A 72,089-nucleotide genomic window follows, 5' to 3' on the forward strand; every position below is an offset into this window, starting at 1 on the left:
TAAAAATTCCCTTGCACTTTTTATCTATTGACTTTATGGTGGTTTTTTTTTTTTTTTTTTTTTTTTTGTATGGTACAGCAGCAGTCCCCAACTTTTTTGGCACCAGGGACGGGTTTCATGGAAGACAATTTTTCCAGGGACTGGGGGAGTGGGGAATGGTTTCAGGATGATTCAAGTGCATTACATCAATTGTGCATTTTATTTCTATTTTGTGGTGATCTCAGAATATTCCACCTTGACTTTAGGGTTAGGGTTTGTGCTCTTATGAGAATCTAATGCTGCTGCTGATTTACCAGGAGGTGTAACCCAGGTGGTAATGCAAGTAATGGGGATCAGCTGCAAATGCAGATGAAGCTTCACTTGCTCACCCTCCACTTACCTCCTATTGTGAGCAGAGGTTCCTAACAGGCCATGGACCACCAATAGTGGTCCATGGCCCCGGGGATTGGGGATCCCTGCGACACAACATCCAATAGAGCTAGGCTGTAGCATCAACTTGCCTCTGGGGGCTCCAGCTGACACATTTTTCAGCATTAACTACATCTTGAGATTGAGGGTTCAGGTTATGTGAAAGGAGCTAGCTGCCTACTTCTCCGCTTTGAGAAACTCACAACTTACCATCCTTTTAGTAAAAGGGAGTAGCTGAACTGGACTCTTTTCCCAAGGCTCTGGTTGACAGAGGGCTTTCTCAGTTGATTTGCCATGTGGAATTCTCACAGAGCAATCCCCTCCCCACCACACAATTTTGCCTCCTTCAGCGATCCCTGCCAGGCTGTAGTCAGCAAGTGTTCCTGGCATCTCTCAGGTCACATGTCAGGGAAACCTTCAAGGGCAGTGAGACCCCACGATGCAATGATTCTGCTATTAAATCAGAGGCGTGGCCCTATGCTGAAAGGAGCTGGCCTCCTGCCTCTGAATGCAATGTGACGCCTTCTCAGCCAGGAGATGACAGCCTCAGCTGGACACTGCCTACCAATGTTGTCCAGGTAGACAAACTCCTGGCTCCTTATAAATCCTCTCTCACAGTTATGAATTTTTAACGGCAACTGCAAAGCAACTTGGGGGCAAATCAAAGGAACCCCACTGAACAGCATTTGAAAAAGTCTAGGCCAACATACTGCCTTCATCTAGGACAGGGACTTAAACAAATGTAGACTGCACTAGGAGCAAATTCTTCCCCAACAGCTGGGTGGGGATGTGGGGCTAGAATGAGTTAGAGCACTTTTTGATGCACTTTGGTCAATGGCGTGCCTCTAAAAGATGCAGTGCAGGCCTTCGCTTGCTTTGGTGGGAAGTGACACAACTGATCCAGTAAAATGCCTCTCCCGCCCACTTCAGTTCTGCATATGCCTCCCTTTCCCTCCTTGCACTGGCCTCTGTGCTTCCCATTCCTACCAAAGTTGCCAACCAACCAGAAAAGCTAATTTGTCAGACAGCAAGTAACATCAGATTCTCTTTGGGAAAAGTGCTGTTTCCTGGTTCTGCTATTAAAGCCTCAGTATCCTGCTTTTTGTATGAACACACAGTTGAATGATGAAGAGAAATCTATTCTTGAGCAGAGCTCTAAAGGCACATGCTCATTTTTTTAAACTGTGCCCTCACTCACTGACTCAACTAAGCCTGTGTTGCCCAAGCCTAGTCTGTGAGCTGAGGGTTCAGAGATGAGTAGCCTTCAGTCAGTGTTTCAGTCAGCAGCTACCCCAATATTTAGCAAATTGAAACAGCCATTTGATTATGCTCCTGTATTCCCTTGTCAGGAATTCAATGAGAGCATCATCATGGCATCTAGCTCCATCACTTCATGGCAAATAGATGGGGAAAAAGTGGAAACAGTGACAGACTTTATTTTCTTGGGCTCCAAAATCATGAAATTAATAGAAATTAATGAAATTAATAGATGGCAGTCATGAAATTAATAGACTCTTGTTCCTTGGAAGAAAAACTATGACAGCATATTAAAAAGCAGAGACATCACTTTGCCAACAAAAGTCCATATAGTCAAAGCTATGGTTTTTCCAGTAGTCATGTATGGATGTGAGAGTTGGACCATAAAGAAGGCTGAGCATCGAAGAATAGATGCTTTTTGAATTGGGGTTTTGAAGAAGACTCTTGAGAGTCCCTTGGACTGCAAGGAGATCAAACCAGCCAATCCTAAGGGTAATCAACCCTAAATATTAATTGGAAGGACTGATGCAGAAGCTCAAAGCTCCAATACTTTGATCACCTGATGTGAAGAGCTGACTCATTGAAAAAGACCCTGATGCTGGGCAAGATTGAAGGCAGGAGGAGAAGGGGGCACTAGAGGATGAGATGGTTGAATAGCATCGAGTCAACGGACATGAGTTTGAGCAAACTCCAGGAGATGGTGAGGGACAGGGAAACCTGTCATACTGTGGTCCATGGGGTCACAGAGTTGGACACAACTAAGCGACTGAACAACAACACTTCAGGGTTAGCTCCTTGAGTCCTGGGACCTCAGCTGGGGAGATACAAGGCCCAGAGGTGGCTTGCAGCTGGGGAATAAAATTGCCAAAATGTCTGGACTGGGTTAACTTGAAGACTAAGCCTCCAGACGAGAACGCCTTCATGGGGCCACTCCATGGGGCTTGGCTTTCTCACACACGGCAGTTTCAGAGTGGTCCTACCCTTTACATAGTAACATAGGGTAAAGCACAAGCATCCCAGACAACAAGGAAGAACACGACCCTTTAGGACGTAGCCTCAGAAGCTACATAGGACTCTTTGCCCTATTCTGCTGATCAGAGCCACCACAATCCCACACATACATAAGGGGAGGAGACACAGATACTACCTCTACTGTAGGAAGAGCGTCCAGTCTCATTGTAGAAGAGTGCAGAGGATGGAATACTGTTATAGCCCCTTTGGGAAATTAGAGATGCTACTCACTATTCATTGCAGACACAGTGTCTCTAGATGTCCCATCCTCAGGTACATGAGTCACCATCATACACTCACTCACTCACCTATAACCCAGAAGGCAGCTTCATCAATTCCTGGCATAATAGCAGAAGTACCTTGTACTTAACAGTTCCAGGGCTCAGAAAGCCTCAACCTCTCCCTCATTTCTGCAATCCCCTCTTCTCTTTTGCAGAGCTGGAGCTGAGCTATGTCCATGCATGTGTGGAACTCATCTATTGTGCTGGGGGGAGCAGGCAGAAGGCACTAACAAACTCAGAGGGGAAAGGTCTGTTCTCTGTAGTCCTTCCCAACCGCCCCCCCCATACACACCACTGAGATTCCACCCTTTCGCCCCCACCTTCCCTCCTGGTTCACGGCCTCTGTGGCTCCTCCTCCCGCCCACCAACCCCAGGCCCAAGGATCCATACTGTCGTGCTTGCAGAGCTAGTTTAGCGCTCTGCTGAGACCCCCAGAAGCCCTGCTGCTTGCTGAGCAGAGCGAAGGCCTTCCCAACACTCTCAGCACACCCAGTTAAGAATACTTACTTGTCACTCATTCACCAAACGGTGGCTGGGCAGCCACTGTGCACCAGGCCCTGGGTGGTACAGAGGCCCCCTGAATTCTGTGACAGCTGCTTTCACGTCGTTGTTAGGCAAAATGCCCGGAAATGTCATCATCAGTGTCCTATCTGTTGCTATGGGTTACCACCTTTGCCTGCACAGACCCCTCTGCAGACCCCTCTCACCTCTGCAAGACATTTCACCACATACCGTGAGCTCTTCTCTCTCAACTTCAATCATCTGTAAACCATCCTTATAATTTCAGCCATAAATGTGTGCCACCTGTGTTTTATTGGCTTTATATGTCTTTCAAGCGATTTACTCTCTTTACTTACCATTGAAAAAAGTTTTATATCAGTTCCATAAATGGAAAACTATAATCCCTTACCATACATAGAAGGCAACCCTCAAATTAAATTCGATTTTAAAACTACACTAAGAAACTTCAGCTATAAATAGAAACCTGCATCCGTGCCCTCTGTTAAAAAGAGAGCATAGGATGTATTGAACAGGTGGCAGAGACACTGTTCCCACTCTGAGACTTACTCCTTGGTGCGATTCAAAGAGGTAAAAAGGGAGGCGTGTTCTCACTGAGGTGTGTAACATAATTTCATGCCATCTCTGCAGACCATCTCCTGTCATCTCAGGTACCACAGGGATTTCCATCTAAGTTAGCCAAGGATAGGAACGTTCTGCAGGAGTAACAAATAATATTCAAACTTTAAAATATAAAGGTTATTTCTTACCTTTGTCCACTGTAGGCTGGCAGGGTCCCCACTCCTTGTGGTTCAGGATTCCAGGCTGATGAAGCAGCTGCCGGGTTGACCACTGAGGGTCATATGACAGAAGGAAAGAAAAGAGTGATAGGAAGCATTAATACTTCCTTCCACCCAGCAGGGAATACTCACCACTTGTGCTCACTTTTCAATGGCTAACTTAAGTCACATGACCAGCCTCGACTTCATCTGGGCAGAAAATATAATCCTACCATGTACTGGAGGGAGAGAGAGCTGGAATATTATCCTGATGGACAGCCATCAGGATCTGCATCCCATGCACACGCTGAGAACATCGCCCTGAACAGCTGTGCCCGACTATCCGGGCATGATTTTCTCTACCGGCCAGGCAAACCAGGTCATTCCCCATTACTCGACAATCACCATACTCTGGACTCGCTTTCCCCTACCTCTGTTCAAGGCTGCCGCTGACTGGAACACTCTCTCCCTCGCCCTTCAAGAGTCTACCTGTTCCTGAGGCTTTGTCTGACCCCCCAAATGAAAGTCATAACTGTTCTCATAGGGTAGCATTACAGATGTCCAGAGAAAGAAAGGATGGGCTCCTTCATCTGCAGCACTGCCAGCATCGGGCAGGACAACGCTCCCCTGTGGGGGACGGGCTTGCTTACTGTAGGATGTTCGCAGCATCCTGCAGCTTTGTCTATATGTTGACCGCAGCTTCTCTCTCAAATGACGTCATGAAACAGGCCCTAGGGAGGGCTGGGGACCATGACACGGGGGAACAGATGTCCCATCTAAGAGGCCAAGTGTAGGAGCCAAGTTAGAATTTTCAAACAGTTGACACCCAGAGTTTAAGGAGAGATCTGATTTTTAGAGGCTGGAAACTAATTTAATTTTTTGAAATGCACAAGCCCAAACTCTAGGTCACACAAAACACCAAGTCTGGCCCTGGGGCCATGCAGCTCTGCCTTCTCTACATTATACAAGTGACCACATCATTTGCCCATGAAGATATGTCATAGCTGCAACTCACACCCTGCCCTGAACATCAGTCATCGTAGGAGTCCTGAACCCCACCTTGACCTGCTGAGAGGAAAACCCCCAGGGTGGGCCTCTGAGATCTGTGTTGTTGAAAAGCTCTGAGATGATGCTGAGGTGACAGGTCCCCTGATAGAGCTGGAAACCACTGTTTTAACTCCCTCTCTCCTCTTCCCAGACTGCAAACTCCTCAGGGCATGGAGAGCCTGCATAGTATCCATTCACGTTTTCCCAGCACCAGCTCAAAGTGAGCACAAACTAGGTGCTCTTTAACTATCAACTCAAACTGAGGCACCAGAAAGGCTGAAGCAGTAATTGCTTCCAGGCTTTTCTCTTAGATCTCATTTTTTTTAAAATCTCTATTTGATTGTAACATTCTTTTATTGGCTCCAAAGTTCCTTGGAAGAAAGATGGTCATAGAAGGTAGGGGAGGTGGTGGTGGGTCAATCACATTATCGCCACTTTATTTTATTTTAAAAAAATATTTAAAATTTTATTGATTTATTTTTGGCTGTGTTGGGCCTTGGTTGCTGGGCAAGGGCTTTCTCTAGTTGTGGAGAGCAGGGCCCACCCTCTAGTTGCCGCGAATGGGCTCCTCACTGCAGTAGTTTCTCTTGTTGCCGAACACAGGCTGTATGTCCCGGGGCTTCAGCAGTCGTGGTGCACAGGCTTAGCTGCCCCACAGCATGACCAGGTATCGAACCTATGTCGCCTGCATGAGCAGGTGGATCCTTAACCACTGGACCACAGGGAAGTCCTACCACTTTAAATAAAAGGAGAAATGTGTGACAGGGCTTTAGTTTAACGAAGGCTGGAGGGACTCAGCTCTCATGAAGCCCTACCCCTGACAAGCCTTCCTCCAGTTCCCTACAGGGCAAATAAGCTGTGACTTCATCTTGCATGGCCTCCCTGGGAAGAGGTGCTCCTTCATTATCATGAATTAAACCTATCAAATTTTAAATCCACTCTCACCTGTTTTCAACAGTCCCACATCTGGGAAGTCCTCGCCAACTATGTTAGGACAAAGGCACAAGATGTAGGTACCAGAAGGTTGCAGCTTTGTTTGGAGGAGTGAAGTTGTGGATGAGACCAAGGCATCCATCAGTAGGACGTGGAGGAAACTGACTGCGGTCCGTGGGGATAACAGGGGTCAGTCGGCAGGCTGCCCCGCTGGTCTGTGTCGTGACAACTGACTCACGTCCCCCACAGGCCTCGCCGCCACTGCCTTTACCAATACATGCATCTCGCTAGCTGGTCACTGTTCATGTTTGGTCTCAAGATCTAGATTGTGATCTTCCCAGGAAGAGGCACCAGGCATGCTTTAGGAACAGATATGTAGGGACTTCCTGGGTGGTCCAGTGGTTGAGAGTCTGCCTTCCAGTGCAGGGGACTTGGGTTTGATCCCTGGTCAGGGAACTAAGATCCCACATGCCAACGGGCAGCTAAGGCCACATGCTGCAAACACCGAGCGTGCCACACACTCTGGAGCTCGCGGGCTACAGCTAGAGTGAAGTCTGCATGCCACAACAAAGAGCCTGAGCACCAGATAAATAATTTTTTAAAATAATATATATGTAAGTACAGATATTGAAAAGCTGCTCATGATATAGTGCCAAGGGGCAGAGAGGTCCCCGGATGGCACATGAGTCACAGGGCTCCATCCACAAGCAGAGGGCATGTTGCAAAGGGCACAAAAGCGTGAAGGTGATGTCACGAAGGGGACAGGTGTGGTCCTGGGCAAGGGTAAGAGAACCAGCAGAGGTTGTGAACTGCCCAAGTGGCAGGGTCAGCAGGAAGTCACTTCCCTGTCTGGACCTCAAGGAACAAGGGGAGGCCCAAAATTACTGAGCCCAGAGAAAGCTGGGCTTTCAAGAAAGGCCAACATAGCTGGTGGCCTCAGGGAGTCCAGCCACTTTGAGAACCCCAGAGGGGCAGAGCAGAAGCAGGAGGACAGCAGAAGAGAGGAAATACCTAGGCCTCCTTCTCATCCTGTCTTTCCATCTGCTGTCAGGGCCTTCTGCTGGCCGACCCACCCCAAACCCACCCCATAGGAGCCAGGGCACTGCCTAGCAGCCTCCCAGACACAGAACAGGGCACAGAAGGATAGAGAGGAGAGGACTGGGGGAGAGGGAGGCAAATGGAGTGTAGTTTGATCCTGCTGTGTAAATTATCTCTGTCTTTTCATAGGCATAAAAACATGTGAGGACACACAGCAAGCACAGTGGCTGTCTCTGGGAAATCTAGGGGTGGAGGAGATACGAGAGGGGAAGGACAGTTTGACTCTACGTGCTTTTGTATTCTTGGCATCTTTCACAAGGAACTGGTATCTTTAGAATCAAATGTCATCATCAGCTCTGCAGTGCTAGCCACCAGAAATGCCAGCAAGAGAAAACCATCCTTATGGAAACAGGGCTGGTTCCTCTGAGATACTCTCGGGGACCCTGGTGGGGAAAACCAAGGGGGTGAAGGGAGAGGGGCTGGAAAGCAGATGGGGCGTCGGGAGTGGCCACCAGGGCCCTGTGGTCATGCTGCGGGTGTGAGGGCAGGGAAGGTAGCTCAGGACTCAGAGGGCCCTGTGGCAGGAAGTGAGGAGGAGGAGGAGGGGACTCCTTCCTGCTTTGGGGATGGGGTGCTTCCGGGGGTTCACTTCCGGCTCCGTCACTCCGCTGTGGACCTTGAGGCAAACTTACATGACTCTTTTTTCTTTTTTAATTAAAGATTATTTTTTTTTACATGGCCCGTTTTTAAAGTCTGAATTGAATTTGTTACAATATTGTTTCTGTCTTATGTTTTGGCTTTTTTGGCAGCAAGGCATGTGGGATCCAATCTCCCCAAGCAGGGATCCAGCCCACACCCCCTGCAGTGGAAGGTGAGGTCTTAACCACTGGACCACCAGGGAAGTCCCAAACATGACGTCGTGGAGCCTCAGCTTCCTCATCAGGAAGAACCAGCTAATACCCGAGGGGAACTGAGCTCCCCCTCTCCCATCCACCCTGCAGGACTGCTGCAAGGATGAGATGAGATGTCTGTTCAGCACCTGGTACCTGGTAAACCCTTCAGCACTGGTATTATTTCTGTCGTCGTTGTCAGCACAGGCCCAGCTCTGAGTGGATGGGGCTCGTCTCTCATCTGAGATCCTGGGGCGAGCGAGGTGAAGACCCCAGGGTCCTTGCGTTGGCAGCGGCCGGCGTTGTGCATTCCGTGGTCACACAGTGTCCCCCTCACCCAGCCAGCTGTCTGACAGCCTATAAACAGATGGGCGGGTGGGGTGGCCGGTGAGACAGTGCAGATGGTACTGAGCAAACCCAGCCGCACTTTTGGGAAAACAAGTCAGAGGCGATGGGGGCCCCATGGACATCTTTGCCTGTGACCGACAGCACACCCAGGGAGGCCTCCAAGGGAAATGGTGAGATGTACCAGACCCTGGCGGGCCTCGCCAAGAACGAGCTCCACCCTCCATTTCCGTGGCCCACTGCCACGGAGACGTTGCAGGCAGCTGGAGGTCACCCTGGCAGGACTCACAGCGGAGGCTACGTGGGTCCTCCAAGGTCTGGGAGCTCAAAGAGCACTGTCTTCCAGGCTCCCTCCCCTGGGGCCTTGCCCAGCTTCTGGCTCCTTCCCGCCTCATTCACCTGTGTGCTCTCCCTCCCCAGGGCCCGGGGGCAGACCCACAGCCAGGAATACGTGCAGATTTGAGCGCAGAGCCACCCGTGTGGCACCGCAGGAAGGGTGGAGGATGGAGCAGATAGTCCAGGGAGACATGGGGTGGCAAGCCAGATCCTGGTTTGGGCTGGAGGTGGGAAAAGGCCCACGTTTACAGCCACACGTCCTGCCACCTCTTCCAAGCGCCCTGCCTCCGGTGGCTCTGACCTTGCTGTTTGAACCTGGTAAGCTCCACCAAGACTCTGCCTCTCTCCTTTACCCACTAACTTCGTACCATCTGCCAAGAGCCCATGCAGATGTCACATCCTTCTCCCTGCTTCGGCCGAGTGGAGAATCCCCTCGTTGATGCCCACGCTACACCTGGTACAGAGCGGCTCTACCACATTATCACATTCTTCTGCCATGTTCGAAACCACCCACACCCAGACACCAAATTTCTTCACCCTCCATTCTAAGGCTGATTCCAAAGTTTTAACTAAAGAGGGGGGCACTCTATTTTTGCTAAAACTGGCAAGGTCATTTGAAGGAAACCTGGGTTTATACTAATACTATGCCAAGAGTGACACACACATGAATACCATTCATTGCTACTGCTAGTAACAAACACTTCTATCTATGGGGGAAGCATCATGCTTATTATGTTGCAAGCATTCTTCCTAATCCCGGGGATAATCCGATCAGGTAGCTACTATTACCCTCCTCAAGCTTTCTTTCTAAGGAACTGGCAGTGAATCTCCTGTTCCCCATCATGCCCACATCTTAGCTGCTGAGTCTGCAGTGTCCCCCAGCTCATGAGGTGATAGTTTCTGTGGGGCTGCTGTCTCCCATCCACACACCTTCCTTTGTGTTCCTACTTCTGCTGCTCACTTCCACTGTCCTCAGTGCTTATGACAACTCGCTGCCCCTGGGAAGTTCTTGGTCTCCTCTTCTCCTGTGATCACCCACGCCTTCAGGGCAAACATGCCAGTAGTGTCACAGCATCTCCTTGGAGTCTTCCTATGCAGCCAGCCAGGCTCCCATGACTTCTGCTTCCCTTCCTGCTGCAGCCAAAAGGTGGGAATGAGGAAAGCCAATGTACCAGTGGGTCTGAAATACACCTAACAGGAACTCTGAGGTCCAGCTTCTTAAGTCCAAGGGCTATTCTGCCACTTGCTACCCTTGTGACCTTGGGCATGTATATTCTGCCTATGGGTCTTCTGTCCCTCCTCTGTTAGTCTGGGAGAAGACAGTGACTACTTTCTAGGGATGTTGTAATGGAAAAAGGAGATACTCAGTACAAAGAGCTTAGCACAGGCCCTCTCATATAGTCAGTACCTTAAATGCTAATTTGCAACGTTAGAAAAACGTTTATGCACCAGGCAGTTTTCACAGTAGGTTGGAGGATGAAAGCCTAGGCCCACAAATAGATCATTTTGACATGACATGTCAGAACTAGGATGGAGAGCCTTTGGGGTTGGCATCCACCCATCAAGGCTTTGGATGAGGCTCTTCAGAGGAAAGAGCACCAACTGACTGTCAAGGATGACACAGGCCCCCTCGCATTTGTTAGCCACTGTTTAGGGTTATTCTGAAATTGCTTCTCACATAGATTTACTCTGTCTCTTGCAACTTGAGGTCTTGAAGTCTTCTCATCTAGAAGGCGTTCACCTGTCCTATACCTCTACTCTCTCACCACATCCCACCCTGAGGTCTCACATAGCATCACTCGTAGCTCTGCTCACCTAAAGATTTGGGTTTTCACTTGGAATTTAGGAGACGAAGGATGAAGAAAAGAACAGATCATTGAGGAACACCTATGATGCTGGCATCTCCCCTGCGTTATCAGTTTTACTCCACACAGTGGTTCTTTGAGACTACCATGCTGTATCATTCCATTTTACAGATGAAAACACTAAGGGTCAGAGTGGAAATGTACCCAAGTTGACATAAATAGAGATGACATGATTGGAATCTATTCTTGGGTTCATCTTAGTCCTAAGCATTCCCCAAATGCCCAAACCATCATTTCATATTGTTATGAGATTCAAAAAGAGGAAGAATCTCATGATACATCATAGAGGAAATTCAGTTGGGCTCCAGTGGTTTTTGAAGTCATTTTTTGTCTGAGTCCCCTGACATCTCTCTGGTGGCTCAGACAGTAAAGAAGCTGCCTGCAATACAGGAGACCAGGGTTCAATCCCTGGGTCAGGAAGATCCCCTGGAGAAGGAAATAGCTACCCACTCCAGTATTCTTGCCTGGAGAATTCCGTGGACAGAGGAGCCTGGTAGGCTACAGTCCACAAGGTTGTAAAGAGTAGGACACAACTGAGCAACTAACACTTTCACTTCCTGACATCTCTCTGATGATCTCCAATGTCAATAATCAATCAATCCATCAATGGAATCCCTTTCCAATAGCTGAATGGCCATTAATTTGCTTTTCTAAGTCCCATACAAGAAGCTGAACTCTATTTGCCTCCCTTTGTTTCTCCCACGTCAGTTCATTTCTGGCCTGGATGGAGAGCCTTGGTGCTGGAAACCATACCACACTTCTGGGCAGTGTTTCCACGTTGGCCTTCCCAATGCCCTTCTCACCCACCACTTGCCAAACCAGGGACATGCACCCAAAAGGGGCAGAACTGACTGGTCAGACCCAAGTCAATATAACTCACAGCCCAAGACTCAATTTAGAACCCCCTGCCCTGCCACCATGTACCTTGGCGCTTACGTTTGTGGCTATCTTTCTGGCATGAGGGTTTCTGCCAAGGTTATTTTAATGCTGACTGACACCTCTGTCTATTCTGGGAGGATATCTCTGGAGAGTAGCAGCTCACGCTCAGGTCCTGAGACCTCTGGAATGTACTATTGGACTATCCACAGTGCACTGGTTTTCTGGGTGGGAATTCCTATTGTGAACTCTACAGAGGCCTCTAGAGAGACTTTTCCTCCTCTCTCATGTTGCTGCTGCTGCTAAGTCGCTTCAGTCTTGTCCGACTCTGTGCGACCCCATATACGGCAGCCCACCAGGTTCCGCCGTCCCCGGGATTCTCCAGGCAAGAACACTGGAGTGGGTTGCCATTCTCTCACGTTAGAGGCAACTAAATGCTCCCAGTCTCTGCTGACTCACATTTCTAATCAAACTGCCTAAACAAACTATAAAAGGAACCAAGTACTGATAAGTTTGACCACATGGATGAACCTTGAAACACTGTGCCAAGTGGGAGAGATCAAAAGCAAATGGTCACATAGTGGATGGCTCCACTTATATGAAATATCCAGAATAGGCAAACCCAGAAAGACATAAAGCAGACTGGCAATTACCAAGAGCAGGAGAGAAATTCAGGCTTCCCTGGTGGCTCAGCGGTAAAGAATCTGCCTGCAATGCAGGAGCTGCAGGAAACGTGGGTTTGATCCCTGGGTCTAGAAGATCCCCATGGCAACCCACTCCAGTATTCTTGCCTGGAGAATCCCATGAAGAGAGGGTCACAAAGAGCTGGATACCATGGAGCGACTTAGCACGCATGCACAGAGAGAAGGGGGGATAAGGAGTGACTGCTTAAAGGCTACGGGAGCGATGAAAATGTTCTTAAATTAGATAGAGGTGGTGGCTGCACAACACTGAATGTGCTTAAATGCCACTGAACTGTATTCTTCAAAATGATTAGTTTTTCGATGAAACAAGTTTCATCTCAATTTAAAAGAAAATACCCAAATCACTGCAGAAAGGATTTGACATGGCAGGCTGTTGCATACATGCCTCAGGATACAAAATGAACACAGTAAGAAATTGGAATCAAAGGAAGTGGGGGTAGGAAAGGAAGACGAATCCTGAGTGTGCTTGCCATGCAAACTACAAGCCTTCAGCTGCCACTGGACTGTAAGAGGTGGACACAATTTCAACCTGAGCTTTCCAGTGACTTATACAAAATAGAAGAGAAGAGTTCTTCCAAAATTTGCAGTCAGATATTCAGGAAATGCTCTACTGAAGGTTGGAAGAGTTTTCTCCCAGGATTCCAGAATGGGTCATTTGTAGGGTGTCAGAGCTGGGGTCCCACTGGCGGCACGTCTCCTGCAGTGCTCCTCTGCCTGACCATTCACACACCAAGGCTCAAACACTAGTCTTTTCCTAAAAGAAGCATGATTGGCCAACCTCCCAGCCCCCCCTTCCCAGATCCATAAAGGAAACAATCGCCTTCAGAAAAGTGTGAGACCCACTGAGCTGCACTTGGCCACTCAGTCATGTCTGACTCTTTGCGGTCCCACGGACTGTAGCCCACCAGGCTCCTCTGTCCATGGGGATTCTCCAGGCAAGAATACTGGAGTGGGTTGCCATGCCCTCCTCCAGGGGACCTTCCCAACCCAGGGTTCAAACCCAGGTTTGCCACGTTGAAGGTGGATTCTTTACTGTCTGAGCCACCAAGGAGACCCAGGGACCCACACAAATAAACCGCAAATGTTGTCTAGACAGTATATCATTCATCAGTCATTTCACCTAATATTTCATGAGCATCTGTGGCCCACTCTGCTTAGTCCCAGGGGCACAATGGTCAGCAAAGCAAATTTTATGAAGCTTCCTTCTACAATTGGAGATAGATTTTATTTTTTTTAATCACATAAATATATAATCGTGAATAATGTTCAGTATGAAGAAAAGGCAGAAGAAAGGGTGCGAATGGGTGACAGTGCAGGGACTAGTCACAGCGGAATCTGGAGGAAGGCTTCTCTTAAGGTAGTGATGTTTGAGACGAGATCAGAAGGAAGAGGTAGACCAGCAGAGAGAAGAGAAGGCTTCTAGACAGAGGAAAGAGATGAGCAAAGGCCTAGGGGTGGGAGGGAGGAGCCTGAGGATACCAGGAAGTGGCAGAGTGACAGAGAGAGTGAAGCAAAGAGGCAAAGAGACACACGAAAGTCAGATCATGGCAGATGGAGGAGGAATGTGTGGGTCCGGCAGCACTGCTGCCCACTCTGGGGTGTGGGGACCCTGGGAAGATGGCCACCAGGATGGGGAAGGAAGTTGGTTTTGAGGACTGAAGAGTTTTAGGATGCATCAGTCCCCAGGTTCGGGGAGAAGGATTCCAGAATGAATCGGGCTCTTGCCTGGCTGGTAATATCGGGTCCGAGGGCTCCTGCCTCTCCCCTAGGGAGCGTGTTCCTGGCTGCATCTGTACATATCAGTGGTGCATACGCCCAAAGTGCTGCTGACTTTTCTCTTCAATAGTCACCTCCAGTTATCTGCAGATTCTTTCCTCACATCCCGAGAAGTCTGGAGAATGCTGTTGGCTTCCACAGCCACTATTTGTTGAGCTTCTATTTCAGAGTAGACCCTTCAGACATCTCAAACGCCATGGCAGACAGGCACTACTGGCTATGTAGTCAAGATGAGAAATCTGAGACTGAGAGTTCAGAGTGTTTGCCTATGGTTACTCAAGTAGGAAGCAGAAAACCTGGATTGGAGGTCAGGTCTTTCTGATCCCTCAAAGTGCTGTCTTTTCAGCCTCAGTTCACTACCAGTCTGTCTGGCAACCCCCGGGGTCACCCATGGTATACCTTCAAAGGCTTTCAATCATAGATCTCATCTATGCCTCCAACCAGCTGGTAGATCTTATGAAAGGCACTGGGTTATGTTTCCCTCTTAAAACAAAGGAGTTGCCTGTTTTAGGGTTTCCAAGATGCATTCCTCAACATTTTAGTCCCTTAAGATTCTCCATGAGAAAAAGATCCATGGTCAAATGCCCTGGAGAAACCTTGTATAGTCAACCTTCCTCTCAGTGATTCACCTGTGGTTAAGGCTTTGAGAAATCTCACACAGTCTGGCATTCTTCACACCTATTTAACTGTGGTGTGAAATTCCTAAGGACATCCTGGAAATTGATGTTTCAAAGCAACACTTTAGGAAGCACCAGATTTGAACACCCGAATACTGGTTGCTATCTTCCATGCAAACATTCTAGGCTCCAAAAACAAATATAAACTGTCAGGACAAATGGATCCTGCCCTCAGAGAAATCAGACTCTGGCAGGTAACATAAATATGTCTAGGGTGAATTGTAGTGTTCTGTGGAAAGTGCCTAAACTCATGCCAAGGGACAGGCACTTGTTGGATAAGCAAGGGCTGGGAGAGAAGTTAGAATGGCATACTGAGATGACCCAGCAGAAGGAGCAGTGGGTTCTGTGTAAGTGGAAAGATGTGTGGATATGGGGATGATCAGAAGGACTCGACAGAAGAGGTCATCAGGTGGGACCTTGAAAGACAAGCCATAATGGGGTGTGGAAGAGATGATAGAGATTTAGAGCAAGGAAACGGATCAACCAAGGCACGAAAAGTTTAGGAACTGGTCAGTGATTTGACAAAGCTGAATAGGAACTCAGCTGTGGGTGCTGGGGAATGAGGTGGGGCTGCTCTCTGAGAGAAAGCCTCTGAAAGCCTATGGGTTTCTGACCCAGGGACCCTCTCCAATTCTCTTGCCCATCACACAGCTAGAATTCCTGATCTAGATTTTCTGACCATACTCAGCTTCTCTCCAAGGGTTTAGCCACAAGGATTCCACCAAGTTCTAACCATCAAAAGTGGCTTCCCTGGTAGCTCAGACAGTGAAGAATCTGCCTCCAGTGCTGGAGACTCGGGTTTGATCCCTGGGTCTGGAAGATCCCCTGGAGAAGGGAATGGCTATACACTCCTGTGTTCATGCTTGGAGAATCCTATGGACAGAGGAGCAGCCTGCTGGGCTACAGTCCATGGGGTCAAAAAGAGTCAGACGTGACTGAGCAACTAACATGTTCAACCACAAAAGTGGTGACACCACAGTCGGAGAGTAAACTACACTCCCCAAATTTACCTCCTGGTTTTCCTTCTCTGGGTTTCCAAAGGTTATCTGGAGCCCTGCTTACACCTTGGGCTCCCCTGGTGGCTCAGCTGGTAAAGAATCCACCGGCAATGCAGGAAACCTGGGTCCAATCCCTGGGTTGGGAAGATCCCCTGGAGAAGGGAAAGGCTGCCCACTCTAGCATTCTGGCCTGGAGAATTCCATGGACTGTATAGCTAATGGAGTCACAAAGAGTCGGACACGACTGAGTTGGACAATTTACACTTTAGGCGGCAAGTAACAGAAAATTAAACTAAAGTGACCAAAAAATTTTCCCTCTGCAGGATGGGAAGGGCCAGGGTGGATGGAAATTCTGGTACCTAGGGATTTCCCTACCACACAATGTCCTCTTTCAGGTACCCACCTCAAAGCAATTCAGTCATCTGATCGACCCAACTGCCATCACAGCCCTCTTTCTTCTATCAGGACAGAGTTTGTCTTTCTCATAAAATACAACTGGAAAGAAGATATTTTGGCTAGAATACAGCAGCTCAATGGTGTCAGAAACACCATATCTATAATTCTCATCACCTTTCCATCTTGTTTTTAAGACATCAGATAAGGTTCTATCCTTCATGTCTGTTTTGAAAGTAGAAATAGGGGAGAAAGTGCACATTTTTTCACAGAGCTCCCGAAGCTCTTCCATGTGTAAATGTTTCATTGCCAAAAACATGTTACATGACTTCCCCTAGATACAAGGATGTCTGAGAAAGTGAGTGTTTCACTGGGAACTGAGTTCACTGCTGCTCTAAACAAAATCAGGGTGCTGTCAGCAAGGAAGGGGGATGTGGATACTGTGTCAGTCATAAACAATGTCTGCCTTCCACAGGCAATATAATTCTGCTGCCCTCCTGGGCAGAATTCTTGGTGGGGCCCCAGGACAGCACTCAGCTCCCATGAAATGACTGCTTCTTGGACATTTCTGTAAACCACTCATTCCCCTCATCAAGGTTAATGCAAAAAGAATTTTACTGTTTATATGATTCAAATGGACTCTGTGGGAATTTAAGGGTTTCTTTAAGAGAGCTCAGGAAAAAGGCACAACTCATTATGTGCCTTAAGCATGACCCACAGCAAACTGTGACCAGGGCACTTAGAGTACAGGACGGCCTGTGCTCTTGGGGACGTAACGCTCTGACTCTGTCAGCAGGAGCTGGACATCGGCAGCATCTTCAGATCTCACATATCCCTTGGGGCAGGGTGGGGATGAGACAGCCTGCTTCACTTGAGAAGAGGTCAGAGATATTTCAAAGAAGGTTCAAAATAGACCCACTGAGAATGAAGGACAGAAAGACTAGGGAAGTCTGCTGGGTGTAAAATTAGGTGTGTCTTTCTTTGATTTTTGTCTGTTTCCTAAAATACTTTCATCATGAAGGCTCAGTCTCCTATTCTTATTCTACCTTTCATCTGAAGTCTTTAGAGTAGGATAATACAGACTCTTCTCCATGGAATGCTTACTCTATACCAGATACAATACTAAATGCTTTATATGCTCCATCTTATTAGGCCTCACAACTGCCTTGGACAACAGGAACTATCATCATCTACTCTGCAGAGGAGGAAACGAGACTCAGAGCAGCAAGTTAACATGCCCAGGGCTACTGCGTATCAGAGGCCAGACTCCTAACCATCACACCATCACAGCAGGCTACTGTGCAAGCCCAAGAAAACTATAACGGCTCTTTAACTCAGAGCAGTGTTGAAGACCTGGGTAGTGACCTTTGTCTTGGGGCCACCAGTCCCTGAGCCTAGCACTGGGCTCCCTGCCAACTCTGAGCTACAGTGCCCATTACCACAGTCTGCTTATCTGCTTTCTTAACTCTGGAGGTGGGCCCAGGGCAAAGAAACTAATACATATGGGGCTGCAGCTTGAGCCAGGCCCTGAAGAACACTGATCTGAGTAGCATTTGATCCTCGCCACAGTTCAAAGGAAAACCTAGGAGACTGTCAATTGTAATGGTCTGCCCTGAATCTGGCAGATTTCAGTCTTGCCAGCTGTGTGACCTTCGGCAAGCCTCCTAACCTCTCTGAGTCCCATTTCCTCTTGTGTAAAATGGGGCCCATCATGAGACTCTTGTAAATAACAAGTTAAATAATCCATATGAATAGTTTAGCACCATGCCTAGTGCAACAAAGTCCTTGATCAATAACAGCTACTATCTGATTGCTACTCTATTAGCCCTCTTTTGAAGGTGAAGAGACCAAGATGGCCTGCCCAGGTCCCACAACTGGAAAGCAACAGATGTGGAATGGACCCCAAGTCTGAGCTGGCTGGATGCGTGAACTGTGAAGCCCCCTCCAATGGGCTGTAACCACTGGGCATCTCTATCAGAGCCGTGGCAACATCACAGGGAAGCAGCTTGTGCCGCCAGGGGAAGACCTGCTCTCTCCTTTGAAGGCCAAACCCTCGAGGAATGGGGTGGGGCACAGCCAGACCCTGGGCAAAGGTGACTCTTAGCAGGTTCCCTTTTCGCTGTCAGCAGCAGGCATGCCGGAAGCCTGCATTCCGCCGGGGCTGCAGAGGGGAAAGGCGTAAACTCGAATCCTCTCGAGATGGCACCGGTGCTCACTCTGGTATCTGCCGGAGGTGTCAGCACATCATAAAGCATTCCTGCTTGGCTTGGAGCAGCTGCTCCTAATTCTGTCCAAGGTTCAGAAACAACAAGACACGTGGGTCTGCCACTGACTATTCCTGTTCAAGGCTCTGGAATTTTGGCCTCCAAGGCCTCCATCGGAAAACATTCAGAGACATTCTCACTGGCCAGCTCAAACATGCTTCCAGGAGTCTTCTCCCAAGTGCCCCTCCTTCTTCAAACAGGCCAAGGGGTTTTTTGTTTTGTTTTGTTGTTTTTTGTTTACCGCTTTGGGCACCAGAAAAGTACAGCGCACACTGCACATAAACGCAAACAGGAGATGCAAGGTGGCCAAAATGGTTTGGCTGTGAAGTTGTCATTAAAAGAGATGAAAGAGACGGCCAGGGCACTGCCTTTGGAGGCGGCTGCCAGTGTCCACTGGGCAAAAGGCGTGGGGGCAGACATGGTCGGCGTGGCTCTGTGGTGTTCTGCACACTCCAGCAGAGGGTTTAGCCAGGCTGTGCAGGAAGTTTTGTAAATTCCCATTTGTGTGCACGAAGAGAATTCTCTGCTGCTGGGGCTGCCTGTTCAGGATGCACACCGTTAGCGTGAGATGCCCTCTTCCTGGAAATCAGATAACAGGAATGCCAATCAGGGGCCCCAAGGGGCAGCCTGGACCCCTCAAGGACGGGGGACAAAAGCAACGGGCTATGGCAGGCAGAGCAGCACGTCTGGAAAAGAAGCGTGCATGCTGCGTGCTGAGTCGTGTCTGACTCTCTGCGACCCCACGGACTGTAGCCCACCAGGCTCCTCTGTCCATGGGATTCTCCAGGCAAGAATACCGGAGTGGGTTGCCATTTCCTCCTCCAGAGAATCTTCCTGACCCAGGGATTGAACTGCATCTCTTGCATTGACAGATGGATTCTTTACCAGACCTAAGTCTAAATCCTGGTTTTCTCACTTATCTCCTTTGAGGTTTCAACCCTCTGTCCTCATTTAGAGCACATGATTTACAACACCCTTTCTGCCATCTCCTAGAGTTGGGCAAACGAGGAGATGCATGTGCAGGCTCTCATCTAGAAAGGACTCAGCACATAGAAGGTGCCAGGTTAGAGTTCAAAAATGCAGGTGTATTTGGTGTGGTTATAAGGGTTCTGTAAAGGCACTCACCATGTTCGTGATTAAAGGCTGGCCCCACTGAACACACTGGGGAGAGTCCTCTGTGATTTTCTGAGTGAGTGGAGGAAGCCAGGATGCGTCGGAAAGCCAGCCCCAAGAAGATAACACCCTGCTGTTTAAAACCCTTCAAAAATCCCCACTGCCCTGAGAATAAGTACAAAATATGGCTATGAATTGACACTCCCTCAGATCTGAGCCAGAACCTCTGAGATGAGACCCAACAATGTGTTTTCAACCAGCCTTCAAAGGATTCTAATGCATGGGTGACAATCACCCCTCCGGGTCCCAACAGCCCCTTACGGCCAGTGGAACCCAGGGACCTGGATTTTTAAGGCTGTAGTAGCCCTCATGGCGGCTTCATTAGCTGCAGGCTTCCCCTGAGAGGCTCTTCTTTCAAGCCAGACCTGCCAGGAAATCGTAGCTCAAATTGCTAGATCAACAGGAACTCCCACCAACTTTAGGCAAGGAAGGTGACATGACTGAAGCCTCATCGCAGAGAAAGAATGTTGTTGCCATGAACAGGATGGATTTTAAAGGGACAGAGGCAGATGAATGGTGTGTGGGTACCCTGCGTAGCACTTGGAATGCTCTTGGCTACAAGTAATGGATTATCGAATGAACGGTGTTTGAAACAACGCAGGCCTTACTATGCCTCTTTGCAAGAAGTCCAGAGGGGGGCAGGCTGGTCACCGAGGTCTCAGGTCTTCCCATCCTGTGGCAGGTCATCCTTCATGGTTGAAAAATGTCTGTTGCAGACTCCACATGCAGGCACCATTTGCCTATTAGACAACAGGGCAATTAGGCCTTAACTTTATCTTTCTATTAAGTAGAATCTTCCCTGAAGTCTCCTACCAGACTCCCTCTTACATCTCCTTGCTCAGATTCAACTAGATGATCACTCCTGGGCCCATCACTTGACAGAGAAGAATGGAAATGTGGCAATTTGGCTTTGATGCCTCCAGGCTTTTAAAGGGGGGAGGTCATGGTGTGGGGAGAGAGTAAGGGCCAGGGATCCACCGACAACTATGAGAATGTGTCTTCAGAAAGGAATGAGCTCTTCGGCCCATTTTTTGACTGGGTCATTTATTTTTCTGGAATTGAGCTGGGCATACACACCGAGGAAACCAGATCTGAAAGAGACATGTGCACCCCAATGTTCATCGCAGCACTGTTTATAATAGCCATGGAAGCAACCTTGATGCCCATCAGCAGACGAATGGATAAGGAAGCTATGGTACATATACACAATGGGATATTACTCAGCCATTAAAAAGAATTCACTTGAATCAGTTCTAATGAGATGGATGAAACTGGAGCCCATTATACAGGGTGAAGTAAGCCAGAAAGATAAAGACCAATACAGTATACTAATGCATATATATGGAATTTAGAAAGATGGTAACGATAACCCTATATGCAAAACAGAAAAAGGGACACAGATGTACAGAACAGACTTTGGGACTCTGTGGGAGAGGGCGAGGGTGGGATGTTCTGAGAGAATAGCATTGAAACAAGTATACTATCGAGGGTGAAACAGATCACCAGCCCAGGTTGGATGCATGAGACAAGTGCTCAGGGCTGGTGCACTGGGAAGACCCAGAGGGATGGGATGGGGAGGGAGGCAGGAGGGGGGATCAGGATGGGGAACACATGTAGATCCATGGCTGATTCATGTCAATGTATGGCAAAAACCAACCACTACAATATTGTAAAGTAATTAGCCTCCAACTAATAAAAATAAATAAGGAAGGAAAAAAAGAAAGAAAGAAAATCAGTGAAGCAGAAAAAAAAAAAGGAAGAAATGAGCTCAAGGACTTCCCTGATGGTCCAGTGGCTGAGACTCCATGCTCCCAATGCAGGGGGCCTGGGGTTCGATCCCTGGTCAGGGAACTAGATCCCACAGGTAGAAGCTAAAGATCCTGCATGCCACAACTAAGACGCAGCACAGCCAAATAAATAAATAAATTTTTAAAGTTAAAAAAGAGAGGAATGAGCTCAGAGGATGAAGTGCAGAGTATCAGATGCCAGGAGGCAAGCCTGGCATCCAAGTAGATCACGGATGGTCCTGCACAGAGCCGGGGAGAATCTGAGGGGAAGGTGTTAGGGCAGAAGTTAAACCATGTTGAAAAATAAACTCTGTAGAGAAACAGAGCAAAGGGAGACGAGCAGAAGGAGCAGATCTGGGCCTGAGAAGGTTTTATTTCACAGGAGCCATTAGATGGACAGAGAAAGACAGGAGAAGTTTGGGGCACCCAGGCCATATGTGGATGGAGGTCCCTTCCCCACCCAAAACCTTTTGGGGATCTGAGGTAGGGTTGAGCGCATACTAGAGGTGGTCCAGGTTTGCGGGAGCCCTCAAATGTCCAGTGGGGCACATGTCAACTTGAAGTGACCCCACATCGAGGGTCCTTGGGTCCTAATCTAATACTTTGTCTTTTTGAGCCAAAGGAAACTCGCAGACAGGGAGCACTGTGGGGGCATGGAGGGAAAATCAAGCTTCTGAGCTTGCCAAGAACTTCCTTTCCAGAGTGCTATTCTGTGTTGGTGAGTCTGTGTCTATTTCCTGTAAAGAGGCAGGGGGACCTTCACCTCCAGCTCCTAGGCCACGCACAGGTCAAGGGAGATCTGCCAGGCAAACAGGGAGCACTCGGGGCCTAGGAGCAGGGAGTGGGCTAGGAGGAAGTCAGGCCCTGCAGACACCCCGGACTCCACCCGCCTTCACCCCAGCTCCATCCAAGAGGAAACGGATCCAAGGGGTGCCGTGGAGGGGAGCAAAGGGCTTTGAGCAGCCTTGAGGAGAGAAGAAAAGATGAAGACAGTCCACAAGGGGTAAGGTGGTCCTGTGCAGTGATGCAAGGGGGGTGCTCCCGGGAAAAGCCTGCAGCCCTGACCTGTGAGCCCACGGTCAATGGGGCGCAGGTGCCCTGGGGGCCCGAGTCAGCAAGGCTCCGCCACGCAGGGACTTTGTGGTAAGAGGGCTGAGGGCAGACTGGTCCCTAAGGCAGGCCCCCCTCCCTCTGCCATGCAAGAGTACTGGAGTGACAGAGGCGTCCGCCAGGGCCAAGACGAGAGCAGTGTCAGCAAACCGCACCCGGAAGCACTCTGTGCAACCCCCTCGACCTGGAGCGCCGTCTCGTCGGAGCCGTTCTCCCCCAGCCCCCGCGCCTGCAGCATTTACTGTCCTAGGGGGTTTGTCAGCGCCGCCACCTGCTGCACTGCCCAGGCCCTGGAACGGCCCAGGGCCCGCAGCTGCCCGCCGCCCCCGCCCTCGCAGTGCCCGCTCCCTGCAGCCCCGCCGCGCAGCTCGCCTGCCTCAAGCCCGGCCAACCGCCCCCCTCGCCTGCCCTCCTGCCGCGCGCCTTCCCCAGGGGGCTTTTGGCTCCGTGTGTCATCACCACTGACGGAGGAGCCTTGACCCCAGAGCAGGCAGCCCCCCCTCCCAAAAACCACAAGTCTCTTCTCAAAGGGTCAGCTCGGCAGTGGGGCTGGCCTCCTCCGCGTCGCACCACCCCGTCCTCGCTCAGAAGGGAGGCAGTCACCTGCCTTGCCCCAGCGTCTGGTCCATATGGGTCAGGTCCCTGCTTCTGTTCACACTGTACACCAGACAGACTCCGTCTCCCCTCTTTATCAATTTCTCTGCAAACTTTACAAAAGTAACATGTGTCCACCCTACTCAGCAGGAAGATGTCAGAAGAAAAACATCACCTCTCCCCACCCTCTTTGCCTCTGCCCTTGCTTCCCTGGTGGCTCAGAGGGTAAAGAATCTGCCTGCAATTCAGGAGACCTGAGTTTGATCCCTGGATTGGAAAGATCCCCTGGAGAAGGGAATGGCACCCCACTCCATTTTTCTTGCCTGGAGAATCCATGGACAGAGGAGACTGGCGGGCTACAGTCCATGGGGTCACAAAGAGTCGACCGGACTGAGGGACTGACACTTTCACTTCTTTCCCTCTTCTTAAAGGAGGAAGAGGATAACTTTCCTCCTCTCCTGCTCAGGTAAAATAGGTGCATAGGCAGCCTTTTGGCTTGGGGCTATCAATACACACATCCAAGGCTCACCTTTCTCTCTTGAGGAGGCATCATAGCTTTCCTCACCCATAGATAAAGCCAAACACGTTTTGGTACGAAGTTGCAGAATAGTTGCATGGATTTAATGCATCACAATTCATTTGCTCAGCTTCCCCCCCAGGCTACTCAGGTGATCTCCAGCTCCTTGTCAGCACTGGCACATCCACGATAAACACTCCCCATCCTCCCTGGGGGCCAACTCTGGGCTCAGGGCTCTGGTCACAGATGCATCCTCCTCCTCCCTGGCCTTTTTCTTCCCTCCCTTTCTTTGTGGCTTCATCCATTCTCTCCATTTCTTGTCTGTAATTTCCATCATGGTACTGAGTAACTAGGTCCAGAGAAATGGGACAGAAGTTAAATGGGAAATAAAAAGTAATTTGTTTTCAGATGAGAGAAAGCTAGCATGCTTGCATACCGCTGAGAATTTCTACTGCTTCTATTTAAAGTTCTTTAATTTGTTGACTCCACTACTCTGAAATATATGCTTAATTCCTCCCCCTTACTTTATTAACTGTAAATAATATCTGTTGCCTCTAATACAAAGAATAAACATATGGTTCAATTCTGCTATCACTTTGTCATCCTTCTCTGCCTTCCAAAGTTACTTGTGTGTGTGTGTGTTTTATCCATTGATTACCTTTGGAACTTTAAATAACTGAAACCTCTATTTCTTCTTCTGTCACTTCCTCATATGTATCTCAACTTTGTGAGATGAGGTCATCAACACTCTTCCCTTTCCCCAATCTTTTCTTTCCTCTGTCCCATTCCAACTTTGATTAGTAATAACTGTATATAGACTTTTGCACTCTGTGGGAGAAGGCAAGGGTGGGATGATTTGAGAGAATAGCACTGAAACATGTGTATTACCATATGTGAAACAGATTGCCAGTCCAAGTTCGCTACATGAGACAGGGCGCTCAGGGCCGGTGCACTGGGATGACCCAGAGGGATGGGATGGGGAGGGAGGTGGGAGGGGGGGCTCAGGATGGGGATACATGTACACCTGTGGCTGATTCATGTCAGTATATGGCAAAAACCACTACAGTATTGTAAGGTAATTAGCCTCCAACTAAAATTAATAAATTAATTTTTTTAAGTAAAAACTGTTTATAAATTGAATCAAATTGGTTTAAAATATAGCATTAACATGTCTACACTGGCACTACTTGCATTGGGCTAAGTGGTCTGTTGAAATTAAATTATCTTCTCTAGAAGTCATTTATCCATTTATATGTGTATTTATTTATTCAGCAATTATTTACTGAGTACTGCTACCTTCCAGGCACTGTTTGAGCCAGTAGAGATAGCATGATGAAGAAAACAGAAGAATTCCTTGCCCTCTGAAGCTGACATTCCAGTAAAGAAGGCAGTCAATAAACAAGCAAACAGATAATGTAATTCCAGATGGAGATAAGTATTACAAAGGAAAATAAAGTGGAATCGGAATTTACACAGTAACAAGTTCGGGGTACTTTAGATTGAGTAGTCATAGTTTCCGAACAGACACCTGGTGGGGAGTGAAGGAACAAGTCATCAGTAGCTGTTTAGTTAACCACCTTACATCACAACACTTGGAACGGCAGAAGGAAAATGCCACAAACATTATAGTCAAATGGATTTTCTTTCCTTACCTTTTTTCCCTGTACATTTGAATCATGATATGACACTTTAGATGCTCCCATGTCCCTCCAACTCAAAACTCTGACATCCTTTTATTCGTAAAGGCGAACCATCAATAGCAAACCGTCAAACACCAATTCAAATGTCAAGAGATTTAGTTGCCACTCACTGAATTAATGGATAAATATTTAAATGGTAATGATAATAAGATCTAATCTGTTTGAATTTTTTTTTTCCATGGGTAAAAAGTAAAGGTCAAGGGAAACCCCTCTCCCTTTCAACATGCTCAGGAAATAGGAAGATGTGTCAATTTGAAAGAAAAGTTCAGGATAATCCATCCTTCTAAAGGATTCTTCTTTATTACTTCGACAAGTTTAATTTAGTTCTGGTTGTTGTGATCACATCCGGTAAAAAAGCACACTCAGTGAAAGCAATAAAGTCCTAATGAATCAAGACACCCCCAGGAGCCCTTAGTGATGGAATCAGCACGCAAGCAGTGAGGCAGAACTACTGGGATTCCGACAGAATGACTGGCTCTTCAGATTAGCATGGTCAGCAAGACTTCAAGCCTTCTGGTGTATTTTTCACTTCCAAATAACTTTTCGAGCTTTTTCTAGTTAGTTCTCAGCCTATCTGCAGGGACTATGAAGGTAAACTGAGGCATGGAATGACACTGAATCAGTCTAGCGTGTCATCTACATGATCCCTGGAACCCTTTGTGATGCAGTGCCAGACACGAGAAGCTAACACGAAAGAGGTTCTTCTTCCTCCTGGATGAAGGAACCAGCATCTGAGTCCTCATTGTTTAGGAGAATAGAAATTTCATGACAAGAAGTGGACAGCAAGGCAGTGAAGGGAAAAGAGAACAATTTCTCTCAAATACACCAAGTTAAGGGACTAACCAATGGCCTTAAGAAACAGAATGATGCTTTAACAGATGGGAATATGGATCTATATAAAGAAATAAAAAGCACTGATAACTCTGTTGTAAATATGAGATTTAGTGACTCTGTTTATAAATATGAGACTATTTCTTAATACTTAAATACTTTTTAATGGATTATTTAAATGGAAATAATAACATTGTATTGATGGGTTTATAAAGTAAAATGTATGAAACAAGAGCATAAAGGCTGGAGAGGAGAAACAAATATACTACTGTGAGATTCTTATATTATACATGGAGTAACATAATTATCACTTGAAGAAAGACTGTGATAAGATACAGATGAATACTATAAAGCCTAAAGCGACCACTAAAACAACAACAAAAAGTATGGCTAATAGTAAACAAGAAAAAAATTAAAAATAATGAAAAAATCAGAGAAGGAGAAAAAAAGAGACACAGAGAATACAGGAGGCAAGAAAATAAATGGCAGGATGGTAGATCTAAACCTAACCATATCAACAATCACATTAAATGGAAATTATAAAAATATTGCCCTTTAAAAGGTAGGAATTATTGGATATTTTTTAAAGCGAAACAATTGCCTGCCATTCACATGAAACCCACTTTAAATATAAAGAACCAAATAGGTTAAAGTAAATAGATGGAAAAGTTGCATCATGCTAAAATTAATTTTTTAAAAAGCTGGAGTGGTTATTTTAATTTCAGACACAGGATAATACCAGAGATAATAAAGCTCATCTGACAGCAGTGGCAAACACATTGAAGAAGTGCACATAGAACATTTACCAAGATAGAGTATATTCTTGGCTATGAACCAAGCCTTAACAAATTTAAAAGAATTCAAGTCATATAATGTATGTTCTCTGAGAGCAGTGGGATTTAATTAGAAATGAATAACAGAAATATATCCAAGTACTTGGAAACAAAGTGATACACTCCTAAACAACTCATGAGTTAAAAAGTGAGCGTGTTAGTTGCTCAGTTGTGTTTGACTCTTTGCAACCCCATGGACTACAGCCCACCAGGCTCCTCTCTCATGAGTCAAAGAATAAGTCAACTGAGAAATTATGAAGCATTGGAATTGAATTAAAAAGTGAAAATACAATAACTGACAATCTGTAAGATGTAAGGCCTTCCCAAGTGGCTCAGATGGTAAAGAGTTTCCCTGCAGTGTGGAAGACCCAGGTTCAACCCCTGGGTTGGGAAGATCCCCTGTAGAAGGAAATGGCAACCCACTCCAGTATTCTTGCCTGGAAAAATCCCAAGGACAGAGGAGCCTGGCAGGCTACAGTCCCTGGGGTAGCTGTAAGTAAAGCAGGACACAGAGGGAAATTTATGGCACCAAATGCCCAAGAAGAAATGTCTCAAATCAATGACACCAGTTTTGATATTAAGAAACTAGAAAATAAAAAAGAGTAAATGAAACATAAAGTAAGTGGAAGGAAAAAAATGAAGATCACTACCTAAACAAATACAATCGACAACAGAAAAAACAAAATCAATGAAATCAACAGGTTTTTTTGTTCCTTGAGAAAATTAACATCTACTCAGACTTATCATGAAAAAGACAAAAGACACAAATCACCAACATTAGTAATGAGAGGGGTAGCATGTGATTCTACACATATCAAAAAGATAACACAAGAATATTTTGAACATTATGCCAAAACATTCTACAACTTAGAGGAAATGAACAAATTCACTGAAAGACACAAAATACTAGAAATTATTTAAAAATAAATAGAGAACTCCCCTGGTGGTTCAGAGGTAAAGAATCCACCTGCCAATACAGGAGACCCTGCTTTAATCCCTGATCTCTAAAGATCCCAGAAGCCTCAGAGCAACTAAGCTCATCTACCAAAAAAAAAAAAAAAAAAAAAGGAAAAAGAATAAATAGATACTCTGGTAGACCTATATCTAATAAAGAAACTAAAATTTTGGTTTAAAACCTTCACACAAGCAAGCTCCAGGCCCAGGTGGTTTTACTAGTGAGTTCCACCAACATTTAAGAATTTATACTAAGTCTACACAATCTCTTCCAAAAATGAAAGGTGAAATACTTCCCAACTCATTATATGAGTCCAGCATTACTCTGACATCAGAACCAGAGACGTTACAAGAAAAATAGAGACCAATATCTCTCATGAATATAGATAAATTAATCCTCAGCAAATTCAATCTAGCATTATTTATAAAGAGAATCAATGTAATTCATCACACATATGCGTGCTTAGTCATTCAGTTGGGTCCAACTCTTTTCGACCCCATGGACTGTAGCCCACTAGGCTCCTCTGGGGATTCTCCAGGCAAGAATACTGGAGTGGGTTGCCACGCCCTCCTCCAGGGGATCTTCCCAACCCAGGAATTGAACCCAGGTCTCCCGCATTACAGATGGATTCTTAACCATCTGAGTCACCAGGGAAACCCAAGAATACTGGAGTGGGGAGTCTATCCCTTCTCCAGGGGATCTTCCCCACCCAGGAATCAAACTGAGGTCTCCTGCATTGTAGGAGGATTCTTTACCAGCTGAGCTACGTAATTCATCACAGTAGCAAAATAATCAATGACCATCTCAATAATTTTAAAAAACAAGTATTTGAAAAAAAAAATCCAACCAATAAATGTTTCTGAAAAAAAATCTCAGAAAGCAAGAGGAAATTCTGCCAGCAGATGACCTTCAGACTTGAACTATAACCTGGGCTCTTTCCTGAGTCTCCAGCCTGCCAACACATCCTGCAGATTTTGGACTTGTCAGCCTCCTTAAAGTTGCATGAACCAATTCCTTAAAATAAATCTTTCTATATATTTGCATCCTATTGGTTCTGTTTCTCTGGAGAATTCTGACTAAAACTCAACCCCAAAGTATTATGTTTCAACTGGTGAATGAATGAACAAACTGTAGTAATACAATAATACAATCCTCCTTAAAAAAACTACAAACTACAGTTAAACTCAACAATGTGGATAAATCTTAAATGCATTGTGCTAAGAGAAAGAAGCCAAAGTTAAAAATAACTTGTCATAGAGTTAATAAACTGCTTACTTTTGTTTGTAACACAGATGTGGTCTGATTTATTCTGCTGTTTACTGTAGACATCCCATTTCATTTCCCTGAAATGAAAACACCACAAAGTTAGATCTTTTGTCTTTTTTACTGCTGGACCCCAGGTGTCTAGAAAAGTTGCCAGCACAAAGTAAGTCCCCAGTAGAGATTGGTTGAGTAGGAAATGAACAAGATTCAAGCTCAGATCTGCCTCCAAAGCCAACTTTCCCCCACAGCTCCAGATTGTCCTTCATATCTCCTGGAATGACAGCGAAGCCTCCTATATGCCGGACCTGACCTAAGCATCCATGCTACATGCTGTTGGCACGGTGCATAAACCAAGATCTCACAGAGTCCGACTCGGTGGCAGACAGACATTACCTCATTCAGTCCCACCATCCTCCTGTGAGTTGGGTACTATCGCCCCTGTTTCATAAGTTGAGGAACTGAGTTCCAGAGAGATTACATGCTCATAAGGTCACAAACAGATTGAGGATTGTCTGATCCCAAAGTTTTAAACATATTTTTTAAAAAAACCACACAGTATATACAATTTAATTTTTCTTATGAATATTGTGGAACCTAGAACTAGATTTGGGGTTTTAGTCAGACAATGTCAAAAACAGTGAAAAAAGGACATTTGATCATTCATTATCATTTCAACATATATTTTGAGCACCTACTACATGCCAGGTAACACCCTGGGAACAGAGCGAGCGTTGAATAAAATAATCCATGTCCCTTCTCTCATATGCTTGTTGAGATAACTGATAGAGACCTTAACTCAAACTAGCTTAAACACTAAAAGGAATTGTGGTTCATATTACTATTAAGCCCAGAGGTAGTTCTCTTACTTCAGGTATGGCTTGATCCAGCATCTCAAATCAACAATATAATTTCTTCCTTCCTTCCTTTCATTTTTTTCTCCATTTATCCAGCAACATTCCTCCTGTAACTGAAACTCTCCCTTCTTGTTTGCAAGATAATTTCTGAGACCTACATGCTTTCTTAACATGTCTAAGTTGAGAGAAGCATCACTCTTGGTAGCAAGGACACTTAGAAGTCACCCAGCTTCTACTTCTTTTCCACCCATGGCAAACCTTGAAGAAACTACATCCATCAAAAGGCTTGCCACTCCCCCACATTTGGTATTGTTGATCTGTGTGGAAACTGGAACAAAGGAGACTTTAGAGTCTGGCTGACCCTTGCTTTCAAAAATGTTTGTCATCATTGGCTGTCAGTATGGAATCTGCCATGGTTGAGATATGTGTGGCTGTGGAATCAGCCCGGAACTGAGCAGGAGACGTGTTTGAGCTCCAGCTAAGCCACTTCACAGCTCTGTGGTTTCTATAAATCATCTCAAGGCTCTGAGCTTCAACTTCCTCTTTGGGACGCAGATAACAACATCTACCCTTGTCAACTTCACAGGCTTGTTGTAAAAATGCATCTCATCCATCCATCCATTCAATAACTATTATGGGCGGCCCACTCTATGCTAGACATCGACCTAAGTTCTAAAGATACATCAGTTCTTTAGTTCTTGTGTCTCATAGCTTATGGTGGAGGAAAACAGAGTGTAAAAAAAAATTAAAAAATGAATATATAATACACCATGCTATAGGAAAAATTGACAGAGGGTAAGAAAATGAGGGCTTCTTTGATATTATATAAAATATTATATATTTTATAATATATATGCTGTTATATATTATATATATTATATATTATGTTAGATATTATATATTATATAAAATATGTAAGATGGCCCACGAGTGAATATTAGACCAGACTAACTAAGAAAGTGAATGAGTGAGCCATGCAAAGGTATGAAGAACGAGGATACACCATACATCCAAAGGCCCTGAGATGATGGGATGCTTGGTATTTATAAGGAGAAGCAGAAAAGTCAGTGTGACTGAGCAGAGTGAATGAAGGGAGGATAGGAGATTGTGAGGACAGAAAGGCAAAATGGAGCTAAATCAATCAGGGCTCTAGGCCATGGTAAAGACTTTGGCTTTTACTCTAATTAAGACAGAAGGCATAGAAGTGGTGTGATGTGATGCACGCTTTGCAAAGATCATTCCAGCAGTTATGTGAACAGGCTTCATGGGAGCTAGTTTGGAAGCAAGGAGACCAGGTAGGAGGCGATTGCAATAAAGCAGGTGGGAACTGGCAGAGGCTTGGACCGAGCTGAGAGCCAAGCAGGTGGGGGAAAGCGGTCAGGCTGTGGGTGTATTTGGAAGATAGCTTCAACCAGGCTTTCCTGATGAATTGGATATTAACAAAGAGAGGAGTCAAGAAGGGTCCCCAGTTTGGCACCTAAGAAGTGAGAAAACAGAGATGCTACTTATTGATATGAGGAAGATTGCATAAAGAATGACATGGAAGGTCTCACTGAGGACCTCAGTTTTGGAAACATTAGCTTTGAGATGCCTATTTGACATCTAGATGATGACACATGACATTAGATATATGTATTTGAAGTTCAGGGAGGAGGTCAAGGGTGAAGTTATAAATTTTGAAGTTGGCAATGTATATAAAGCCTTGAGAACAGGTAAGATCACCTAAGGAATGTGTAGAGATGAAACTGTTCTTAGGCCCCTGAAGAGGAAACTCCAATATTTAAAAGTCTGGGAAGAGAGAGGCACAGCAAAGAGAAACAAAATTAAGAAGCAGATAGTGAGGTTGGAAGGGCTTCCCAGGTGGCACTAGTAGTAAAGAACCTGCCTACCAATGCAGGAGACCTAAGAGATGCAGGTTCAATCCCTGCGTCGGGAAGATCCCCTGGAGGAGGGCAAGGGAATCCACTCCAGTATTCCCGGAGAAACCCACGGACAGAGGAAATCGGTGGACTATAGTCCATAGGGTCGCAAAGAGTCAGACACGATACAAGTGACCTAGCAGCATCAGCAATGAGATAGGAGAGGAACAAGAGAGAGAGAAGTGAAGAAAGTGAGTGGAAGGAGGCGTTAACTATAATTTCCACTTATTATCCAGTAGCTTGGCCAAGTATCATGATGGTAAATATAAACCCAAATATAACAGTAATTACATTAAATGTAAGTGGATTAAGTACTTCAATTAAAAGTCTATAATTATCAAACCAAATTAGAAAATAAAATTCAGTTTTATGCTGCTTACTAGAAAGTATGTTAGTCACTCAGTTGTGTCCGACTCTTTGTGAACCCATGGACTGTAGCCCGCCACACCCCTCTCTGTCCATGGGGTTCTCCAGGCAAGAATACTGGAGTAGGTAGCCATTCCCTTTTCCAGGGGATCTTCCCAACCCAGGGATCGAATCCAGGTCTCCTGAATTGCAGGGAAATTCTTTACCATCGGAGTCACCAGGAAAGCCTGTCATTTACTAGAGATACACCTAAAACATAGGACACGGAGTAGTTACAAATTAAAGACCATAGAAGATACCACACAGGAACCATCCAAAATAAACTGTTGTAGGTGCGCCTGCATGCATGCTAGGTTGCTTCAATTGTGTTCAACTCTGCAACCTATGGTCTGTAGTCCACCAGGCTCCTCTGTCCAAGGGATTCTCCAGGCAAGAACACTGGAGTGGGTTGCCTTGCCCTCCTCCAGGGGATCTTCTTCCCAACCCAGGGGTCGAACTCGTGCCTCCTGAGGCTCCTGCGCTGCAGGCAGATTCTTGCCTGCTGAGCCACCAGGAGAGCCCCTGATACAGGTGTCCGGACAGCACAGTAGACTCAGGCAAGAAGCATGATGAGGATGAAGATAAAAGTTTATAATGATTAAAAAATTAATTCTCAAAGAAAGCATCAATTTGTCAATTTATGTGTACATTAAAAACATAGCTTTGGAATACCCAGAACAAAAATTGGCAAAATTATAAGGAAATAAAGGCAAATCTATACTCATAACAGAAACCTGAACACACTTCTCTCAATAAAAGATACAATAAGTAGGAAAAATCTGTAAGGATATATAAAATCTAAACAACACAATTAACAAACTTGATATATTGGCATGTACAGAACATTGTGCCCAAAAGAATGTCCAGTCTTTTCAAGCGTACATGGAACATTTATGCTGGCCATAAAAGAAGTTTCAACAAGTTTCAAAGAATTGAAACCACTCAGAGTACATTCTCTGACCACAGAAAATTAAGCTGGAAATCAACAAAAAAAAAAAAGTAGAAATTTCTCAAATGCCTGGAAATTTAGTAATATACTTTTAAATAGGTCACGGAAAAAAATTTCAGTGGCAATTGGAAAATATCTTTGACTAAATGATAGTAAAAATATATCAAAACATGTGGGATGTGACTAAATCCCTGTTATGAGAAAAGTTATAGTCTTGAATGCACATAGTTTAAAAGAAGAAAGGATGAAAAAAATCTAGATATCAATCTCAAAAAAGAACTACAAATGAGATCTAAAGAAATGCGAAGGAAAGAAATAATAAAAACTAAGAGTAGAAATTAATGAAATATAAAACAGACTTTCAGAAGAGAAAATCAACATGCCCCAAAGCTGGCACTTGTAAAAGAATAATTAAAATGTTAGGTTTCTGGGTAGTATGATAAGAAAGAAATAGAGAAGGCACAAATCACCAACTTCAATGAAAGAAGAACATCAGTCCAAAGCCTACAGATATTTAAAAGATAATGATAATATATTAAGAACAACTTTTTGTTAATAAATTTAAAATTTTAGATTAAAAAAATCCTCAGAAAAACAAGACTAACAAAAAACTGACATAAGAAGAAATAAAAAACTTGGACTAGTCCTACACACATTAAAAATACTGAGTCAACTGTAATCTACAATGTCTATACAAAGAAACCTTCAGGCATAAATGGCTTTCCTCTGAGTAAATTCCTCTAAATATGTATAGAAGAAATGATACCGATCTTACATAAATAGCTGAATAGACTTTAAAAAAAGGGAAAAGAAAATAAATCAATTTTATTTGTATATAATAGTCAAAAGCACGTGGCAAATAAAACTTCAAAAGAATACTATTTGTATCAGCATATAAAATATTAACATTAATGAGAGAAATTAAGGAAGACTAAATAAATGCTGGAACATACTATATTCATGTATGGATGTGAGAGCTGGACAATAAGAAAGGCTGAGCACCAAAGAATTGATGCCTTTGAACTGTGGTGCTGGAGAAGACTCTTTAGAGTCCCTTGGACTGCAAGGAGGTCCAACCAGTCAATCCTGAAGGAAATCAACCCTGAGTACTCATTGGAAGGACTGATGCTGAAGCTAAACCTTCAATACTTTGGCCACCTGATGCGAACAGCTGACTTACTGGAAAAGATCCTGAAGTTGGGAAAGACTGAAGGCTGGAGGAGAAGGGGATGACAGAGGATGAGATGGTTGGATGGCATCACCGACTCAGTGGACATGAGCTTGAGCAAACTCCAGGAGATGGTGAAGGATGGAGGCTGCAGTCCATGGAGTCAGAAAAGAGTGAGACGTGGCTGAGCAACTGAACAACCACCACCACATTCATGAACTAGAAGATCTCAACTTAATCTCAAATTTAACCACAGATCCAAAGCAATTAAAATCCTAAAATTCAAGGGCTTCCCTGGTGGCTCAGAGGGTAAAGTGTCTGCCTGCAATACAGAAGACCTGGGCTTGATCCCTGGGTTGGGAAGATCCCCTGGAGCAGGAAATGGCAACCCACTCCAGTGTTCTTGCCTGGAGAATCCCATGGACAGAGGAGTCTGGTGGGTACCCCCTGGTCCATGGGGTCGCAAAGAGTTGGATACGACTGAGCGACTTCACTTAAAATTCAAGAGGTATAGACAGGGTCAGTTTCTCAGGAGCTGGAAGATACATTTTCCATGTGATTCACTCACATGGTTGAGAGTTCAGCTGGGCTAACAATAAGTGAGGAATCCTGGGTTCTTCACAAGGCTGCCTGGGCTGCTCCACAGCATGGCCACTGGGTTCCAGGAGGGAGAAAGCAGAAGCAGTCAGTCATGTCAAAGTTAGATCTTGCACTGGCATGCCCCAATTCAAGAGAGTGGAGAAATACAGCCCACTTCTCAGTGTAGGATGAGACAAAGAACTTGTAACCATCTTCCATCCAACATAGATGCTGTAATACTTGCACGTCTGTATTTGGAGGGGGGGGGAGGTGGGGGAATTTGAGAGAGCTTTTAAAATCTTTTTCTATTGGAGTCTAGTTGATTTACAATATTGTATCAGCTTTAGGTGTACAGCAGAGTGATGCAACTATATAGTTATTTTTCACATTCTTTTCTATTACAGGTTATTATAAGATTTTGAATATTGTTCCCTATGCCATAAGTAAATCTTTATTATCTATTTTATATATATATCCATACTTTCAGTTGATCTATGCAACATTTTTCATCTTTAATAATTTACCTATTTAATAAGACTGAAATAAATATGACAAAATCTTCATTGCATATGCATGTGTGCAAATGTTTGCTATAATCATCTCTGCATACTTTTTCTGTTTTTTTTTTTAAATTTTAAGTTGAGGCTTTGTTTTTTATAACAGTTTTAGATTTACAGGAAAAACTGCAAAGATTCTATGGAGTTCTCATTTAAGGAATACTTCACATCACATTCACAGTTGGCATCTTACATTAGTATGGCATATTTGTCAGCATTAATGAACTAATATTTATATCTTATTGTTAAATTTCATCATTTATTCAGGTTTCTGTGGTTCTAGCTGTTTTTTTGTTTTTCTGTTTCAGGGCCCCATCCAGGATACCACATTATATTCAGGTATTCACATCTCTTTACGTTCCTCTGGGCTGTGACAGTTTCTCAGACTTTCCTTGTTTTTTTGTGATCTTGACAGTCCGGAGGAGCACAGGTAAGGTACAGTGTTGGTTGTCCTATTATTGGAATTTGTCTGGTGTTTTTCTCATGGTTAGATTGAGGTTACTTTTTTGGGGGAGGAAGATCACAGAAGTAAAGTGCTATTTTCATCACAACATAGCAAGGGCACATGCCATGAAGTTGACTTATGATTGCTGACATTACACTAGATCACCTGGCAGTCAGGTCTTTCCACAGCAAAGTCCCTCTTACCTAAAAGGAAGATGCTCTGTGCAGCTCACATTCTCCCCTCCTTCAGGATGAAGCACTGGCATAAAGTATTTGGCGATCATCTGTAGGAGAGATTTGTCTCTTCTCCCTCATTTATTAATTTATCAATCATTTGTTTATATCACTACCAACTCATGGATATTTTTCACTTTGGATTATAATGAATATTACTTTATTTTGTTGCTCAAATGGGCCACCAGGGGCTCGTTCATTTAGCCAGCGACATTTTGATTTGGATATTACCACTGCCAGGAGAAAGATGAGAAAAAGGCAGTTCATCCAAGTGATGAGACAAGCCCTAGACACAGCAGCCCCCCTCTGGCTTCCAAATCTCCACTGCATCTATTCAGCCTGCCTGTTGCCCAAAGGACTGGCTGAGATCAGCAGGGAGCACCCCCTGGAAAGCCAAGCAGATCAGCACGAGCCGTGGGAGGTCCTTGTATGTGCGCCTTCTCCACAGCCTGAAGGGTCACAGCCCAGGAAAGGATAATTATATATCTCAATAGAGAAACAAACCAAAAAAACCCATCCGAACAGCACCGGGTCATAATGAAGCGGTTCGAGGCTCCATAAATAGTGCTGCCCCAGTCCTCAACCGTCTCTGAAGCAAATTAAAGCTTGCCTCAGTGCGGGGCATGAACCTGCTGCCCTGCCCCAGCCCTGGGGCTCCACAGGTCTTCACCAGGAGCACCAGCTGAGCAATGGACGGAGATCTGAGAACACGGACACAAGCCCAGCACACAAGGGGTGAGCGTTCGGTGGCCCCCCCTCAATGCAGAGTTGTTCTGGAACCCCACAAAGAATCTCCACAGGGGCTACCGACTCCAGGCGCGAGTGCCCCAGCCAAGCACAGTGATCGCACAAAGACTTCTCTTTGTATCCAGCAAGGAACAATCTTGAGAAATAAACTGGCTCTGGATGGAAGGTATAAAAATACCACCACAAAGAAGATCCCAATTGAAGAAACGTTCACATCTTTCAAGGTCTATATTGTGTCTCAGACATGTGGCTCTTTCTGACCACAGAGAGACGAAAAAGCCATTTCAACCTTGATCGCAGTGATATGCTTAATTAGGAGGTCATTCAAAGCTGAGGCGTATTTCAACACCCAAGTTCCCATTCACAGAGAAAATTCTGTATGGAGTGCTATTAAAAACTTATCTAACATACAAAATGCTTTTAAATCCAACATCTCTCTTTGCCAGTATTTTTTAAAACAAAGCTGTAATGGCCAACAGGCACATGAACAGATGCTCAACATCACTAATTATTAGAGAAATGTGTACCAAAACAATAATGAGGTACCACCTCACACCAGTCAGAATGTCCATAATCAAAAAAATCTACATACCATACATGTTGGGGAGAAGAAAAAGGAACCCTCCTATACTGTTGGTGGGAATGTAAACTGGTGCAACCACTATGGAGAACAGTATAAAAACTAAAAATAAAGTTACAAAATGATCTAGCAATCCCACTCCTAGGCATATATCCAGAGAAAATTCTGATTCAAAAAGATATATGCACCCCTTCTTCACAGCAGCACTATTCACAATAGCCAAGGCACAGAAACCACCAAAATGTCCACTAACAGATAAATGAATAAAGAAGATGTGGTGTGTGTATATATATAATGGAATATTACTCAGCCATGAAAAAGAACTAAATAATGCCATTTGCTGCAGCAAGGATGGACCTAGAGATTATCATATTAAGTAAAGTAAGTCTAAGACAAATATCATATGATATCAATTATACGAGGAATCTTAAAAGATGATACAAATGAACTGATTTACAAAATAAAAGCAGACTCACATAAATAGAAAATGAATTTATGGTTACCAAAGGGGAGAAGTAGGGGAAAGACAAATTTAGAAGTTTGTAATTAACAGAAATACACTACTGCCTATAAAATAGATAAACAACAAGATCCTACTGAATTGCACAGGGAACTATATGCAGTATTCAATATCTTATAATAATAAACTATATTGGGGAAAAAAGCTGTCTTATAAGGTATTCCAAATATATAAGCAAGTCTCTAGAATACACATAGCAAGTTTTTCACCTAAACATTTTGCCCTATTTGCTGCAGATCTTTTTTTTTTTAAGAAATAAAACACTGTAGAAGCTCTCTCAGTCTCTGCGTACATCCCCATGTCTTGTCCCACCATCCCTCACCAGCCCTTGTCTAAAGCTGGCATTCCCAGCCATTCACACCAAACTCTTCTCTCCTGCCTTTCACCACCTCCTGCTGCTCCAGGAACACAGGACTAGGTAGGGCCTCAGGAAGCCTGTGTTGGGGAGACCCACCTATCAGAACTGCTCAGCTCCAGAATCGGGCTGCCAAGCACACCTATCAGGACGAGGAGATAGGACCTGGAGCAGAGAAGGGGCTGAAGACGCATTTCAACCTCCCGAAGACAAAGTAAGATGCATCACATAATATTATCTGTTTTGCCTAAACTCTTTGTTTTTCTTAAGTTGCTGTGCCTATGATGAAAATGATTCCACATGTCAACATTAAAAAAAAAATACTTAAGCTTTTCATTCTCTTAAGAACTGAGGGATGGGAAGGCTCAAAGCTGGAGAAGCAGAGGAGGGCAGGGCACTGGGGAACCTGGGTGGAGTGAGTTCTGAGCTGGCTACATAACACTGTCAAGATCCAGAGAAGTAGTGAGTGTTAACAGATTTCTAACATCATTTTTTTTTTTTTGGCCTCACCAGGCAGCATGTGGAATCTTAGTTCCCCACCCAGGGATTGAACCTGCACCCCCTGCATTGGAAGCACGGAGTCTTAACCACTGGGCAGCCAGGAAAGTCCCTATCAGATTTCTAAAAATTATTTGATAAACTAGGGAATGTTTGGGCAGGCGACTGGGTTCAGAAATCTCTTTCTGCAAGATTTCTGCTGACTGAATGAAGACTCTCTGAATGGGTTCTCTCTGGGACATCAACTAAAGCAAAATAAAAACAAACAAACAGAGGGAGGAAGACCCCAAACCATACTGAGATGCTACATTTCCAAGCATGCTAAATTTAAGTTTTGTTAGTGAACTCAGAACTGAACCCAACTAAAATGTTTTCGAAATCTGTTGTCACACTGGTTCACTCTGGGAGTTTCTGACACTGAAGACCCAGACTCAAGTCTAGTTTCTGAATTACCATCACTTGAAGGGAAGGAGATGATCAACGGTCTGCTCTGTGCCGGGCATGGGAATGGATGTTTCAATTTCCATGGCTCATTCAATCCTCGCAAAAGCCTCTGAAGGATGGCATTAGCCCCATTTGATAGATGAGGCACTGGGACTCAGAGAGGTTAAGCAACCTGTAACACAGCCAGGAAGTAGTCTGTCTGGGTGGGCCTTAGATTAAACACAACTGTATGTAAACTCCGGGTTTTCTACAGTGGTCTCGCTTGTGTTGTGTGTTGGCTGGACTGTTTCAGACTGCAGGGAACAGCGAAGTGCCTGGGTTCTTGTTTTCTCGGGACTTGGCAGATGAATTGGAAGAATCCAGAGGAAGTGGCGGAGCCCAGGAAACAAACACAATCACAGCTGTAGCCAGATTCAGGCTTCTTGGAGCAGGAAACCCTGACCCGTGTCCTCAGCACAGGCAAGGTGGCTGCTGACTCTGGGCACGCGGTCCTGCCCGAGCTCGTCTCTCCCGCCGCTCTGCGAGTCTCATGATTTCTGCCTCGTGGCTCCACATCTCACCCATCAAGACCCTGCTCAGTGTGTGTGCTCCCTTTTTCAAAGGACTGGTTGGTAAGGGGCCAGGCACCTCATGGATGGACATCCTCACATCTCCAGCTAATCCTTGATCCCATTATGTGTGTCCAGGGTAGCGAGGTCACAAGACACAAATGTGGTTAACATACAGAAGACCCCATTGTTCCTCAGAAAGGAGACGTGGGTGTGGCGAGCCCTTGGAGTCCCAGAGACTTCTGTCTCCGCCTTCTGTGGCTGCCATCACAAATCATCACAAGTTGGGTGGCTTTAAAACAGTGGGCATTTACTCTCCAATGCAGCTCAGGAAGCCAGAAGTCTACATTTAAGACGTCAGTAAGGCTGTGCTCCTTCCCAAGGCACCATGGAGATTCCTTCCTCTTTCAGTTCCTGGTGGCCCAGGCCTTCCTTGGCTTGTGGCTGCTTCACGCCCATCTCTGCCTCCGTCTTCACGTGGCCTTCTTCTCCCTCTGTCTCTGTGTCCCCCTCTCTTATTATAAGGATACCAGTCACTGGATTTAGAGTCCATCCTAAGTCCAGGATGACTCCATGTCAAGATCCTTAACCAAGTACATCTGCAAAGACCCTATTTCCAGAAAAAGTAACAGTCTGGGTTTCCAGGTGGACACGAATTTGGAGATACACTATTTAAACCATTACAGTTTCTTTATGGTACAATATGCAGTGTCACACATGCACACACCCAAAGTATACCAATGGCTCCAAGACAGCAGGGGTCAGGCCCTTGTTACTTCTTTTGGATCTGCCCCAGCATGAGCCAGGTAGCAAGGAAATACCTACTGACTAGACCAGAAAAGACCAGGAAAAACGATTCTGAAAAATCAATTGATACAGCATTTTATCAAAGTCCCTACCTTCTGTAAGTGGTTGCAACCAGCTTTGGCATCCTGTATTCATTATGGCTAGTAGTAATTTTCTGGGCCATCCACAGCTCACAGCACCCTCCCCAGAGACGTGAAATCATGACTTTGTCCTGTATTCTGAACAGAGATCTGCCACCATCATTTCTCCATCCTAGAGTCGACTGGGTGCCATCTCTGCAGCCCAACCCTGCCTTCTAGTGTTTTTCTGCCCATGAGCCAACTGGGTCCAAAAATCCATGTGAAGTTCTTTTCTCACTGCCTCTTGTCGCTTGAAGAGACAGATGAGCCCTGTTCTGGTTCAGCCTTGTTCACTAAACGTTGTTGGTGGGAAAACAAACCTAACCAAACCCCAGAACTCTGGTTTGGTTCTCAGTGATATAAAAAAATATATGTATATTTGGATTTGGTTCGAGGTTGAGCAAACTGGTGCAGTTTGTTCCGGTTTCGGGTTCGCCATTCAGGCCAAGTCCCTGCTCCAGACAGAAAGAATGTCCCTGGAATGTGTCTTCCAACAAGAGCTCAGCAGCTGAAAGGGCTGTATGTCCAGACTGAGGCCGCCTGCTCAGCAGACACAGAGGGACTTCCCTGCGGCTCCCCACACTGGCCTCCTGAGCCTCAGGGACAGGGCATGGCAGCACACAAGGCTGGTTCTCCCGGGAAGGCCGTGGTTGCACTGCCGCTGAGCCCGAGGGGCCAGGGAAAGCGGTGGGGGCAGCTGGCTGGTGGGGGTCACTGTGTAAACCTGCCACCAGCGCCACACAAGCACAGCTCCGGGGCTCTGCATCAGGCAGCGAGACCCAGCAGAGGGCCCGAAGAACTGAGTATACGTTCGTCCGGCTCTCCAGGAGGCAAGGGGGAATGATGGGTCCTGGGGGAACTGGCCAGAGGAAATCAGCTCAAACTGTTCTTAGCCTGATGCTCCTCTGCGCAGCTGGCTGGTCCGAGAGGCCTGCAGAGGAACGCTCCATGCCTTCCTGTGTGGCAGGTGTGGATTCAGAGCACAGTTTCTCTGGCAGAGCAGCTCTCTCCCTCCCCAGCCAGGAAGTGGTGCAGAGCCAAGGCACCGCCATCAGGATCTGCATCTCCAGGGAGCTGAAGCAGGGGCGGAGCAGCTGGGGGCAGCAGGGACAGCAGGCAGTGAATCATCAGTAAGGAATTTCGAAAGGAAAACATATTTCCACTCTAGTCTCCCTCCCACGCGGACCCACACACCAAAGGGGTCCTCAGATGCAGGAACTGGTCAGTAGGCCTGATCAGGTTTGCTCTGAGAGCTGGAAACCCAAGGGCTGGGACCAGAGAGCATGTCCCCGAAGTGCTGCCCCAACTCTGCGATGTAGGGAGACACACACCTCAGGCCCCTGTGAGGAAGCTGACAAGCACCGTCAAGGAAACGGAATGAAAGCTCCACGAAGTGGTACAGTCCAGCACCTCTATTTCTTAGGACTACCTTTCCTAGGTCCTTACCCTTTAAATTATCAACCAAAGGGCATCCTTATCCAAGGCAACTCAGGTGTTCCCTGACTTAGCTCGAAGCCATTTTTATTCTGCCTTGGCTCCGAGGATGGCGATCACTGCCTAAGACATAATCCAGAAATGTTTCTGAGTGCTGGCCACCCAGACAGGACCAGAGCCCCAGCACACTAGCTCTCAGCTGGCTGTGCATTCTGCTCAATGATGCTCGCTACATGCTGGATTCAATTACAGGTTTCCTTACACTTACATCTTCATTAGTGCTACACTGCCGAGGAGATGGAATGTGCTGTCAGTTTAAAAAAAAAAGTGTTAGTTGTTTTTTTTTTAATTCAGATTCACCAATTAGTCCCCCCCCCCCCCCCCACAAAGATTCAACACTGTCTGGTCTTATTTTAAAAAGAAAGGAAAAAAAAAATAGCTTGGCTCAAGCATATATTGCTAATGGGCATGGAATTGATTTACAAGTCCCTAACTTGAGTTAAATAAAAGTAATTACTGCAACCTAGAGTAATTGGTTCCATTTCCAATAGTCACAGAAGGCTGTGTGTGTGTGTGTGTGTGTGTGTGTGTGTGTGTATGGACTTGAGTTGGGAGAGAAAAGAAAAAAATGAAATATATTAGAAAGCATTTAAATATATATATATATATATATACATATACATATACACACACACCCCTAAAAACATCTTCAGCTGTTTGGGATCCAGGTCTTGAAAAAACAAGTGAGGCAGAGCTGGCAGAAACCAGAGCCCTGAAGACCCCAGAATTCCAAGACTGGGCATCGGGCCGTCTGGGCACCAGAAGTCACGAAGAGCAGTGGCCACAGGGCCGGGAAGGCCCATTCCACACTGGCCGCTTTCAGCACGTGGAGGCCCCCTCTTGCTCAGCGGCAGAGACTACCCCAAGCTCTCGTGGAGCCTTTGCCCAGCTCCCAGTCCATGGAATTTCACGTCTTCCCTGTGGCTCGAGGAACCCAGGTCTCACTCTGTCCCCCAGGTGGGTCCCCCAGCGCTGGATGGTATTAGCATAGGAGGACACAGTGTGGGGTCAGGTGAGACATCCCCATGTGGCTTCAGAAACCACTTCATCAAGGACAGGTATCCAGGGTGAGGTCTGAGGACCTAAAGGAAGCTTTATGGCCTGAAGAAAGACCTTCAGAGTTGGAAACTCTGGAAGGGAGTTAGAGGCATGCCTTTCCCAGTGATGTGAAGATGATGGAACTGACTTCATGGATGTAAAGTGAGATTTATCATCTATCTCTGTTAGAGTTCATGCTTGGTTGAAACCAAAATATTTCAGAGCTTTCCTTCTGCCACCTACAGAATTACCTTCTATCCTGGTTTTGTTTCACTGGCAAATATAACAAGCCTACCTTACATATGGACAAAAAAGGGGCAAAAGAGGATGAGATGAGTGGATGGCATCACTGACTCAATGGACATGAGTTTGAGCAATCTCTGGGGAAACAGTGAACGACAGGGAAGCCTGGCATGCTGCAGTCCATGGGGCCTCAATGAGTCAGACATGACTTAAGAGTCAGAAAGGATTTATGAAAATGCTAGAGGGAATTCCCTGGTGGTCAGTGGTTAGGAGTCTGCACTCTCACTGCCAAGGGTACAGGTTCAACTCCTGGTCAAGAAACTAAAATCCCACAAATCTGCACAGTATGGGGAAAAAAAAAAACATAATCAACAACTCAAGTAACAATAAACTGATTTTTAAAAAATGAAAATGCTAGATAAGGAAGGCCTCCACCCACCAGCAACCTCCATGCAGATGGGCCCCACCCGCTTATCAAGAAAGGTTGTTCAGCCCAGTACATGTTCACCGACCTACTCTACCCACCCTAACACACTTCCCAGCTTACCTGCAAAGATGACACCAGATCTGGGGGGCTGAGAAGGAGGCACAGCTTGGCAATCAGGCTGCCATGAGTGTCTCTTCTTTGCTTGGGTTCCCAGAGAGCTAGGAAACATGGTGTGCTAACATGACCCCATGCAGGACACACGCAATTCTGTGGACCCTGGCCCAGGATCCTCTTGCAAATTCCACATGACAACTGGACAGGCTCCTGGCTGCTCCTCAGCCTTCTCTCTGGCCAGCCTCTGTGGATTCTCAGCCTGGCAAGAGAAGCCAGTTGTTTAGATTCTGGCAACAACGTGGGGTCTGTCACATGCTGCCTTTGATTTTGGTGTCTTGATTTAAACACAAACCACGTAATTTTCATGGGGTTACTGCTCCTGTCTCCTCCCCACCTCGGCTTGGGCTCACCAAAGTCAGTCTTCCAGAAGGGTGTGAGGGCCCGATGGTCCCCAGGGGTGGTTCCTTGATACACAGTCTGTAAGAAGTGTCAGGAGAAACAAGGGCATTCTTGTTCCTCCTTCATGAGGTGCAGCTCAAGGACATGAGATAGTTTTAATGAAGAGGATGAAAAAAACTAAATATTTTGGGAAGACGATTGGAAATTCAGCTAACTCACAATCAAGGTGCATTTAGTCATTTGAGAAAAGACAAATGTGAGCTTTGGGATATTCCGTAGGCATAAAAGGGTTTAAATTCAGAACAGCCGGACTCTGCAGAGCCCGGGTTCAGTGTTCCAGAAACTTGGCCTGAAGCAGGGAGGTGGGGATGAGGGCCGTGCTTCTCCCCACAGCGGTGCAGGACTTTCTGCTCTCCCTGCGGACTGGCAGAGCCGCCATGTGTTCCCATTTTACAAACTGACAGCAGTTATGATTAGAAAGGGTTCTGCTGCCAATTTGAGAATATATAAACCGGCAGGATGAAAGAATACATTTCAGCTCCTTGTTCAGTTGGCCCAGAGGCAGTTGCCCATTTGGAATGTAAACGGAAGGTCTGGGCTGAGAAATGAGGGGAAAAGAAATATCTGCCATCAGTCTTCCAGAGGAGGGTGAAAGGACTGTCTGCAGTTATGTTCTTTTGGAGTTCTGACCTCAGTTTCTCTTTAAGATGCGAGAGGTCTTGGGCCATTGTGAGAATTTAGTGGCATAATAATGCAAGTGGGAACACTACTGGGAAACAGGGGAGGAGAGAGAGAGAAAAAAGAAGAGACAGAGAGAAAGAAAGACACAGAAGTAAAGAAGACTGACTCTTCACCCGCTGATCTGTATTGCACGCATGCATGCTCAGTCGCTCAGTTGTGTCTGACTCTTTGTGAGCCTATGGATTATAGCCCACCAGGCTCCCCTGTCCCTGGGATTCTCCAGGCAAAAATACTGGAGTGGGTGCCATGCCTTCCTCCAGCGGATCTTCCCGACACAGGGATCAAACCCCTGTCTCCTGCATTGGCAAGCAAAGTCTTTACCACTGAGCCACTTAGGAAGCCCACTGATCTGTACTAAGGCCAAGCAAACCCACAAAGGCAGAGCTGAGATAATTTTGTTCACTCAAAGACTATTTATTATTCTAGATACTATTCTGAGTGCCTCATTACATCCATGAATAAAGCAGGGGAAAACATCTTCCTTCATGGACAAAAGTAGTGCTGAAGCCTTACAATTCCTAGACACTTGAGATATCTAAGCCAATAAATTTCCAAAGCATTGAAGTTGGTTTGAGTTAGCTTTTCTGTTCCTTGTGATGCAAAGTATCCTAACTGCTACACATGGTAGTATCCTCTACATATGGTGGTATCTGAAAACACCCTGGTCACATTTCACTCCACATTCAAATTAATGAGTAACACAAAAGACAAAACATACACATCTCTGAAGAACTGGCCACCTCTGGGTGGCATACAGCTCTTATAAATTTCCAGAAAGCAGATTGAGTCTGGAAAGGAATTTTAACAATTTCAAAAAAAAAAAAAAAAAGATAAAAAGGAAAGAAAAAGGGGGAAGAATTCCACAGGAAATTGAAGGGAAATTTGGGAGATAGAATGTAGCAAGCATCATGGGACCACAGCCCGAACACTTGGCCAGAACAAGCCTCCTCTTATTAGAAGCACTGGGGGGTGGCGGCGGGAGGGGGGGTGCTGAGTGTCCAAGAGCACCAGGACCACCCCAGAGCCTCTCATTGGAGAGATGGTTAATGAATAAGATTTCAAGGTACAATTTATATATGTGAATAAGCACTTTTTTGCTCATTTTATCCCCTAAAATTCACTTCCACTTCAGAAAGATAATGCTCTGAATTTCAAGAATCACCAAATAAAGGCTTTTTCAAAAATTTAAACAAAAGCAGTGCTTTGTTCTCCATTTTTGTCAGGTTCATGAAATAAATCCCAGTTGTCTTAAAGTTTAATGGACTATGTCACCCTAACTGAGGAACAGAGCTGAGAATTGTGATACAAACATTCTCAGAATGATCGGTAAAAGCAAATGCACACTCTCCTCCCTTTCTATTAGGAAGTAATCTAGCAGCTAATTGCTGCCTTTTAATAAGCTCTTTCAAGGCTGTAAGTTGCCACGGACATTCTGCTCATCGGCAGCTACTCCTCCAACTTCTGTTAGCAACACCCAATTTTTCTTGGAGGGCCAAACTTCCTCTACTTTCAGGCCTTGTGGTTCAGTTAGGTCTCACCCCTGGCTTTAGGGGAAGGACAGGAGACACAGAATCAGCCAGTCAAGAGCACCACACCCTCCTGACCACATGATAATTGGTTTGAGGATGGTCATATGGTCCAAACCAAGCCAATGGGACTCAACCTAACAACTTGAGTTGAAATGATTGGGAAAGACACTGTCCCTTTCCACTGAGGCTGCTTAGCTGATAGGATGCAAGTTCAGAGTTTCCATGGTGCTATGGGAACACAGCAGAACTGAGAGATCGGGAGAGACAGAGTCTAGCTAGGCAACCATCTGGGCCTCCAGATCCAGCTATACCTGCTGACAACTCTACTGATGAACTTTTTAAGATATCTAGGCCAAAATGTTTCCTTTTTTGCTTAAAAAAGTTTAAGCTATGTTACTGAAATTGTCAACAAACATCTAACTAATTCATAATAAAGGCTACCTGGGTATTCCCTACCAAGCTTATCTTGCACATAACACATGCTATCATAGAAGTTTCAGGTAGCTTGGATCCCACCATCTACACCTTGGCATCTTTCACACGTAGCTTCTCTTTCAAAAGATGCCGTGTTCACCATGCTGTTCAGGTGTGCCAAGCCATTTCAGTCGTGTCTGACTGTGACCCCATGGACTGCAGCCCGCCAGGCTCCTCTGTCCATGGGATTCTCCAGGCAAGAATGCTGGAGTAGGTTGCCATGTCCTTCCCCAGGGGATCTTTCAAACCCAGGGATTGAACCTGAGCCTCTCATGTCTCCTGCGTTGGCAGGCAGGTTCTTTACCGCTAGCGCCACCTGGATAGCCCATTTACCATGCTGCCCCTCCCTTAATTCCCTCTTCTCACCATGAACTCCAGTTGTTCTCAAAGCTGTGTTTGCAGACCCCACTCACCTCCACTGACCCTGGGTACCTTTAAATCTGATGCAATTGCTGTGGCTTACGTTTCTTTTGGCACTTACTTATTCGGCTGCACTGGGTCACAGTGACGGTGTGGGGGGCCTTCCTTGCGTCACACAGGATCCTTTGTTGCCGCACAGACTCTGGTTGGGACACACCCGCCCGGTGTTGCGGCCTGCAGGCTTAGCTGCTCTGAAGCATGTAGGATCCCAGTTCCCTGACCAGGGATCAAACCTCATCCCCTGCATTGCAAGCTGGGTTCCTAGATGCTGGACCACCAGGGAAGGCCCCCGGGATCTTTTTTAAAGGAACCCCACCCGAGTCGAACTTCCCTGCTGGCTCAGACAGTAAAGTGTCAGCCTAAAGGGTGGGAGACCCAGGTTCAATCCCTGGGTCAGGAAGATCTCCTGGAGAAGGAAATGGCACCCGCTCCTGTATTCTTGCTTGGAAAATCCCATGGACAGAGGAGCCTGGTAGGCTACAGTCCATGGGGTCACAAAGAGTTGGACACAACTGAGCGACTTTAATTCAAAATTAATTTAATTCAACTCCAGTTGCTGCATACAACGTTCTTGCAGTGGCAGACACGGGAGCACAGACAGAAATCCTGGTCACTATGAACTGACTTTGGCCTTAAGACTGATGTTCAACTTGGCTTCAGAGAAGTGAGGATGCACTTAGGGGAAAAAGCAGCTGTAATACCATGGAAAGAAAATCAAGAGGCCTTTCATAGCAGGTGCCTTTGCATTCTTCCCAAAGAGCTTGCTGCAGCCCAGCTCCCTGAGTCCTGAGTCCTACCATAATTACTGAGTGCCTGCTACAAAATCTCATGGTCATACTTCTGCTTTTTTTCTGAAAAGGCCATTGAAGTCCTCATTGCCCAGGTTACACGCGGCCCTCAACTGAATGGTGTTCAAGTGGGCAGAGGGAAAGGCTGACTTCAGGCCCTGATTACTATCAACCACCTTCCAGAAAGAGAGCCCTGAGCCAGGGTTCTACTGAAGCCCAAAGGGCAGTGGCAAAGCCCTGTTCTGAGGGAGCATGTGGTAGGCTAATAATGGCTCTCAAAGATGTCCCTGTGCCAGCAACGGAGACACGGACATAGAGAGCAGACTTGTGGACACAGTGGGGGAAGACAGGATGGGATGAATTGAGAGAACAGCATGGAAACATATACATTACCATATGTAAAATAGACAGCCAGTGGGAGTCTGCTGTATGATGCATGGAGCTCAGATCAGAGCTCTGTGACTAGCTAGAGGGGTGGGATGGGGTGGCAGGTGGGAGGGAGGTTCAAGAGGGTGGGGACATATGTACACCTATGGCTGATTGATGTTGATGTGTGGCAGAAACTAACACAATATTGTAAAGCAATTATCCTCCAATTAAAAACAAATTTACAAAGATGTCCCTGTCCTAATGCCTGGAACCTGTGAAGATGACCCTACATGGCCAAAAGGCTTGGCAGCTGTGATGGAGTTAAGGCTCTCAAGATGGGGAGACTGTCCTCTGTTATTCAGATGGGCTCAATACTCTCAGAAAGATCCTTCTAAGAAGGATGAGCGAGGCAGTGAGAGTCAGAAGGAAAGACCATGTGATGACAAACAGAGGCTGCAGGGATGCACTTGAAGATGGAGCAAGAGGCCATCAGCCAAGGGATGCAGGTAGCCTCTAGAAGGTGAGAGGGCAAGGAAACAAATTCTCCTCTGAAGCCTCCAAACCTGGGCTCCTTGAGCTTTGAAACCTTGACTTCCGTACTCCAGAACTGTAAGAGAACAAATCTGTGCTATTTTAAGACACTGCCTTATGGCACTAGGAAACAAATTCAGGTCACTTGGGTCAAGATGCCAGCAACAGCTCCAGGCTCTGGCTGTCACAGGAGGGAGGGAGGTACAAGTGCACGACAGCCTGCCCACCCCACACTTCTGGCCCTGGCCCTTCTCCTCGGGAGGAGAGCGCTGGGCTCATATGCAGAGCTCTGCTCTCAGACAGAACCGACAGGAGCCTCTGGGGAGTAAGAAGACATGTTCCTCCACCAATCACCGACTCAGCATAACTGGATGGGCTATGCCATCCCCCACTGCTGCTTCCCTGCAAGAAGCACAGTATAAGCGGATGGCTGACATCTCATAGAAGATGTGCCCCAGGATGTGCCAGCTGGGAACTTCCCTGGTGGTTCAAGGGCTAAGACTCTGTGCTCCCAATAAAAGGGGCCCAGGTTTGATCCCTGGTTAGGCAACTAGACCCCACATGATGCAACTAAGGACCCCACATGCTGCGACTAGGACACAGTGCAGTGAAGTAAATAAAGAAATAAAATTTCAAAAGATACATTGACAAAAAAAAATTTTTTTAAGATATGCTGACTAAATGAAGGAAAACTATGCATGTTCATTTCCTGTGAAGCCACTGTAACAAATTACTGCAAACTTAAGTGGCTTAGGAAAAAAAACCCAGAAATTTACTCCCTTATAGTTCTAGAGACTGGGAGTCCAAAAGCAATCTCACTGGCTAAAGTCAGGATGTCAGCGTGGTGGATCCCTTGAGAACCACTGAGGGGAACATCGGCTACAGAAACCAGCGGTGATTTTGTGGTTACTACAAAAGTCAGTAGAAACAACTGCAGGCTAAATCAAACATGCCGAAGAGAGCAATCTCTTCTCAATGGAGAGCTCTCCCTGGAAGAAGTCAGGCTGGTTTCTGCAGGCCATTCCTGTCCTTTACACTAGGAATGGCGAGAATTTTAGCCTTCCACAATCCAGACGGTGTGCTCATGTGCCCCCTTCCCCTTGCCTGGACCCCCCGCTGAAGACTTAGACCTAAGGGTGCATTTTATGCACGGGCCCCAGCTGGGGGCGCTGTTTCTACTGGACGGAACCCAATGCGCTGGTCAGCACTGGCTTTTACCCAATCCAGAAGGCAGCCAAATGCCCAGAGCTGCTCTCCACTCCTGAAGTCTAGCCTTATGACCAACAGAACACAACATTCCCTGTCCCCAAAGATCTAACAAAGGGATAGGAAAATGGTGGCTCCAGGGCATGGCTGTTAATATGCCAACAGATCCTGCCCTCAGTCAAGATGCTCCCATGGGCGAAAAACCCAACACAAAACCTCAAGATACAACTCCTCCTTCTCCTTAACATCAACACTTGAGCAAAGGCTTTCCCTTAGAGCCCTGCCATCATCACAATCACCACCATCGTCACCACATTTGAACACTTAAACATCCCATGCTGCATACACTATCCCATGTAGTCCTTTCAAGTTAAGCATTATTTGTATTCCCATTATACAGATGAGGAAACTGAGGATCAAGAGATGAAGTAATTTGGCCAAGTTCACATAATTCAGTACCTAGGTCCTTTCCAACTACTGTCACCCACACATCAAGTTGCTACGTTTATGCAGAGTGGGCTGTTTCTTGAAAAAAACACTCACAAATGAGGGTTCTGTTTGGCTGGTTTGCTTCTGTTCCTGCTGTTTCCTACCAACCTATGATGACGTCCCCACTCAGGCAGCAACCAGCGTTCCTACAGTCTCTCCCCCAAGATAATAGTCCACAGACTATTTTCCTGTCTTGACTTTCAAAAGGCTAGCCGCTTCAAGAACAGAAAAAGCCTATTTGCAAAAATAACACAAACAAACTTAGGAGAAGCCGTGATTAGGGATAGCAAAGCTTCCCATCAAAGCCAGGTAAAAGTTCTCCAGCCTGAAAGGAGGGAAGAGAGAAGGAGCTGAGTTAAGAGAGGGAAGCCGTCTCCTGCCCCTGGACTTGGCCCGAAGAGGATGGAGAGTATGACAGAGGCCCCTCACAGTGCTTCCCAAACTTCACTCATTTACGTGTCGACACTCCATCTTTTTTGCTGTGACTTTTCACCTGTGGTAGCCTTTGCTACCACATTATTTTATAAAGAGAAAGCATTATTTCTTTTTAAATCAACTTTTAAAAAACTCTTTTTAAAACTTAGCTTCCTTCTAAGCAACAATAGTCTTAAACCCAGAGACTTGATATGCTAATTATATCTTTCTAGTACTCATAAAAATTAAAACACTTAACAATTAACATTTTTAAAAAATGCTTGTGCATCACCTAAATGCACTAAATGCTCCACTTGAGGAAATGCTGTGTCCCTGTGACTTCTAGGGAACACAGCTACACTTTCAGATCTGAGTCCTGGGGAACTTGAGCGTATAAGGAGGGTTGCCCTGGGCAACCGTGAGGTGACTGTGAGCCAGGGTGGGGAATGTGCTGAAAATGTTAAGACTGATGCTGACAAGGAAAAGGCAAGGCAGAAAATGCTGACAGTCCTCAAGGCAGACACAGCACTCACCAGAACTCCATGCTCAGTAAAATCATTGGTTTGTGAAAGGCTGGGAAATAAACACTTTCCAGATATCCCCTGGCTACATATCTAAGTTTACTATCGTGAGTACACCCTGACCTTTGAATCTCACAGACAGCAAATGACCTGAGTTATGGCTTCCTTCTGGAAAACAGTGAGAACATGCCCCTGCTGAATGAATTGGTTCTGCTCTGTCTATAAACCCACAGGCCCACTGGGGCCAGGCAGACCGGGAGTGAAGTGGGCCTGGTATCAAAAAAGCCACATTGCAAGCAGGATGAGAAATGGCCACTAATGCTTGACCTTAGGAAGGGGCAGGCAAGAGGGAGCGGTGGGGGCTATGGAGAATGGGGAGCAGGAGGCGCCAGCTTTGCCTCGGGGCCCACCAACAGCCTCGTGCACAGATAGGGATGCAGTTTGGCCAGGTGTTCAGATTTTTTAAAGCTGGAAAAAGATATCATTATGTACACGCTCTTAATTTTTAGGTGTTGACATCCAAATCGAAAGAACAAAACTCTCTAGGGGACACCACATGGGTCAAATCAGGCCCGGCGACATCCAGGCGCAGCCTCTGTGTCTGGACTATGAATGTGGGGCCCTGGGCTTACTTTGGTCTGGAGAGAAAACTTGATCTGTCCTCACAGACCTAACAGCACCTGCAAGTGTTGGGCCTAGCGGGGAGGGGTGCTGGTTATCCCCAGGGTGCAGAGGCAGTGGTGTATCACTATGTCAGGAGAACAGGCCTCAGGGCCTGGGTTCCTCGACCATGTGACCTTGGGCAAGTCACTTCTCCTCTCTGTGCCCCAGCTTCTTCATCTATAAAGCAGGTCAAAGATCATTGTAGGGTGTTGGGAGGGACTGTCATTAATAAATGAGATTATGTGTGTCCCCCACCAGGCCCACAGTAAATATTAAAAAAAAAAAATTCATCCTCTTAAGTGGGAGGGAAATCCAAAAGGGAGGGCTTATATACATATATGTATTTATGGCTGATTCGTTTTGCTATGCAGTAGAAGCTAACACAACATTGTAAAGCAATTATACTGCAATAACAATTAATTAATAAAAAAGTTGGTCCTTGATAAGTGATTTGCCTGAGGTCACACAGCTCTCATACAAACAGCCCAGGCTGGCTGACTCCAAAACAGGCTCCTTCTACCAGACCACACATCTCCCTGTCACATGAACAGCAAATTAGGTCATCTGTAAACCCATGCCAGCTTAGCATTGTACCCACATCACACTTCCTAGGAAGTTCCTCTGACACATTTAGTGACAGGCATAGTCACTGTTTCACAGTCTGGGAATTCAGCTCAGGTGAAAGCTCTGTGGGGCCACAAGAAGAGCTCAGTGCATGAAACCACACAGGCCTGGATCCAGACTCAGGCCACAGGACCTCCCCTCTCTAAGTCTCAGTATCCTCATCTGAGAAATGGGTATAATGGTTAGAATTAATGCTAAGTAAAGAAGTGTGGAAATAACGGACTAAAATAGATATGCCATTTTAAAAAACCAATATCTAAAAACAACATACTTAAGATGTGTGTTTTTTATTGCGTGTTTAAAAAAACTGTAAGCAAAGAGTGAGCTCTAGTTAACAACAGACTTTGCTAAAGTACACTGGGGTTGTGTACTGATTTCTGCAACTTAGTCTGAAATGCACCCCAAAACTATTGCTGTGTGTGTGTGTTAGTCACTCAGTCGTGTCCAGCTCTCCGTGACCCCATGGACTGCAGCCTGCCAGGCTCCTCTGTCCATGGGATTCTCTAGGCAGGAACACTGGAGTGGGTTGCTATGCCCTTCTCCAGGGGATCTTCCCAACCCAGGGATCAAACCTGGGTTTCCCGCATGGCAGGTGGATTCTTTACCATCCGTGCCACCAGGGAAGCCCTAAACTTATTGATGAATGTACAATAGAAGGAAAACATATGAAATAAATGGAAAACACATGATAAAAACAGTAGAGTAAAACATTAACACACGTAGAATTTAAGTAGTAGACATACGAGTGCTCCCTATAAAATTCCCTCAACTTTTCTGCATTGTTTGAAAATTTTTGATAAAAAGGTTTTAGAAAAATTGTTTAAATGACAAGAAAAAAAACAGTGAGCCTGTAACATTAAGCAGGAAAAGCAAACTCGGTGACTTCCGTGATTCAACAGCTCCTCCACCACCGCGATGAGGCTTGACACACTTTAGAAAAGACTCCCTTCTGAAATGAGAAAAACAAACCTTGGCTGAAATATTATCACTGCAGATATTATTATTCATTATCATTGTTCATAATATTATCATTCATCTGTAGCTCGAAGCTTTCTGATCTTCAAGAACCCTTTTATGTTTGCTGCTGCTGCTGCTAAGTCGCTTCAGTCGTGTCCGACTCTGTGCGACCCCATAGACGGCAGCCCACCAGGCTCCGCCGTCCCTGGGATTCTCCAGGCAAGAACACTGGGTGGGTTGCCATTTCCGAGTTCTCCAATGCATGAAAGTGAAAAGTGAAAGTGAAGTTGCTCAGTCGTGTCCGACTCTTAGCGACCCCATGGACTGCAGCCCACCAGGCTCCTCTGTCCATGGGATTTTCCAGGCAAGAGTGCTGGAGTGGGGTGCCACTGCCTTCTCTGCCTTTTATGTTTAGGGAGTCCTTAAAGAAAAAATTCTTCAAGTTATGGACATACATCTGAAAGGGAGAGAAACTGACAACCGAGTGAGAGTGAGATATATTCGGGGAGTTGTTAGGTGAAAGGTGACCCCCTACAGAAATGGGAGCAAATGACATCAGGTGAGGACAAACCCCTCTTTGGAACACGGTTTCCTCCTGCCTACATCAGAACACTTGCCACATTATATCTTACGAACGGGGAACAAAGAGAAACTGAGACACAAAGATGTATTGAGACCTGCTGCAGGCCACAGAATGCTCCACAGATATAAAAGCTGGCATCAGCATCTTCACCATCTCAGCCGAGGAGCCCGCTTCGCACAGTGCACCTGCTCTAGAGAACAGGAGGTCGAAGCTGGAGCTGATGCGCTCAGGCGAGGTGGCGGGCTACCACCAGGACTGCACACACGGGCTTCCTTGGGGATGCGCATTCCAGGTGCTTTCAGGTAAGCAAGCACCCCTCTGACGCCCTGCCATCGCATTCCAGGTGCGGGGAGACGCAAGAACAAAGTCAGGGATACTCCATCACCTTCATCCACCACTAATCCTAAGGCAGATCTTACTGCCACCAGATTCACCCATCTTCTGCCTGAGGAAGAAGCCTGCAGGTGTGGTAGCATAGTGGGAGAGAAAGGAGGGGCAGCTGTCTTCTAAGCAGGTCCAAGCCCTGGGTGAGATGACCAGAACGTCTCCACATGACCCGCTGAAGATGCGCTGATGAGAAGCCAGCTTGGAGACTGTAATTCCTGAAAATGCTAGTGGAACTGCCTCTTAAGTTGGCTAGTTACTCAAGCGTATAATTACTCAGAACATCTTTGCCCATTAAATTGCCCCTGTTTTTTTTTTTTTCCCCAAAAATCTGGCTGCTCCTCCCAAAATGTTTTGACCAGAAAGTTTTGAAATGTCTTGAATATATTTATGTGTAGTTCTTTGAAACCAGGGGGATTTCAACCAACGCTTTGCTCAGAGAGCTTGCCCTGCCCTGCAGAGCAGTGTGGAGTGGAGGGCTGGAGTCAGAGCCTCACAAGCCATAAGGCTCGAACTGCAGTAATGCCCTCCGGAGGCCGAAGACACAGAGCAAGCATGTCACTCACCACTGGCCAATGGAAGGGGCCTCCCAAGACTGGGTCCAATCCAAGAAAATAACCACTGAGGCAGAAGAGGGGAAATGAACTGCATTTGGGGACAACTAAGAATCTCTCCAATGAAGGTTCAGAATCATCCCCTTGACATGCAATTATTGAGCACCTACTAGGTTTGAAATTCAAGCAGATAGTAAGAGAGTGTATGTGTAACCAAAGCCATGCTGGGTGATACGGACCATGACTGTACGGGGACTGGAGAGCCCAGGTGTGAAGCAGAATAAAGGTCAATCTGGACTACAATTAATAACCAGGACAAGACCCAATCAAAAAATGGGCCAAAGAACTAAACAGACATTTCTCCAAAGAAGACATACAGATGGCTGACAAACACATGAAAAGCTGCTCAACATCACTCATTATCAGAGAAATGCAAATCAAAACCTCAATGAGGTACCATTACACGCCAGTCAGGATGGCTGCTATCCAAAAGTCTACAAGCAATAAATGCTGGAGAGGGTGTGGAGAAAAGGGAACCCCCTTATACTGTTGGTGGGAATGCAAACTAGTACAGCCACTATGGAGAACAGTGTGGAGATTCCTTAAAAAAACTGGAAATAGAACTGCCATATGACCCAGCAATCCCACTCCTGGGCATACACACCGAGGAAACCAGATCTGAAAGAGACATGTGCACCCCAATGTTCATCGCAGCACTGTTTATAATTGCCAGGACATGGAAGCAGCCTAGATGCCCATAAGCAGACGAATGGATGAGGAAGCTGTGGTACATACACACCATGGAATATTACTTCGCCATTAAAAAGAATACATTTGAATCAGTTCTAATGAGATGGATGAAACTGGAGCCCATTATACAGAGGGAAATAAGCCGGAAAGATAAACACCGATACAGTATACTAACACATATATATGGAATTTAAAAAGATGGTAACGATAACCCTATACACAGGACAGAAAAAGAAACGCAGATGTATAGAACGGACTTTTGGACTCTGTGGGAGAAGGTGAGGGTTGGATGTTCTGAGAGAACAGCATTGAAACATGTATGTTATCAAGTGTGAAACAGATCGCCAGCCCAGGTTGGATGCATGAGACAAGTGCTCAGGGCTGGTGCACTGGGAAGACCCAGAAGGATGGGATGGGGAGGGAGGCAGGAGGGGGGATCGGGATGGGGGACACATGTAAATTCATGACTGATTCATGTCAATGTATGGCAAAAACCACTACAATATTGTAAAGTAATTAGCCTCCAACTAATAAAAATAAATGAAAAAAAAAACCAGTACAAGCCCATTCTGCAGCCCAGTCTACAAGCCTCCCTCCCCGAGTTGTCACAGTGGCTACATGACAGCTTCGCATAATCCATTTTGCTTACTGAGAAACCTTCTGTCCTAACCACTCCAAGATACTCACATCCACACCCCTGACCCAGCCAGAACCACTTTGGGTTCTTCCCAAGAATTCTGCCAGTTTCCCAGCTGCATGATCATCTGAGAGACTCTTGTAGAAAAGATCTCTTGACCATGACATTGGGTCCCATTGGCCCACTCTTCTCTACAGAGGAGCAAGGAGACCAACTTGCAGGAGGTAATTTCACTCAACCCAGCCTCTCTCCCACCTCAGATGTGACCTGTGATTCTCTGGAGTCTGGGAGGGATGTATGTGGAATTCACAGCAGGCTCCCTGGCTTCTTGAACTTAATGAGGAGTGAGATGCTTTGCTTTGATCTCTGCCCCAAGCCATAGAAGATCAAAATACTCTGGATTTGTATTTACGTAGGTAGCTCCATTTTTAGGCAAAATTACACAGAGGGACTTAACCAGTGTTGGCACCTGACAGGTGTAGCACCCTGCCCACACCCAGCCTCGGATGTCTGTGCTTTGGCTCATCCGTCCCAAAGCAGGGCATTAAAGGCTTCTTGAGCTACATCTTTAATAATATTTTTTAAAATGTTTAAGAACCACCATAAAAATCCATTGGATGGCATTTTTTTTTCCACTTTGGCAAAACTAGAGTCATAGTCTATGTTATTACAAATTTGACCACAGGAGAAGAAAGTCGGCCAGTCACAATTTAGAAAATCACATTCCATTAGCACTGGAAGGGTATAATAGCCGAGCAGAGATGTGTCCAGTCACATCTGTCTTTTTCCATAGACGCTGCTCCCCCCAGGCCACTATTGAGCAATCTGTCCCCTTTCCAAACAGCCTGTGCATGCTGGAGACTGACCTGAAGTGCTTCTCTGTTTTCTCAAACCTACAGACAGAGAGGCCTTAGACTTGACATAATTTGAGAAACCCCAAAGGAAGACCCCTTCACACTCCCCTACCCAACTCTGCCAATTTAGAGATTTACTGGGGGGACTATTCACTTTAAATAGCCCCTTATAAATGTAAGCTGCTCCTAGGAGAGGTAACACATTAAAACCCATAGCCATTCACACGTTAGTATGAAGTTTTCTGATACTAGCTATTATTTACTGAGCATCTGTTCTGGGGCAGGCACCGAAGCATCCCTCTGACAGTCACTTAAACAGACTTTGAAGGAGTTAAACTGTAACTTTTTATTGGAACAGAATTGTCTCACAGTGTTGTGCTAGTTTGTGCAGCACAATGAGGTGAGTCAACCATATGCAGACATACCCTTCCTCCCACCCCACTCCCATCCACCCCTCTAGGTCATCACAGCCCAAGCTGAGCTTCCTATGCTTTACAGTGGCTTTCCACTAGCTATCCATTTTACATATGGTAGTGTATATTGGCTCTACCAAGAACCCGCCAAAGGAGGAGACCCTTGCAAAGGAGGAGACCCAGTTTCCATCCCTGAGTTGGGAAAAGTCCCTGGAGAAGGAAATGACAGCCCACTCCAGTATTCTTGCCTGGGAAACCGGATAGACAGAGGGGCCTGGCGGGCTACAGTCCACGGGGTCACAAAGAGTCGGACACAACTGAGGGGATAAACAACAATAACAAGAGAGACACAGAAACCCAAGGGAAAAGCAATAAACTCTAATGGAGAACGCAAGGCTTCACAGAGGTGAGTTTCTGTGAATTTTAGAAGGATGAGGAGCAGTTCACCAGGTAGTCAAGGAGAAAGGGGGAATTTTAGTAGAGGAAAAAATCTTGGGGAAAAATGTACAGGTATTATATTATATATATATATATATATTATAAATAACATTATATCTCTATCTGTCTATCCATCCATATCTGTCTGAGTTCCAGCAGAAATACTCAAGTGAAGAGAATGCAAGAAGGAATCAGTAAACAAACTATTGACAAAGGTGTGGGCATAATACAGGGAAAATGCAAAACGTACTGTGAGATTCCAGGTCATGTACCACCCCCAGACTCAGGATGACAGGAGGCAGCTGTTACCTGGATGCAGAAAGAGCAAGCTATGTAGAGAAGACAACCTTAGAAGGATGCAAGATTTCTAGGGCACAGAGCCCGCCTGAGCTGGCCTCACAGGGAGTCGGAAGATTAAACCCCTCTGCCTCTCTCCCCTCCCCCTGCCGAGCGCCTGAGAGCCTTCCCAGAGCCCCAGACCAGTAGGGAGCCAGCAGGCAGGGAAGGGGAGCCTGGCCAACGCACCCCGAGTGGTCTGGCTCCTGGGGCTCAGAGCTGGGCAGAGCTGGGTGGCAGGGGGCACTGGGTGGGGGGCAACTAGACGGCACCCAGTGGGACGTCCGAGGTGTGGCTGGGCCACAGAGCATGGTGGCGGAGGGAGGGGCAGAAGGACAGGGCGTGGGGGTGTGACTGCGACGAAGCCTGTCTGTCAGGCTAAGGGTAAGTGGGAACCAAGGACGTGACGTGGTCATCAGGGACCCTGGCCACCACTGGGCCCTGGGAACAGGCGTCCACCAGGAAGCGCCTGGCAGCCAGTTACTCCTGAGCGCCGCCAACCCCTTCCCGAGCCCTGCAGGCTGCCCTCTGGAAGCGACCCCAGCCAGCCCTGTCTCCTGGCACTCCTGACTCCGCAAACCAGAGCCTGGGAATGCAGAGGGGTGCCTGCTGCCAGGGGCTACCAAGAACCCATAACATCTTGTACCAGTTAAAACCAGTCTATCTCTTTTATTTATATCTCATTCCACCTTTTCCCCGCTCCCCACGTGGAAAGAGAGCCCGGGGATCAGGAGTTCTGCAGAAGCAGATTTCCCAGAAAGACGAAAAACGTCTGTCCACCTCCCCCGGGGGACAGCTCCAGGCGGCTGGCCGGAAAGCCCAGTCAGTCCTGCCCTGGCAGGCCTCAGGAAAAGGACGAGCGCCAGCCCCCTCTCGTCCGGGAACCCTGACAAGCAATCTCTGAAGTGATTCACTAAAAGTATTCTAGTGGCAGAAGACCATCACCCAGATGTGAAAATAAACAGAGAGGGAAATTCCAGCCCCAGAAGAGTTTCAAGTCTTTGAACAAATGCATGGCTATTTCAGGGAGGGGAAGAGTATGTTACTGTCTTTCCAAGCCCCCAGAATCTGACTTAGACTCTCTCCATCCAGCAGGCCAGGCAAATTCTCACGATGCCAGGCACAGAAGGCTGTGAAAACACTCGTTGACTCCCTGGGGCCCTGCCCACTTGAACTTAGTGGCATACCAGCCAAGGCCAGTCACCCAAGCTTACCAAGCCTCTGATGGTGCAGCCTTCAGCTCAACTTTGTAAAACATCAGAAGTGAAAGCTGAAGCAATTAGCCCATTCTGCTCTGAAAAGAAGCAGCATAGAAAATAAATGGAGCATGAATTAGTACCAAGCAAAAGTGAGAGTGTGTATTCACTGAGAAAACACAGTAAAAATGGGGGGAAATGGGAGCTACTCAGGGCACAGACGGTAGTTAGTATGTCTGAGAGTCATCACATCTGAAAGCGAAGTGAAAGCGTTAGGTGCTCAGTCGTGTCAGGCTCTTTGCCATCCCATGGACTGCAGCCCGCCAGGCTCCTTTGTCCATGGAACTCTCCAGGCAAGAATACTAGAGAGGGTAGCCATCCCCTTCTCCAGGGGATCTTCCGAACCCAGGGATCAAACCTGGGTCTCCTGAATTGCAGGCAGATTCCTTAGCCTCTGAGTCACTGTCTAGCAGAGTTAAGTGGCATATGGTAGGTACTTGATAAACACGTCGGGAAGGAGGGAAGGAAGGAAGGGAGAGAGGGAGAGAGTGGGGAAGGGGATTCTCAGCCCAGGCGAATGATATCCAACAGCTACTGAAGTACCTGCTTCACTTGGAGGAACCCAATAGAACCCAAATGACCCCCACTTTCCACCTATTTATTTTTCTGGGCTCCAAAATCACTGCAGATGGTGAGTGCAGCCATGAAATTGAAAGACGCTTACTCTTTGGAAGGAAAGTTATGACCAACCTAGAGAGCATGTTAAAAAGCAGAGACATGGGGAGGAGCCAAGGTGGCGGAGGAATAGGATGGGGAGACCATTTTCTCTCCTACAAATTCATCGAAAGAACATTTGAACGCTGAGCAATCGTCACAAAACAACTTCTGACTGCTAGCAGAGGACATCAGGCTCCCAGAGCAGCAGCCCATCGTCTTCGAAAGGAGGTAGGACAAAATATAAAAGATAAAAAGAGAGACAAAAGGGTTAGGGATGGAGACCCGTCCCGGGAAGGGAGTCTTACTAGAGGAAGTTTCCAAACACCAGGAAACCCTCTCACTGGCGGGTCTGGGGAAAGTTTTTGAATCTCAGAGGGCAACCTAACTGGGAGGGAAAATAAATAAAACCCACAGATTACATGCCTAAAAACAACTCCCAGCAGAAAAGTACCCCAGATGCCCGCATCCACCACCAGCAAGTGAGGGCGGAACGGAGAGGAGCGGGCGGCATTGCTTAGGGGAAGGACCGGGCCTGAAGGCCTGAGGGCAATCGGAGGGAGCTAACGTGAGATAGCAACTTAAACTGTGGGATAGCAAGAGAAAGAGAGAAAATAACTGGCCCGAACACACTGCTGGCCGTTCGCAGAACAAAGGGACTGAGCAATTCCAGAGAAGAGCTAGCCGGCAGCGGACCGGCCCATCCCCCGCCGGAGGCAGGAGGCAGCGGGGAGGGGAAAGGGCCAAACTCGGCCCCAGAGACGGCACCCCCTACCCAACTGCAAACAGGCCTCCAGTTTCTAACCAAAGACTTCCTGAGATTCTGGCTGGTCGACATCAGCCAGGAGGGTCGAGGCTAGAGGCCAGCTCCTGAGACTAGACACAAGGCGCAGGCACCAGACTGGCGCCCGCGGAAACTGAGGCTGGGACCGCGGAGGGGAGAAGGCGCACCGCATCCGGGGAGAGTGCGCCCGTCAAGCTCCTGGCTGCCTGAGCTGCTTGGGCCGGGGAAGGCACAAAACGCAGGCCCAACCGAGTCTGCGCTTTTGTGGAATACCTGAAAACTGGAACCGCACACCATGCAGGGCCCGCTCCCTATAGAGCAGCCTGGAGCCTGAGCAGTGTAGACGGGGAGAGCACACGCCGTGAGCGGGGCAAACCCAGTGTGGCCAGAACACTGTGAGCGCTCCCCACACACAGCGATATCTGTCTGCAGCGGCCCTCCCTCCCTGCAGTGCGACTGAACCAGCGAACCTGAACAAGAGACCACCTCCGCCCCCCTGTGTCAGGGCGGAAATTAGACACTGAAGAGACCGGCAAACAGAAGCCCAATAAACAAAGGGAACCGCTTCAGAAGGGACCGGAGCAACAGAGTAAAATCCCTGTAGGAAACACCAACTGCACCAGAAGGGGCCTATAGATATCGAGAAGTGTAAGCTGGAACGAGGAGCTATCTGAAACTGAACCGAACCCACACTGCCCACAACAGCTCCAGAGAAATTCCTAGATATATTTTTACTTTTTTTCCTAATAAAAAAATTTTTTTTCTTTTATTTTATTTTTTCTCTTTTATTTTCTTTTAAAATTCCCTATTACTCCTCCATTACTCCTTAACTTTCATTTTCATTTATTTTTACTATTTTTTTAATTAGGAAAAAAATTTTTTTCTTTTTTATTTTTTCTCTTATTTTCTTTTAAAGTCCTCTATTACTCTGCTATTACTCCTTAATTTTCATGTTCATTTCACTATAACCTTGCAAAAAAAAAGAAGAGGCCCTATTTTTAAACTGAACTTCATATATTTCTAAAATTTTTTGTGTTTTTGTTTTTAATATATTTTTAAGAGTCTAACCTCTAGTCTAGATTTTTAATCTTTGCTTTTCAGTATTTGATATCAATATTGGACATTTAAGAATCCAATATTCAGTATCCATTTTTACTCAGGAGTGTGTTGATTACTCTCTCCCACTTTTGACTCTCTGTTTTCTCCCCCAGATCACGTCTATTTCCTCCTTCCCCCTTCTCTCCCCAATCCAATTCTGTGAATCTCTGTGGGTATCTGGGCTATGGAGAACACTTTGGGAACAGAGAACTGCGTAGATCTGTCTCTCTCCTCTTGAGTCCCCCTTTTTCTCCTCCTGCTCATCTCTATCTCCCTCCTCCCTCTCCTCTTCTTCAACCTCTCTGGGTGTCCCTCACGGTGGAGAATCTTTTCACCATTAACCTAGAAGTTTTATTATCAGTGCTGTATAGTTGGAGAAGTCTTGAGACTACTGGAAGAATAAGACTGAAATCCAGAGGCAGGAGACTTAAGCCCCAAACCTGAGAACACCAGAAAACTCCTGACTACAGGGAACATTAAGTGATAAGAGACCATCCAAAAGCCTCCATACATACACTGAAGCCAACCACCACCCAAGAGCCAAAAAGTTCCAGAGCAAGACATACCATGCAAATTCTCCAGCAACGCAGGAACATAGCCCTGAGCATCAACATACAGGCTGCCCAAAGTCACACCTAACACATAAACCCATCTCAAAACTCACTACTGGACACTCCATTGCACTCCAGAGAGAAGAAATCCAGTTCCACACACCAGAACACCGATGCAAGCTTCCCTAACCAGGAAACCTTGACAAGCCAATCGTCCAACCCCACCCACTGGGTGAAACCTCCACAATAAAAAGGAACCACAGACCACCAGAATACAGAAAGCCCACTCCAGACACAGCAATCTAAACAAGATGAAAAGGCAGAGAAATACCCAACAGGTAAAGGAACTTGAAAAAAGCCCACCAAGTCAAACAAAAGAGGAAGAAATAGGGAATCTACCTGAAAAAGAATTTAGAATAATGATAATAAAAATGATCCAAAAATCTTGAAAACAAAATGGAGTTACAGATAAATAGCCTGGAGACAAAGATTGAGAAGATGAAAGAAATGTTTAATAAGGACCTAGAAGAAATAAAAAAGAGTCAATTAAAAATGAACAATGCAATAAATGAGATCAAAAACACTCTGGAGGGAACCAACAGTAGAATAACAGAGACAGAAGATAGGATAAGTGAGTTAGAAGATAAAATGGTGGAAATAAATGAAGCAGAGAGGAAAAAAGAAAAAAGAATCAAAAGAAATGAGGACAACCTCAGGGACCTCTGGGACAATGTGAAATGCCCCAGCATTCGAATCATAGGAGTCCCAGAAGAAGAAGACAAAAAGAAAGGCCATGAGAAAATACTCGAGGAGATAATAGCTGAAAACTTCCCTAAAATGGGGAAGGAAATAGTTACACAGGTCCAAGAAACCCAGAGAGTCCCAAACAGGATAAACCCAAGGCGAAACACCCCAAGACACATATTAATCAAATTAACAAAGATCAAACACAAAGAATAAATATTAAAAGCAGCAAAGGAGAAACAACAAATAACACACAAAGGGATTCCCATAAGGATAACAGCTGATCTACCAATAGAAACCCTTCAGGCCAGAAGGGACTGTCAGGACATACTTAAAGTAATGAAAGAGAATAGCCTACAACCTAGATTACTGTACCCAGCAAGGATCTCATTCAGATATGAAGGAGAACTCAAAAGCTTTACAGACAAGCAAAAGCTGAGAGAATTCAGCACCACCAAACCAGCTCTTCAACAAATGCTAAAGGATCTTCTCTAGACAGGAAACACAGAAAGGTTGTATAAATGTGAACCCAAAACAACAAAGTAAATGGCAACGGGACCATACCTATCAATAATCACCTTAGATGTAAATGGGTTGAATGCCCCAACCAAAAGACAAAGGCTGGCTGAATGGATACAAAAACAAGAGCCCTATATATGCTGTCTACAAGAGACCCACCTCAAAACAAGGGACACATACAGACTAAAAGTGAAGGGCTGGAAAAAAATATTTCATGAAAATGGAGACCAAAAGAAAGCAGGAGTCACAATACTCGTATCAGATAAAATAAACTTTCAAATAAAGGCTGTGAAAAGAGACAAAGAAGGACACTACATAGTGATCAAAGGATCAATCCAAGAAGAAGATATAACAATTATAAATATATATGCACCCAACATAGGAGCACCGCAATATGTAAGGCAAACGCTAACAAGTATGAAAGAGGGAATTAATAGTAACACAATAATAGTGGGAGACTTTAATACCCCACTCACAACTATGGATATATCAACTAAACAGAAAATTAACAAGGAAACACAAACTTTAAATGACACAATGGACCAGCTAGACCTAATTGATATCTATAGGACATTTCAACCCAAAACAATCAATTTCACCTTTTTCTCAAGTGCACATGGAACCTTCTCCAGAACAGATCACATCCTGGGCCATAAATCTAGCCTTGGGAAATTAAAAAAAATTGAAATCATTCCAGTCATCTTTTCTGACCACAGTGCAGTAAGATTAGATCTCAATTACAGGAAAAAAGTTATTAAAAATTCAAACATATGGAGGCTAAATAACACACTTCTGAATAACCAACAAATCATAGAAGGAATCAAAAAAGAAATCAAAATATGCATAGAAATGAATGAAAATGAAAACACAACAACCCAAAACCTATGGGACACTGTAAAAGCAGTGCTAAGGGGAAGGTTCATAGCATTACAGGCTTACCTCAAGAAACAAGAAAAAAGTCAAATAAATAATCTAACTCTACACCTAAAGCAACTAGAGAAGGAAGAAATGAAGAACCTCAGGGTTAGGAGAAGGAAAGAAATCTTAAAAATTAGGGCAGAAATAAATGCAAAAGAAACTAAAGAGACCATAGCAAAAATCAACAAAGCTAAAAGCTGGTTTTTTGAAAAAATAAACAAAATTGACAAAGCATTAGCAAGACTCATTAAGAAACAAAGGGAGAAGAACCAAATTAACAAAATTAGAAATGAAAATGGAGAGATCACAGCAGACAACAATGAAATACAAAGGATCATAAGAAACTACTACCAGCAGCTCTATGCCAATAAAATGGACAACTTGGAAGAAATGGACAAATTCTTAGAAAAGTATAACTTTCCAAAACTGAACCAGAAAGAAACAGAAGATCTTAACAGACCCATCACAAGCAAGGAAATTGAAACTGTAATCAGAAATCTTCCAGCAAACAAAAGCCCAGGACCAGATGGCTTCACAGCTGAATTCTACCAAAAATTTAGAGAAGAGCTAATACCTATCTTACTCAAACTCTTCCAGAAAATTGCAGAAGAAGGTAAACTTCCAAACTCATTCTATGAGGCCACCATCACCCTAATTCCAAAACCAGACAAAGATGCCACAAAAAAAGAAAACTACAGGCCAATATCACTGATGAACATAGATGCAAAAATCCTTAACAAAATTCTAGCAAACAGAATCCAACAACATATTAAAAAGATCATATATCATGACCAAGTGGGCTTTATCCCAGGAATGCAAGGATTCTTTAATATCCACAAACCAATCAATGTAATACACCACATTAACAAATTGAAAGATAAAAACCATATGATTATCTCAATAGATGCAGAGAAAGCCTCTGACAAAATTCAACATCCATTTATGATTAAAACTCTCCAGAAAGCAGGCATGAAGCTACATACCTCAACATAATAAAAGCTATATATGACAAACCCACAGCAAGCATTACTCTCAATGGTGAAAAATTGAAAGCATTTCTCCTAAAATCAGGAACAAGACAAGGGTGCCCACTCTCACCACTACTATTCAACATAGTTTTGGAAGTGTTGGCCACAGCAATCAGGGCAGAAAAAGAAGTAAAAGGAATCCAGATAGGAAAAGAAGTGAAACTCTTTCTGTTTTCAGATGACATGATCCTTTACATAAAAACCCTAAAGACTCTACCAGGAAATTACTACAACTAATCAACAAATATAGTAAAGCTGCAGGATATAAAATTAACACACAGAAATCCCTTGCATTCCTATACACTAACAATGAGAAAACAGAAAGAGAAATTAAGGAAACAATACCATTCACCATTTCAACAGAAAGAATAAAATACTTAGGAGTATATCTACCTAAAGAAACAAAAGACATATACATAGAAAACTATAAAACACTGATGAAAGAAATCAAAGAGGACACAAACAGATGGAGAAATATACCGTGTTCATGGATTGGAAGAATCAATATTGTCAAAATGACTATACTACCCAAAGCAATCTATAGATTCAATGCAATCCCTATCAAGCTACCAATGGTATTTTTCACAGAACTAGAAAAAATAATTTCACAATGTGTATGGAAATACAAAAAACCTCGAATAGCCAAAGTAATCCTGAGAAAGAAGAATGGAACTGGAGGAATCAATCTGCCTGACTTCAGACTCTACTACAAAGCCACAGTCATCAAGACAGTATGGTACTGGCACAAAGACAGAAATATAGATCTATGGAACAGAATAGAAAGCCCAGAGATAAATCCACGAACCTATGGACACATTATCTTCGACAAAGGAGGCAAGAATATACAATGGAAAAAAGACAACCTCTTTAACAAGTGGTGCTGGGAAAACTGGTCAACCACTTGTAAAAGAATGAAACTAGAACACTTTCTAACATCATATACAAAAATAAACTCAAAATGGATTAAAGATCTAAATGTAAGACCAGAAACTATAAAACTCCTAGAGGAGAACATAGAGCAAAGAGAACAGAGAGCAAAACACTCTCTGACATAAATCACAGCAGGATCCTCTATGACCCACCTCCCAGAATATTGGAAATAAAAGCAAAATAAACAAATGGGACCTAATGAAACTTAAAAGCTTTTGTACAACAAAGGAAACTATAAGCAAGGTGAAAAGACAGAAAAAGGTGAAAATAATAGCAAACGAAGCAACAGACAAAGGTTTAATCTCAAAAATATACAAGCAACTCCTGCAGCTCAATTCCAGAAAAATAAATGACCCAATCAAAAAATGGGCCAAAGAACTAAACAGACATTTCTCCAAAGAAGACATACAGATGGATAACAAACACATGAAAAGATGCTCAACAACTCATCATCAGAGAAATGCAAATCAAAACCACAATGAGGTACCATTACACGCCAGTCAGGATGGCTGCTATCCAAAAGTCTACAAGCAATAAATGCTGGAGAGGGTGTGGAGAAAAGGGAACCCCCTTACACTGTTGGTGTAAAATGCAAACTAGTACAGCTACTATGGAGAACAGTGTGGAGATTCCTTAAAAAACTGGAAATAGAACTGCCATATGACCCAGCAATCCCACTCCTGGGCATACACACTGAGGAAACCAGATCTGAAAGAGACACGTGTACCCCAATGTTCATCACAGCACTGTTTATAATAGCCAGGACATGGAAGCAACCTAGATGCCCATCAGCAGACGAATGGATAAGGAAGCTGTGGTACATATACACCATGGAATATTACTCAGCCATTAAAAAGAATACATTTGAATCAGTTCTAATGAGATGGATGAAACTGGAGCCCATTATACAGAGTGAAGTAAGCCAGAAAGATAAAGACCAATACAGTATACTAATGCATATATATGGAATTTAGAAAGATGGTAACAATAACCCTAAATGCAAAACAGAAAAAGAGACACAGATGTACAGAACAGACTTTTGGACTCTGTGGGAGAAGGCAAGGGTAGGATGTTTTGAGAGAACAGCATCAAAACATGTATATTATCAAGGGTGAAACAGATCGTCAGTCCAGGTTGGATGCATGAGACAAGTGCTCGGGGCTGGTGCACTGGGAAGACCCAGAGGGATCGTGTGGAGAGGGAGGTGGGAGGGGGGATCCGGATGGGGAACACATATAAATCCATGGCTGATTCATGTCAATGTATGGCAAAAACCACTACAATATTGTAAAGTAATTAGCCTCCAACTAATAAAAATAAATGGAAAAAAAAAATAAAATAAAAAGCAGAGACATTACTTTGCCAACAAAGGCCTGTCTAGTCAAGGCTATGGTTTTCCCAGTAGTCATGTATGGATGTGAGAGTTGGACTATAAAGAAAGCTGAGCGCAGAAGAATTGATGCTTTTGAACTATGGTGTTGGAGAAGAGTGTTGAGAGTCCCTTGGACTTTAAGGAGATCCAACCAGCCCATCCTAAAGGAGATCAGTCTTGGGTATGCATTGGAAGGGCTGATGTTGAAGCTGAAACTCCAATACTTTGGCCACCTGATGCGAAGAGCTGACTCATTTGAAAAGACCCTGATGCTGGGAAAGATTGAGGGCAGGAGGAGAAGGGGACCAGAGGATGAGATGGTTGGATGGCATCACCGACTCAATGGACACGGGTTTGGGTGGACTCCGGGAGTTGGAGATGGACAGGGAAGCCTGGTGTGCTGCAGTTCATGGGGTCGCAAAGAGTCAGACACGACTGAGCGGCTGAACTGAACTGAACTTCCACCTACTACCTGGTAAGGATTGGCAAAAGGTAAGTCTCTTGAAGCCAAATTCAAATTCTTCCCTTCAGAAAATATCAATCTGTTCCTAAACAGATAGGATTTGTTACTTTTATGGTTGTGAAATACACATAAAATATACCATGTTAACCATTTCTCAATGTACAGTTCAGTGGCCTTAAGCACATTTTTGTGCTACCATCACCACCAACGATGTCTCTTTTTTCATCTTGAAAAACTGAAATTCTAAACCCATTAAGCAACTTCCTGTGAAGTAAGTCAGAGAAAGATAAATATCATATGATATCACTTACACTTGGAATCTGGAAAAAAAATGATACAAATGTATATACAAAACAGAAACAGATCCACTGAAAATAAACTATGGTTTACCAAAGGAGAAGGATGAAGAGTGTGGGATTAACATATACACATGGGCTTCCGCAGTGGCTCAGCAGTAAAGACTTCTGCCTGCAATGCAGGAAACACAGGAGACTCAGATTCGATCCCTGGGTTGGGAAGATCCTGGAGAAGGGCGTGGCAACCCACTCTAGTATTCTTGCCTGAAGAATTCCATGGACAGAGAGAAGCCTGGAGGGCTACAGTTCATGGGGTGGCGAAGAGTCAAACACGACTGAGGACTGAGCATGCACGCACTTCTGCATCTAAAATAGATAACCAATAAAGGCTTATGGTATAGCACTGGGCATGCTGCCAAATATTCTATAATAACCTAAATGGGAAAGGATTTGAAAGAGAATAGATACATATATATGACAACAGAAACACTTTGCTGTGCTCTTGAACTAACATAACATTAGCTAATCAACTCTAGTCCAATATGAAATAAAAGTATATACAAGCCATGCTTATAATTAAACAAAACAAACAAACAAACAAAAAACCTCCCTATTTTCCTCCCCCAGGCTCTGGCAACCACCACCCTACTTTCTGTCTCTATGAATCTGACTACTCTAAGTGCCTCAAATAAGTGGAATCATACAGTATTTAACCTTTTGTGTTTGGCTTATTTCATATAACATAATGTTTTCAAGGTTCATTTATATTGTAGCATGTTTCACAGTATCCTTTTTTAAGGCTAAATGATGTTCTGTTGTATGTTTATATCACATTTTGCTTATTCATTCATCCATTGATGGACACTGATGGAAGCAATGTTGCTTTTGGATATTGAGTATAATGCTATTTTCAGCATGGATAGGCAAATATCCTTCTGATTCTCTGGGGTATATACCACTGGGATTTCTCTTTAGGGATGAAATTTTCCCTGAAAGGTGGGGGTGGAGAGGAAAGAACCTAGCATTCTCTGAGAGTAAGTAAATCAGAAGCTGTCAGATGGGTGGTGAATATAGCAATTGTGAACCTACTCATATTTAGATTAAACTTAAAACTCTAGTGTGAGTGCAGACAGTTATGAATCTGTGGGAACCCCACTCCTCATCAGAGCCAGCTGCACATTCCCAGAGAAGATCAGTGTGAAGGGGAGAGTTTGGAAGCCTGAGAGACCTGGATTCAAATCCCAGGAGGCGCCCTTATTAGCTACATGGCTTGAGCAGGTCAGAGGCCCAGTGAGATCCTCAGTCTCCATACCCACAACCCGAAGCTGATAAAACACTCTTCCATCACTGACGTGACGCCTAGTGAGAATGTGTATATGATGCTGGTGTGTCGTAAGCAAACAATAAACACTGCATTTCCTCCATTCTAAGGTACTCCTCCTTTTCTTTTCCAATTTCACATTCTAAGGTCCCTGCTCACCTCAGCTGAATGAAGAGTTTCCGAACAGTAAGTCCTTGGCCCAGAGCCATGTAGCAAAACTGTGAACAGTGTGGCTGAGGAACAGACTCCACAGTAGAACAAATGGGTTGAGGATAAAGATTCTGGAATTAGCAGTCCTGGGTATAACCTTTAAAAAGTCATTCCACTCTCCAAACCTCAGCTTCTTCACCTGTAAAATGGAGCCAGTAATAGTATATCTCCTAGGGTGGCTGTGAGGAGTGAAAGATGGATAGTGTTGTAACATGCATAGCATAGAGCCCACACTGGGCAGCTGTGGAACCCAGAGGAGATGGGCGGTCCCCTCTCCCCTCAACCCTCAGGCATTTCTGCAGAAAGGGGAGTATAATGGGCAGTGTGTACCATCCTCTAACCCCTCTCCAGGCTGTTCCATCAGCCTCCTCCATGCTTTCTCACATCACCCTTAAGGCCTTAATCATCAAGTTTAAGAGAAGTAAAAAGTAGCTCACCCACTCGTCACCTATCCATCCATCCTTCCATTCATCCATCCACACAACCATCCATTCATTCAATCCATCCATCCTTCCATCTTCCCACCTGCCCATCCACCCATCCATTCACCAAACCATCCATGAACCCATCCAACATTTATTGAGCGCTTGTCATATGCCAAGCCTGAAATAGCCATTGGGAACCAGGAGATGAATAGAACAGGATTCTTTATAGGAAGTTAGGGGAGGAACAAATGCAATGGTAAGAAT

General features: G+C 45.4%; 2 long non-coding RNA genes across 4 annotated transcripts in view; both read right to left on the minus strand.

The window, feature by feature from the left end:
- The window catches only part of LOC110141658 (uncharacterized), a 15,350-nt gene extending 6,715 nt beyond the window's left edge, over nt 1-8,635 (minus strand). Inside the window, exons 1-2 of the long non-coding RNA XR_002315111.2 lie at nt 8,299-8,635; nt 4,226-4,307 (exon numbers count right to left, since the gene is read on the minus strand). This is a non-coding gene — a long non-coding RNA (uncharacterized lncRNA). The remainder of the gene's footprint in view (nt 1-4,225; nt 4,308-8,298) is intronic.
- Nucleotides 8,636-23,626: 14,991 nt separating this feature from the next.
- LOC139038289 (uncharacterized) lies at nt 23,627-47,846 on the minus strand. Of its 3 annotated transcripts, none has more exons than XR_011491281.1 (5): nt 47,692-47,846; nt 44,189-44,441; nt 42,569-42,607; nt 29,152-29,219; nt 23,627-23,906 (listed from the first exon to the last, which is right to left on the minus strand). It is a non-coding gene; the product is annotated as an uncharacterized lncRNA (long non-coding RNA). The 3 variants fall into 3 exon arrangements; XR_011491280.1 differs by having other exon boundaries at nt 47,739-47,844; XR_011491282.1 differs by lacking the exon at nt 47,692-47,846 and adding an exon at nt 44,577-45,444.
- Between the last annotated feature and the right edge of the window lie 24,243 nt (nt 47,847-72,089).

Source organism: Odocoileus virginianus, chromosome 14 (assembly GCF_023699985.2).
Source record: "Odocoileus virginianus isolate 20LAN1187 ecotype Illinois chromosome 14, Ovbor_1.2, whole genome shotgun sequence".
Lineage (NCBI taxonomy): Eukaryota > Metazoa > Chordata > Mammalia > Artiodactyla > Cervidae > Odocoileus > Odocoileus virginianus.